Genomic DNA, 68,907 nt, shown 5'->3' with positions numbered 1-68,907 from the left:
AGCTATGTTTCCCCTCTTCATTTCTGGTGAGTCCCGTGTGTTATTTTGTGGATCGTGGTCTCACGCACTAATCCCTACAGGTGCCCATAGTAGGCTAGCCGCCCTAGAGAGATTAGTGTTATTTGAGGTTTCCCTTTAACTGACAACTTAGAGAAAGACTTTGGAATGCCTTTGCTGCATTCTAGAGTGTCTAGAACCATTTTTTAGGACGATTGGTATTGGATCCGTTCTTCTCCCGTGCCCTTCTGGGCGGAATGAGCGCACCGATAGGGCCAGACGAAAAACGTTCTAATCTATCTTGGTATCTTCCGCTAGAAAAAATTAGCTTAAGTGAAGGCACCTGTCTCACCACTCCCCTTCTCCCTTTAACAGAAGCCACCATGGGTAAACTTGTAAATGGACCAAATTTTGATCTAGATCCACTCTATATCCGTGGTTAGTAGATGTGTTTGGATTGAAAATTTGATTCATTGATCCGTTAATGATCTGGATCCGTTAATCCTAATTTAGGTTGATCCGGTCCGTTCTCATAATAATAAAATATTATTTTTTTATTAATAGGTTATTATTTTTAAAAAATAGAAAATACAAAAGATTAATAATACTTTGGAAATTTAGTATATTAGTTACCTTAGTTTTTTTTTTTTGAAAAGATTAGTTACCTTAGTTTATCATTCTAGGGAATATTTTGATAATGTGATTCAACTTTTGGCGATACTCTTCATGTTGTTTTAATATTTTATTCATGTTTTATGAGGTATCATGATAAAAATTTAATATTACTATATAAAGTTAGAAAATATTTGTAATTATAAACGGATCAGGTATCCATTAATCAGGTGAATACGGATTTGGATTGAGCTATCAACGATCCACCGGATTGACGGAGCAGGTCGGGTTGAAATTTTTTATTACTAAACGGGTTAGGCTTTAGGTCGATCTGCTCCAAATCCGATCCATTGACAAATCTAACCACATGGGACTCACTATGAAAAGGACTTTAACTACGGTGTCAAAGATGTCCTGCTCTTGCACCGCCTTACTTTGCTTCCCAAGTAGAGATAAAGATAGGAATCTATCTAGATCTTGATTCACTATTTTTTTTTTTTAATTCAAATTGATTGCCTTTTTTTTTTTACTACAAGTTTTAAATCGGCTGGAAACATCGTTTTTCAATTATAAGGTAGGCGCGTAGACTAGCGGGTAGAGCCCAAGAAATAGGGAAGCCCGTCATAGAGCGGTCTTCTACTTCTAGTCGACTGCTCGCCTGAGAGAAGGCAGCCTCTCCCGAGAAACGTGGCCTAATTTATCTTTTTTTTTTTTTTTCCTTTTAGGGGCCAAGAATTCTACCTTTGAGAAGCAAGCCTAACCTCTGATCGACATAAGCTATTGAATGTTGTTATACTGTCTCTTTCCTCTAGCCGGTACCAAAGCCACTTGAACTTCGACTGCCGCACCAACTCCCTCAAACACAAAGGAACAGACACTGCTCTCAACTTGTTGTAACAACATAAAAAACCCCAATACCAGAAGAATGACCTTATTCCTAGAGTGGAATCCTGGCGTAGCGCTTTGCTTTCTGAAACCTTACCAGACCACCACCCGACTTCGTTGTTTGTGTGCTTGGACATACATTGCCAAACAGGGCCTACATAAGTGAACCTTTATACCCACTAAGTCGAAGTCGAACCTTGCTTTTCAATTAGATTTGATTCCGCATAGGAACATACCACAGAAAGTTCTTTCCTCTTTTGATAGTTTACTTGCTTATTTCTAGATCAATGTCACTACCAGATTAATGTTTATATCAAGGAACCAAAAAAACGTAGAAGACCCGTGGCACGTATTTGTAGAGCTGATCAATCAATGCACATGCAGAATGATGTTTTGGATATTTCACTTAATAAATGAATGGTAGTTTCAAAATTTCACAAGCTAGTTTATGAGTTTTGAGCAATTACACCTGACATATGGTACGGCCGCCCTATCTAAAAATTTCTAGCATATTCCTGTGGAAAAACCCGAAACCGCAAGTAGCCCAAAAATTTAGGGGATTGAAACAAAAAGAAAGGGAGACATGCTTAGAGCTCCGCAAATTCAAGAACCAAATTAAGCCTCATTGAAATAGAACATTCTATCTTGATAGTCTTTTGATCATTGTTTCTTGATCAAATTAGTTGGCAATGGCATTCTACGTGTTGGATTTAAGACTTTAAATACCCATTATCACTATCCATGGATTCCTCAAGCTTTCTGTGTTCTAATTTCCACTCATTTCTTTTGAATTCCAAAACTTGCAGTTTGCAAATTTGCAAATTTGCAAGACAAAAATGGCCACGACCCTCAAGGCTGTGTATGTCTCGGACGTTCCCAATGTCGACCAAGTCTCGGAAATTAATGCTGCATTGGCCCTAATCAAAGCTCCATGGTCAGCGCAAGGTCAGAAATTTGAATGGATCAAATACATCCTTTTTAGCTGGAGGGTTGCTAATTGTGTAGAAATGAATTATTTTTCGGTTTTTGTGAGTAGGTGTGAATGATCATGATGAAGGCGTAGAAACTAAATGCGGATTCAAATGGCCAAAGTTTGTGGTGATGGGACACAGAGGCAGCGGAATGAACATGTTGCAATCATCTGATGACAGAATGAAATCCATCAAAGAGAACTCAATTCGCTCCTTCAACTCTGCCGCTCAATTCCCCATCGATTACATTGAATTTGATGTTCAAGTACTAATTATTGTGTCTCTTCATTTTCATCATTTCTGTTCTGCTTTCTTGCTCTTCATGTTGGTTGAGCGAAAAACCCTTCTGTGTAGGTGACCAAAGATGACTGTCCAGTCATTTTTCATGACAACTTTATCGCTACCGAGTTGAATGTTAGTTCTATAAATCCTACATATCTTTGTTATCGGTTTTCATAGCGGGACTGTGACTGTGCAGTGAGAATGTTTACCTGAATTGTAATTTGATTTCAGGGTGTTCTAGTTGAGAAAAGAGTTACAGACATTACTTTGCCAGAATTTCTTTCATATGGACCCCAGAAAGAACTTGGAAAGGTAATCATCAATGTTGATATTTTCATTTTCAAATTGCCAATCTTTGCTTATGTTGATGTTCTATTAACAGAAGTAGTACATTGTGATCAATATTTGTCCAGGCAGGAATCCCTATGTTTAGAAAAACGAAAGAGGGGACAATTTTTGAGTGGAAGGTAGAGAAGGATGACCCCCTATGCACATTGCAAGATGTGTTTGAGAAAGTCGACCACTCTATGGGTTTCAATATAGAACTGAAGTTTGATGATCAGTTTGTGTACAATAAGAAACAACACCAACATGTTCTTGAAGTAGTCTTGCAGGTATCCATTTAGTCCGATAAGAAACTTGGCTTGTTTTACAGCACAATTTCTCAATGTTCATCTGTTGGGGTAAAACATGAAAGTTTGTGTATTTGAGTCTCTTTTTAATTGTTCATCCAGTATAGCCTTGTCCTTGTATGCATAAGAATAATTTGACCTATTATACAAACATACAGTAAGAATAACTTCTATAACTTTTTGAGCAGGTAATAAACAAGTATGCGAAGGATAGACCAATCATGTTTTCGAGCTTTCAGCCTGATATAGTGCTGTTGATCAGAAAAATGCAGAGCTCCTATCCAGTAAGATCACCTTCTATTCCATATGCCCTCTTAGGTGGAAAAAGAAAAAATTAATCTGCGCAAATGAATCTTTTGAGTAGGATTGAATGAGCCATTTTCATCGGTGTTCGAATTCACTTTGTCAAAACTGTCATTTCTCCAGGTATATTTCCTCACCAATGGAGGGTCCGAAATATACAAAGATGTTAGAAGGAACTCTTTGGAAGAGGCAATTAAGGTGTGTATGGCTGGCGGTTTGCAAGGAGTTGTGTCCGAAGCGAGAGCTATCTTGAGAGATCCGAATGCAGTAACCAGGATTAAAGACTCCAACCTTTCCCTTCTAACCTATGGCCAATTAAAGTAAGCTCTAACTGCTTTCTTTAGAGTTTTTCATTTTTCCGGTAAAGAACTTGTCCGATTAATAATGGGATTCATGTGGACTTTGCAGTAATGTGCCAGAGAAAGTTTATATGCAACATCTGATGGGTGTTGAGGGAGTGATTGTTGATCTGGTAGGAGAGATCACCGAGGCAGTTTCTGATCCAAACAACTGATCTAGGAATTGAGGGCAGATGCATGAACTTGAAGTTGAACTCGAACTTTTGTTCTGTTGGGGGCTGATACCAGAGTTGATGCAACATTGTCAATCCTAGAGGAGCAAACTTGTGTATTATATAGTAGCATTAATCTTACGTCAAAATTTAGTTGTATTAAAATGGTTTCCTTTTAGGAAACCGAGTTCCGAGTTCAATTTTAGTTCGCAAGACAGATGATCGATCTCCTAACTTGTTAACAGAAGATGTAAATTTGGAGCACAAGGAAGTTACCTGCAACTGGGAAAATTTCTAAAAAACAATTCTCTGGGATGTGTTTGTTATTTCCGTTATTTCAGTTTAGTGAACCGTGAACCGTGAACCGTGAACCGTGAACCGTGAACCGCCTTATAAAAACCCTTTACCCCCTAGCCCAAGCAATTATATTATGTCCCAGTTTGTTTTCTCAGCCAAATTCATTTCTTGAATTCCAAAGCTTGCAATTTACGTTTTTCCAAATACGAAATCACAAATGGCTATCAAGGCGCTTCAGCTCTGCTTCTTTCCCAAGCTTCTCCAAGTCCAAGAATATCCCACATTACCCTTCTTCTGCTCGCCATTGATGACTCAAGGTCAGAATCCTAGTGATCCATTACACTCTCTGCATTCTTGTTCTAAATTTCAAGAAAGATTTTGATTCTGGGTTTTGGGGTTTTGGGTTTCTGGGTTTTGTGAATAGGTGGGAATGATGAAAGTGAAGAAAGAAAATGCAGACACAAATGGCCGAAGTTGGTATTGATAGGACACAGAGGAAATGGAATGAACATGTTGCAGTCCTCTGATATCAGAATGAGAGGAATCAAAGAGAACTCAATCCTCTCCTTCAATACTGCTGCTCAATTCCCAATTGATTTTGTTGAGTTCGACGTTCAGGTAAAGCATAATCTTTGCACTTCTTTTGGGTTCCCAATTTCTAAACAAAATCAAGAATCATGATGCACCTTCATGCATTTGATCACAGTTTGTTTTCTTAGTAGTACTGCTTTTACTGTAAGCAGAATTTACTTTTGTAGGTGACGGAAGATGACTGTCCAGTAATTTTTCATGACAACTTTATCGTCAGTGAGGACAAGGTTAGTTGGTTTTTGATCGATCTCTCTAAACCCATAAGTTCTTGATTTAATCTGCTTGTTTTCATTAGTGTAATCTGTAATCTGAACGTATGTGATATCTTGTGTGGAATTTGGTTTCAGGGTCTTTTCATTGAGAAGAGAGTTACAGACCTTAAGCTACCAGAATTTCTTTCCTATGGACCCCAGAAAGAGCTTGGAGAGGTCATCATCAATGTTGATTTGTTCGTTTTCGTATTGATAATTTTTGTATCCGTGGATGTTCTGTAAACTAATATAATTCGATGAATTTTCAGGTGAAAATGCCTCTGTTCAGAAAAATGAAAGATGGAACATTTTTTGAGTGGAAGGTGGAAAAGGATGCCCCCCTATGCACATTGCAAGAGGCGTTTGAGAAAGTCAAGCATTCGCTGGGATTTAATATGGAATTGAAGTTTGATGATCACATAGTCTACACAGAGAGACAGCTTAAGCATGTTCTTCAAGTAATCTTGCAGGTAACAATGCTTGTTTTTTACTCTATAGTCTATATGTGTAACAGTTGTTGTCTTAAGGTTCACTTATTGGAAGAACACAAATCGAAATTGGGTATTTCAACCTCTTTCTTCTGCAATGTTCAATACTTCAATACATATAGGTGATTTCACTAAATTGTTAAAATGGATTGAAATTGAAACTGGGTTTTCAACCTCTTTGTTATACAATGTTGAACATATAGGTGGTCATTTTTTACTGAAAATTGTTTGAACAGGTGGTAAATGAGTATGCAAAGGGCAGACCAATCTTCTTTTCAACCTTTCAGCCTGATGCAGCTCTTTTGATAAGAAAAATGCAGAGCAGATACCCTGTAAGTAGATCACCTTTCATGCAAACTTGGTGTTTTGAATAGATAGAACAATTTCGCAGTGACTGACTTGTTAATCTATATACCTATTATCTCCAGGTATATTTTCTCACTGAAGGAGGGTCTCAAATGTATGCTGATGCTAGAAAGAACTCTTTGGGAGAAGCAGTTAAGGTGTGCTTGGCAGGTGGTTTGCAAGGCATTGTTTCAGAAGTGAGTGCTATCTTGGGAGATCCAGAAGCTGTAACCAGGATTCAAGGGGAAAAAATCCACCTGTTAACTTACGGCCAACTAAAGTAAGCTCATGTTTCTTTCCTGAATTTCTGTGATCATAATTCCGAATAATTTTTTCATATAATGGTTGCATACTATGCCTCTTGAGAACCAGTTATACGTTGGTCATCAGATGTGAGAAGTGCTTGTATACACGTTGTATGCAAGAATTTCTCAAGAACTCATTGATCTGACAACGAATTATATGCCTGTGCACTTGCAGTAATATTGTAAAGGCTGTGTACATGCAACTTCAGATGGGTGTAGACGGAGTGATTGTTGACCTTGTTCAAGAGATCACAGAGGCAGTTTGTGACTGAGTAGTACATGAATTCTCACAGTAGAACTGAAACTTTCTCTTTACTAGCTAGAGCCTAGAGGTTATACCAGATTTAGTGCAACGTTGAATTAGGCCATACAGTCATACAAGCAGCCCAAATTGACAAGTAGAAACTATATCCTGTCCTATGCATGTATAGAGAGATGCACAAGATGAGTACTGTACTGAGATCAATTGATCAACATGGATTACAGAAGTTCAGAATTGAATGACTAGTTTCAATTTCTGTTGATACCTTTTCGAGTAGGGATGATGTTATTCTCAAGTCTAAACCATTGATGAATGCAGCATTTTGTATGCTCAATCCACATTAAGAAATGAAAAGAGTATGCAGTATTATCATTTTCAGACTATTGAAGGTTAAACCTAGTAACTTGGAACTTGGAAGGTATATGCAATCTGTTCTCCTAACCAAATAGGCTTCAAACCAAAGGAAAATCAAGTAGCCTCATACTCCTAGCAGCTAAGCTCACAAATTCCACCCATTCAATATGTGCAGTAGTTTTTCCCTATTTCAAGTTCCAGTAGAAAAGTGCTTATCCTAGGCTGTGTACAGGCCCAAATGTGTGCTGGACTGCAAGCCTCACGCACAACTGCCTTGAGCCGTAATCCACTCACTGCCTTGTGCTCGAGGCCATATTTATTGTTTGTGCTTGGGCCTTTTGTCCAGGCGGGAGCCCGTCTACATTTCAAACCGCCAAAGTGCATCACTGCCATTTTAACTCTATTTAGAGGTTAAAAATAGTAACTTGGCACTAAATTTTCCGTGTTTTAACTAATAAAAGTGGTTATCCTAGAGCTCATGGAAACCTGGAATAAAGTTTTTTTTTTTGAAGAGGAAAAGAAAATTACAACACAAAGCCTCTAACAACACTAAAATCAAATTGATCTAAATTAAAAGCCGAGCTAGCTAAAAGAGGAAGTTTGTCTTGCCATATAATCGCATTCGAAGATTGATGTCCAAGGAAGGCAATTGCGTCCGCCACAAAATTTGCTTCACGAGGAATATGAGAGAAAGAGATTTCCTCAAACATACTAGAGATGCCTTGGATGTCACGAACAAGAGAACAAATTTTCCAAGGAGGATCACTAATCTTGTTAACACAGTCGATCACTAGCTTTGAATCACCCTCCACTAGAATCTTAGAGCAGTTGAGATGTAGCGCATGGAGGAGACCATCTTTGAGCGCGCTACACTCCGCCACAAGAACAGTAGTGGAGCCAATCTTCCTAGTTCCAGCCACCACAGGGGAGCCAGCATAGTTTCTAATGACGAAACCAACTACAGCCATCCTATCATGCTTCACAAAGCCATCAAAATTGAGTTTGAATTTGTTCTCCGAGGGGGGAAGCCACCTGATCAGTCCATAGTTGTTAACAGAGCTCTTCATGTGGGAAGGATTGTGAGCTCTATAAGAATTCCCAGCTGCAGCTGCAGCATGCAGCACCATGTTCGGGTTAGCAGATATGTTCCTGAAGATGAGATTATTTCTAGCTTGCCAGATTTTCCAACAAAGCACAATAGCATTCTCAATAAAGGTGAGATTTTTTGAAATGTTAAAAATCTGATGAAACCAATCAAAGATATTGTTAAAATTGCAAGGAAGATTGGAATCAGCAGTGAGTGTAGACAAATTCCAAACTCTTGCAGTATAGGGGCAAGAGCAAAATAAATGGTTAATATCTTCCAAACCGAAATGGCATAGATCACAGTTGGTATCAAAGCTGTTATTAAAACGAGCAATTCTTACTTTAGTTTTCAATCAACCCCTCACAAGCAGCCAGGCAAAGATTTTTGCCTTGGGAGGGATATTTAATTTCCAAATAACATTCATAATCTTGGCATTCAAGTGATGATGAATGTGATGCCCCGGAAATTCGTATTTATTTTCCAATGGCTCGTGGTTATTGGACGGTTTCGTGGCTCGTGGATGGAGCGGAAGTGTTTCGGGCGAATAATTAATTGAAGAATATGGTTTTAGGGGGGTTGCCAAAGGTTGACTTTTTATTCGTTGGGATTCTCCAAAAACTTCCTTCATGAAAGTTGTAGAGCACATCGATACGAGTTCGTGGACATGCTGAACCCGAGAATCGGAGTTCGTATGAGAAAGTTATGAGCATTTGAAAATTTGGAAAGTTCTATATATAGGGGTTTCCGTTTTCCGAAATTTCCATTTTTATTTTCGGAAGTTTCCAAAACCAGAAACTCTTCGTTCTCTCTTCTCACCCACGTCTGACCCGACCCGAACCCGGAGATCTGACCCGGCTTTTCCGGCGAGCTCTGGCGGTGAAACTATCCAGATCAGATCGTCTCCTTGCTCTGGTCGTCCCTTTGGCATCCTCTAGCAGCGATCCTCCTCCACGGCGGTGCTGCAAGTCGACAAAGTTAGGTGATTTCGGACCCGACCAGAAATCCTAGCTCCGACGACGGCACGGCTTCAAGTTTCCTTCTTTGGGTTCGTGGAAGCTTTCTAGATCGATCTATGGTGTTTGTTTGGATCGATTTATGTGGAAATCAGTTCAACTCAGATTGAGCAAAAATTCAAAACTTGTGAGGCAGTTTTCGATCCTTTATACTTCTTTTCTGACTTCAAGCTAGTTATGAAAATTCACAAGCATGCTTAGGTGAACATTTTTTATGTTGGGAGTTTTGGGAAATAATGAGTTTTGGCCAGCGGCGGTGCGCCACCGCCTGTGGAGGCGTTCTGGAGGCGTTCCGGCCATATTAGGAACTGTTTCTGGTATTATATATGTTCTACTCGTTGATACGAGGGTTTCGATATATAATATGCAAATTTTGGAGTTCGTATGGATTTGTTATGATTTTTACCGTTTCATATCGGTGAATTTATTCTATCCGTGAGGATCTGAGCGTCCGATCAACTTGTAGTTTGGACACATCGATCGTGGGAGTGTTCCGGAGACTTTGGGAGGTCTCGGAAGTGGTTTTGCCTAAATTTAGCATTACCTTTAGATTTTGGTTCGATTTGGGGATTCGAACTTTATTAAATTGTGATTCGTTAACTGAATCAGAGCTGTAATTCCTTAGGTACGTGACGAGGTATTCTTTGGACAGCTATTTTGGGTGGTTTGGCTGCTTTGTTCTGTATTGAAGACGCAGCGGGAGTTTCGAGGTGAGTAGTCTCACAAGGTTCATTAATGAACGAAATTTCCTTTATTGTTTTGGTGGTTTGTGGATTTATGAAAACAATATGCATGAATGATGCTTTTTATTGTTTTGGGTTGTGGCTTTTGGAAAACAAATGATTATGGAAATGTTGATTTCGATTGTTTTCAAAAGCGTTGAGATTTGTGTAACATTTTGGGTCCAGTGTGACTCCTTTAATGTTTTGCTCCAAGGGACTGTGCGGCCCGAGGAACGAAGGTCTATGACCTTGAGAAAAGCGTTGAGATTTGGGTATGAAAACAATATGCATGGAATGATGTTTTTTATTGTTTTGTGTTATGGCTTTTCGGAAAACAATGATTATGGAAATGTTGATTTCGATTGTTTTCAAAAGCGTTGCGGTTTGTGTAACATTTTGGGTCCAGTATGACTCCTTTAATGTTTTGCTCCAAGGGACTGTGCGGCCCGAGGAACGAAGGTCTATGACCTTGGGAAAAGCGTTGAGATTTGGGTATGAAAACAATATGCATTGAATGATGCTTTTTATTGTTTTGTGTTATGGCTTTTTGGAAAATAATGATTATGGAAATGTTGATTTCGATTGTTTTCAAAAGCGTTGCGATTTGTGTAACATTTTGGGTCCAGTGTGACTCCTTTAATGTTTTGCTCCAAGGGACTGTGCGGCCCGAGGAACGAAGGTCTATGACCTTGGGCAGAATATCAGGTAATCACGTCTTTGGCCGGACGAGTGGTTACGTTTTAGTTAGAGCTCTAATATGTCTTCCATATAGGTAATTCATGGGGTAATGGGAATTGGTTATTGATAACTCATGACATTACGTGTTTTTAGGGAACAAGGTGTGAGTTGCTTCCTTGTTGACGGTTTTTAAGGGGACAAGGTGCAAATTGTTTTCCTTATTAACGATTTGATAGAAATCAAGGTGTGAGTTGCTTTCTATGGTACGATTATGGTACATTTGATAGAAATCAAGGTGTGAGTTATTTTCTATATTGTATTGATAGAAATCAAGGTGTGAGTTGCTTTCTATGGTACGATTATGGTACATTTGATAGAATTCAAGGTGTGAGTTGTTTTCTATGTTTTATTGATAGAAATCAAGGTGTGAGTTGTTTTCTATGGTACGATTTTGATACATTTGATAGAAATCAAGGAGTGAGTTGCTTTCTATGTTATATTGATAGAATTCAAGTGTGGGTTGTTTTCTATGGTATGATTTTGGTACAATTGATAGGAACTAAGGAGTGAGTTGTTTTCTATGTTTCGATTTGAAAGGAAATTAAAGTGTGAGTTATTCTCCTTTATTTCATGTTTTAAGGAATCAAAGCGTGAGTTGTTTTCCTTATTTCTTGTGTGAGTTGTGTTAACTGTTTTGAGTTACTCATACGGGCTTGCAAAAGCTTACTGGGTTTGTTGTGTGACAACCCGGTACACTATTCAAACGGTGTAGGGGTTAATCCTGCAGGTTAGGATAATCGGGCTGAAACTAAGGTAGCGTCTTTGCAGCTTTACGGTAGGAAGCCATTTTTGTAACTTTACCGTTGATAAGGACTTCCGTTGTAGTAAACTCTGAGGAGCATTTACGTTTTATTTTGTTGTTGACAATTTAATTCGTAAGCTTATGTAATATATGACTCTCTGAAGCGGGTCAATATTAACATAGTGGGTTCAGGGTATCAATATGTACTTGGGTTAAAAGGAAAAAAGTTTCTAAGTATTTTGTATTGATGGCTGAACGTTCACGCATATATAATTATGGGATTGTATATAGATTTTTATTTGTGTTAAAAATCAGGGGCGTGACATTGAATATCACTACATTCACGCATATATAATTATAGGATTGTATATAGATTTTTATTTGTGTTAAAAATCATGGGCGTGACATAGAAAATTGTCCATTGGCAGCAGGGCCCCAAACAAACTCATCCTTAAAGTCACTAAAAGGAATAGGAATACTAAGAATAGTACTAATAGTATTCTGATCTAAAACAAGTCCAAGTTTAGGAACATTCCAACAACCATTCTGAATATAGTCACACACTTTCTCATTCAAATCAACACGATATCTAACATTTGTATCAAAAAGGTTAATAAGAGGAAAAGGAAAAACCCAATTAAATGTCCAAAACATAATATCCTTGCCATCTCCAACAATCCATCTCATACCCTCTAAGATAAGATCTTTAGAATCCAAAATACTTTTCCAAGCCAAAGAGTGATTGGCTTGATTTTTTGAAGTAAAGAACGAATATTTCCTAAGATACTTTCTCCTGACAAGCTCAACCCACCAGTTGTTAGGGCTGGTGAGGACTTTCCATCCTAATGTAGCTAAAGCAACCTTGTTGAAGAAGGCAGCAGGTCTAATTCCAAGACCTCCAGTAGATTTAGGAAGACAAACCTGACTCCAAGCAACTGGAAGAGAATGGACATCCTTCCCCCAGAAGAAATTTCTAGCTTCTTTATTTAAAGCATTAGTTACCTTAGTAGGGTATTTGAAACATGACATAACATGATTAGGAATTCTCGAAATATTAGATTTGATCAAGGTTAGCTTCCCATCTCTAGACAAAGTAGAACTCTTCCAACCACTAAGCTTGTTAGTTACTTTGAGTAACAATTCCTTAGCATTCACTTGATCTTTCCAAAAAATAATGTTATGGATACCCAAATATTTACCAATGGTAGATCTGTGTTTGATCCCAAGGATATTGGAAATAACAACTTTTCTATTGGCCAAAACTTTATTAGAGAAATAGTTCGAAGACTTATCTAAGTTGATCTTCTATCCAGAGGCTTTGGCAAATCTGGTTAGAATAGTCTTTAAATTATTTGCAGCAGATGAAGTGGCTCTACCAAAGATTAAACAATCTTCAGCAAACATCAAATTAGAAATTCTTAATCCTCCTGCAAAGGAGAGGAGACCAATGTGATTTTTTGTTCTCATAGAAGCACTGTTCAAATGTCTTATAAGTGGTTCCATGCAAAGAATGAAGATATAAGGGGAGAGAGGGTCTCCCTGTCTCAAGCCCCTAGAAGGGGTAAAGTGTCCTTCTTGTTTCTCATTAATAATAAGAGAGAAAGAAATAGAAGAAATGCACTAAATAACAATCTCAATCCAACTAGAATGGAAACCAAATCTAGCAAGACAACATCTAATATATTATCCCAATTTAGATAGTCATAAGCTTTTTCAAGATCAAGCTTAACAGTCATTGCTCCATCAGTCGCTTTGGTTTTGTTAAAATTTGAAACATCTCATGGGCCACTAATATATTATCCAGGATAGATCTTCCAGGAGCAAAGGCCCCCTGGTTTTTCGAAATACATTTATCTAAGATCTTCCTCAATCTAGTAACTATAATTTTCGAAATCACCTTGTAAGCCACATTGCAAAGGCTTATTGGTCTGTAAATGAGATACTAGGCTTTAGGGATTAAGACAATATTAGTATGATTCAGCAAGTTTAAAGAAGACTTGTTCAAAAAGAAATCACAAACAAGAGAAGAGAGACTTCCCTTGACTACTTCCCAATGTTTCTGGTAGAATATGGAGTGAATGCCATCAGGTCCTGGGGCCTTCAGGGCACCAATAGAATTAACTGCATTCAGAATTTCATCTTGAGAAACTTCTTTTAATAATCTATTGTTATCTTCCTCTGTAATAATTGGTTCTATAATATTGACAAAGTTAAAAATATCCTCTGCAAAAGCTTGGTTAATAACCTTGTATCTTTTCTGAAAAATCCCGCACAAAGAGATCAGCAAAATCGTTATGGTTCTCAAGCCAAAATCCTGCATCATTTTAACTTTATTCAAGGTTTATCCCTAAACCTGGAATAAAGTTAAAAGCAGGAAGACGATGTCAGTTTGCTTCTGGAAGGAGAATATATACCTTGAAAGTTTCGTAGAATGAGGACTATAGATGTACGTACGTATCTTTACATGGAGTGATCGAGGGTGATATTATCGAGTGGGCCAAATTGGTTTCACATGCCCAAAAAAGACACCCATCTTTTGCTACCATTTCAACTTATGGATGAGCCTTTTGAGGAAGTTTCTTTGTTCCACACAAAGCTTTACGATTCGATTCCAACTTGGCAGCTCAAAGCAAGAAAGGTACGTACGTCTCAATCCCCCTACCATGTACGATATACACATACGTACAAGATTGTCATGAGTGCAAGTGGACAAGTCGTTATTCGTTGTACAAGGGAGTTAAAGAGTTTAACACCATTATTTGCTAGCTTTAATTAGGAAATCACGACATTCGAAACTACATGTCTTCGGACATGCATACATTATATTTGTCTGATATATATATATATCTAAAAACTCACTTTATTTAACTTTTTAAATATTTATATACGCACAACACTATCGAAACTTCTACCGTACTAATCAATATAAATATCTTTTTGTTCTTCATCCTTAAATATTATAATAGTATATACTTACCAGTATAGCTTAGCCACATGATTAAGATATAGCTTGTCATATATCTTCATTCAAGATATAGCAATTATATGACGGCTACTTGTAACCTAAGAATCTATCTATTTGAAGGTATTTGGGGTGTTGTTTTAATCATGTTGGTCTTGTGTCCCAAAACCTTGCGCTTAAAATTGCTTGCTAATAAGTGAAGAAAAACAGCTATAGATTCTTCTGTTTGATGCTAGCAGCCAGCTTACATATATCCTCAATTGTAAAACCTAATTGATCTCATGGCCGATATGAAATAGCTTGCTTCAGGCTGGTTGACAATTTGGGATAGCTTTAAAATGAAGGAAAATGATCCGTCTCAATCAAACTCTGAAAGATATTATGCCGGAATGCATATGAAGGAAGTAACCAAATGACCTCTGTCAGCCAATTTGCACTATTAAACAATAGCTGGGTCAACTTTGAAATCAATCTATGGCGACTCCTTGAAATATAATTAAGAAAATTAGACACTCAAATCTTCACCCTTTGTTCTAGAAATTCATATATTGGTTTATATTCATTTATGAAACATATGTGTATGTCACTTGCCTATATTACAAGCGATTGCTTGCTGCGTATTTGTTTAGTATCGTGAAATGAGATCACTCATCTATTTTTCTTCTTGGAGAAATTGAGTTTTTTTTTTAATATCGTGCTTCTCATTGGACTACATGAAACCCTAATCTTGCATATATAATAGGGGCACTTTTCATGTATATAAAAATTCACTCTGTCGCTGTACTGAGACAGCACTAATTAGAAAATGGGAAATGATGGCCTATAAAGAAAAGAGCACACATAATACTAAAATGATTGACATAAAGGGGAGGCGCAAGCATTATTTTCTTCTTCCACATCAAATTTCCCTTTTGAACTACTCTTTCCGGCTAGTAATTAAGTACAAAAACTACTTCCAATACTTTGCTTTATTTTAACATTTAAGTGGCACATTGAAGACGGTAAAATTAAGAAGATTATTCTTGCATACTCACGGCGCTTATTAGCAACTTTTGGATTAGTTGCTATTCATTATTTTTTTATGTTTATTTTCACTCTCTGGGTTACTGGTACAGTTTGCAAACTGATCTGGGTCACTCTGAGTCAGTTTGTAGGTCACGAAACTGACCCAGAGGGTGGAAATAAATATCAAAAAACAGTGAATGGTATTTGACCCCAAACGGGTGAACTTGTTTAGGACAAGTAAAACTTGCAGCAACTTGGATTTAAATAAACTGATAAACTATTATGAACCCAACAAAGGAAAAACCCTAAATTCTTCTAATGCTTTGCGTTGCCTTCAAAGTAATCCCTTTTTATTGGGTTCTCCAAAACCAGGTTTCAAACTTTCTCCTCTCCATTCATGTGAACTTTGTAAGCTTTATGTCCAATTCATTAGTCAAAACGGCATTGGTGTACACATTAGGATGCTTGCAACGGAAGAAAACCCTAAAGAGATGAATTCCCACAAAAGTGAAAAGACCCAGGAAGAAGAGGAAGAAGAAGAAGTAAACCCAAGCCAACCCCACAACCCCAAAATTTTTAAAAACATAAAAGGTTTTTCTTTTCTGATTTATAAGCACAGAAAAGAATGAGAGTATAGGTTGCTAGGTTTAGAGGAGGTGGAGGAAGCGGAAAAGGGTTTTCCAGTGAGCAACATATTTTACTCGAAACACAATAATTGCAGCCTTTGACGTTTCTTTCTTACTACTTAAAACCCTCTTCAACACCCACACGCAACCTCCTTTGACCCCTCCATCTTCTTCATTTCAATAAGAAAACCCCAAAAACCAAAACCAAACAAAACCCTCAAGCCAAAAACAAAAAAAATTCACAGCCGCAATTTGCTTACGAAACCCCAACTCAAACTACTCTTCCTTCCTTTCTTTCACTTATTTACTCAAGTTGGCTTTTTCCCACGTTGCTTGTGCGGATCTCTAATACTTGTTTTTGGGTTTTTAGGTAGAGAGAATTTGAACTGTTTTTTATTATCAATTGTGTTTTTAGAGAGAGAGTCTGTTTTTCATTTATAATTACGTTTTTAGAGAAAAATAATTTGAACTGTTTTTCATTCACAATTACGTGTTTAGAAAGAGATAACACAAATGATTTTTCATTCAATCACGTTTCAGAAAATTCGAACAGTTCTTCATTCACAATTGTGAATAGAAATTTCACCAACTAATTTGATCTCGATAGAGTTTTAATAATCAAATTTGAATTTATATGAGGAGAAAAAATGAAAAAGGGTTGCCCACCTCCATACGTAGTCAAGCTTTTCTGGATTTGTCAATGTTTGAGGCTCCGGTTTAACGAGACCTCTCAACCGTCCCACGTTACGTCCACTTCGACTTTTTCATTATGCCCCAACTACCCCTGCTGGGTCAGATGTACTACGACGACTGCCACTGCCATTCCGGCCGGCCCCCGGCCTTTAATTAATGTAGTTAATCAACTTTCAACTGAAAATATCTCGGTGGTTTCTTTTTTAAGTGCATTCAGTGCAGCAGTCACTCTAATAATGGTTCTTGGCTTCTTGCTTATGTTGGATGAGTGCTCCAAGCTCTTAATTTTTTTTTTTATAGTACTGTTGTTGCTTGGCAGGTTGAATGACTCTAGTATTTATTTTGTACAACATTGATAGCATGGCGTACTATGAAGAACAAGGACCGGACGGATAGATAAAACAATCAAATCATAATTGTGGGAGAACTTGGAAGAGTTTCTCTGAATTTACTGCGTGTGTGATAAATTGATTATGTTATTCTCTGTGTTTTATTTAAATTGTAATTATATTAATGTGTTTAAATGTTACAATTTTTATTCTCTGTGTTTGACAATCTTAAATTTTCTGTCATCTTCCATTTTGATATCAAACTTGTGTGAGTAAATAGTTGATTACGTGATTATTTTCATAACTCCAACATCTAGTCCACCTTTAGATAATTAGATCTGAAAAATCTAACTAGAAAGTAAGGGAACACGTTTGATTTTGAACCCCAATAGTAAAAAGACATACCCATGTTGCAAGGATCGCAATAGGCTAAAGTAGAATATCACGGCAAAAATTGCAATCTCACCAAAACACAGAGATGCTAAAATACAATTTTCTCAATGATAATTGTGAACAAAACTACAGGTGCAAGGACAGGGGGGTAAGTATGTCTTTTTGTTACCATGAAGAAAAAGAAAAAAGTGGTAATTGTGTTGGTTAAAATTTGGTTAGTGTAAAAAGGGCAGGAGCGTCATTTCGGGGAAAGGAGATTCGTGAGACGTTCTCTTCTAAAATTTGCATCTGATCCGAAATAGTGAGACAAGAAGATTGAGGAAATCTTGAAATGGGGCATCGCCTGAAGGTGGCATCTTTGTCACTTAGCCTAAATCCGACGTGGGTGCCCGTCGTTTTGGAGGCATGTAGGTCCCTGACCTTTATTCCCTCACCCACCTCCACGAGCCATTACGCCCCCCAATTACCAAAATGCCCTTCTCTAATTTCCAACCGATTTTTCCTTTTAAATTTCCCACCAAGAAAAAAATTGTGAAAAAAAAACAGAAGAGAAAAACAGATGCCAATGGTGATGATACGAAACGCAACGCAAGCAGTATCTTTCTTTCTGCTGCATGATATGTTTGATACGAAATATTCAACATAGTTCAACACGCATCCCTATGCGTGCACCCCATATATGATTCCATCTCATTAAATTTGAGACCAAAATTTGGTGCATCAAACAGAAGTTTTGGTTCCCTTCGTGACTAAAAAGTATAAAAAAAAAAAAAAAAAAATTAATGGGTCATAAAAAAAAATCTTTTAATGAAAAAAAATAAATAAACTTAAAAAGAGAGTTTTATTTTCTATTTTTTTTCCTAAGATTACATATGATGAGTTTTTTTATCAACATTTTAGCGGTCAGATTGTTTGATCCTTACAGAACACTTTGTGACATTAGTTTTCTAGTCGATCTTTTGTTATGAGCCTACAATTATTTGGAGTAAACGAGAAAATGTCTTATATATTCATTTTAATTGCATATACATATTTCCTCTCATTCTTCACTAGCAGTGTCATGGACGTCGTGGTGAGTTCTTATGTGAAGTTTAGGGCTCTCAAACCATTTTCTTATGAACTCGATTAGATAGTCAGGTCTTAAGATCGATGTCACGATTGTTCTAGTATCACTTTTGAAAGGATGCTTGTAATTAGGCTAAACTATGACCTCAATGAATTATGGATCGCTCTGAAAGTTTTACTTCGTTAGTTCTCTTGTTACACCATCGATTCACTGCATTTTGCAATTTCAAAATTAAATGTAGCTCAAAATAACTATAGGGAAGTGTCAATGTTGTGATACTTGGTTGGCATGTCCTATTATGACCTCATCAAGCTCTGATTTCTTTTTTCTGTGGATCAGTGATGTGTGTGGGATGGTTTCAAACATTTTTTGCTACGATCATTACTACAATTTGATTTCATATTGGGAAAAGCTATCATAGTCTAGCAATTGAATAATTGAGAGCTAATTTAGGAGGTCAGTATATTTTTTTTAAGTATGAGAACATTTCGTTGATTATGTGATACTTAATTAGTGATTTTCTATTGTTATGTCTATTTTTAACTTGTTAGGTCGACAAATAAAATGAGTTGCATTGTGTTCTTTTATATTCTTTTTTTATTGAATTTGGATTATTCATTAGAAGTTTAGGACACAAGCGTTTCCTTGTGATGTTGGTTCAGCATTCCGGTTGATCTACATTATCTTTGTTTTTGTTTGAGAGAATATTACACACTATAACAAAGTTCGATAGAATCAAAACTCGAGTTACTGATATAACAAATACTTCCAACATGCCAACTATAAAATCTATTTTTTCCCATTGAAATCTCCATTTTAAAATTACAAAATAGCAGGATTTTTGTTCTTACTGTTAGCAAGAAGTTGACATCAGTTTGCATAGGTTTAGTTTATGATGCAAAGACATATTAGGAAGGAATCTTGACTCTTTGAGTTGTCAAATCCCCTAGTTTGTATCTAATAATCTCTCCTCACATAATAAGTCCAATAAATTGTTAACAAACTGAACTTGTCCACGCAAAGAAAAGAGTTACTGTCTTCTTGTTTTTGTCGTACGGATAGAAATGATAGGAGAATTGATAGAGAGGAAGAGAGCTTCACTAGAAAGAAAATGAAAAAAAAAAATCAAATTTAATTTAATTTAATTTCCTCTCCTCCGGACAAAAATAAAATTTGGACGAAAAATGAATAATTTTTTCCGTAGTAGTCCGTACTTTCACGTTGGTGAGCAACCCAACAGTTTTGCTTCCCAGGAGCCCCGTGAGGGCCACAACCGTAATTGCGCCCCACAACGCCTTTAAGGGGCTTTCGCTGGATGATCTACAGCTGTCAGCGTGACATAAGCTTACTTCATCCTTACGGAGATCCGTAAAGGCGTACCACCCTTTGCTAACTACCCAGACTGTCGCGAAAAGACGACAATACCCTTCCCGCCTGGGACGGTAACTCAATCTTCTTCCGCGAGAGGACCGAAATGCCACCCTCTCCTGCCAGAGTCGAGACGTTTCGAAGCGTCCAAGGACAAAAGGGGGAATTTAGGTAAACGATGAAAGACTGGGTTTAGGTTAACACATTAACGGGATCGGTTATTTCCAAGGGGGGGGGGGGGGGGTTTGGTTCGTATAGAAAGGATTAACCTTTTCGCAGAGCCCTGGACGTTTTGTTAAAATAGCGTCAAAGGAAAGGAGATTGAGTCTGGTTTACGCCAAATGGGTCGTCTCTCTCGAACACCCATTACTATAAAAGAAGCCATACTTTCTCACTATCATACCCACCACAATTGATCTCCACCTTCTCCTCCAACTTTTTCCCCTTTCTCATTGTTCTTGTTCCCTCCCTCTTGTTCTTGTTGTTTGTTACATCATTTTTCATTTTAGACCCTAATGGAACTCTAAAATATTTGGCATCTGAAGTTGAACTGGACTAAGCCTTTAAGCCTTGAACTAAGCTAAGCTAATAGGGCCTCTTGTAAATTGGGGTTTCAAATTCAAATTTTTCATCTTGAGTTGTTGGTGAGACTCAAGAGAAGAGAAGAGATTTAGATGGAGAAGCTCAGTTTTGTGAGGAATGGAGAGCTGAGATTGCCTCCTGGTTTTCGGTTCCATCCTACTGACGAAGAGCTTGTTCTTCAGTACTTGAAGCGCAAGGTCTACTCGTGTCCTTTGCCTGCTTCCATCATCCCTGAGGTTGAAGTCTGCAAGTCTGATCCTTGGGATTTGCCAGGTTGGTTTTTTTTTTTTTTTTTTTAGAGTTTAATCTCCACACTCATCTCAAACTTCAATTTATTGAAGTGGGTTTTCATATGTACTGTGATAAAGCTACAATGTCATGAGAATTAGTTGGTTCTAATGGAGATTGGGTTTGTGGGTTTAGGTGATTTAGAGCAAGAGAGGTACTTCTTCAGCACTAGGGAGGCCAAGTACCCAAATGGGAACAGATCAAACAGAGCAACAGGTTCTGGGTATTGGAAGGCAACTGGTTTGGACAAGCAAATTGTGGCTTCCAGGGGTAACCAAGTTGTTGGGATGAAGAAGACTTTGGTTTTTTACAGAGGAAAACCTCCACATGGGAGTAGGACCGATTGGATTATGCACGAGTATCGCCTCGTTTTAGCTGAAGATAAAAATAACTCCACCACCCAAGTGAGTTCAAAATTTTACGGCATACCAAATTCGAGCAAAATCCCATTTCAAACACTGTTGTTAATGTTTGCTAATAGTTGTTTTCACCTGTTGTTGCAGAGCCCTGTTCCGGTGAACAATTGGGTTCTTTGCCGCATATTTTTGAAGAAAAGAGGCAGTGGTAAAAACGAGGAAGAACTAGTTCAAGTGCAGGCCTGCAATGTTGACCGAGTGGCGAAAAATCCAAGGATTACTCGGCCTGTTTTCTACGATTTCATGACCAAGGATAGGACCAATTTGAGCCTTGCGCCTTGTTCTTCATCCTCAGGTTCAAGTGGAGTCACAGATGTCGTTTCTACCGAGACAGAGGAGCACGAAGAGAGCAGTAGCTGCAATAGTCTTCCTTTTTTTAGAAGAAAACAGTAAAGTCTCTTTCTGAACCAGTAATTGGGCTAGTTTCTTGTTGCTTAATTTGTCAGAATAACCATCTAGAAAATCAATCCAGTAAAGTCAGTCTTGGGTCCCTTAAGTTTTTTAGAACCTCCGCCTTGTCTGTGATTCAAGATAGAAATCGGCGTTGAAAAATTAACTTGTCGTCGGTGTTGTTATGAAGACCAAATTGAGCAATGGATGTTAGCAGATGGTTTATGTAATCAAATCCCCAAGTTTTCTAAATTTCTCATAGCACACTTTATTCACATTCTTGTATAGAAAAGCATATGATTTAGAAGCCAATAACAATCCTCAGATTGTGGAAGAATCGAATATAATCTTGAAAGATCAATCATCACCTTCGTGCGAGGTTCCGTAATCCCTTTGTAGAAAAGGCAAAATAATCACCCAAAAGGAACCCAATTCCACAACATTGTTTTCAAACGGACTAAGACCACTCCAACTCAAATCTGCATCATTGAAAAATCGAACACAGAATCTTATTCTGATAAACAGACATTCTGATTCTAGCATAATTTTCCACAATAAACGCTCAACTGCAATATTCCTCCTCAGCGTTTCAGTGTCATACAAGAAACCAGAGGACAAATAAAGATGGGTATGATGGTGCAGGAGAAACAGAGTTAACTAAAAGTTTGAATCTTCAAGACCAGTTGGTGACTAAGAATTAAAAAAAACACAGTGGATTGTTAACAGGGACAGCTGCGATTATTGAAAATAAAATGAGGCAAGGGACCCAAGTTTGAAAACTGATCCATGACCTTAAATTCCCAAAAGTATATGATTTCTTGCACATTCCTGCGAGTTTACGTAAACGGTACCTCATAATCCAGAAGAAGAATTTAAAACACTCTGCAACACATTTTGTCAAAGATGCTAATCATGGCATTTGTGTGTTTTATGTTTCTGAATAAAAGTAAACGACTGCTATAGAACATTATCTATTATAATCCCTGATCTGGGTTTTGTTAATTAACAAAGCCCAGATTAGACGAGGGATCATACCTCCCACTATCATCTTCCTAAGTCCTCTGCAACATTGACTTGAATGAATATGGAAAAAAAGAGATGAGATAGCACTTCATGCTCATAATGTAAAATACTTTTCCCATTACTTACTTCCTAGTTCCTAGTTCCGACTTATACAAATTAATAATTTCGCCCAATTTTGCAGCCGTGTCAGACGTGCAAGAACCACGAGCCTGCAATAGTTGCAAGAACCACGAGCCTGCAATAGTTGACTCAACCATTATCATTATCATTAGTAACTAATATCTTATCAAAGCCATAAAACACAAAAGTACATGCCTTATCATTATGGTAGTGTGACAATAAAACAGCAATTATTAACTGTTATATAAAGGTTAGTGTTTGCAACATTACTTGATCCTTCTCTATACGGGTTTGAAGAGTCTAATAAAAGCAGTTATTCTCGTTTTAAATTTGTTTTTAACTAAATAGTTCAAAAGAACCTTATATGTGGCCCTTTCTCTTAAAAGTGTGAAAAAAAATATATATTTGATGATTTCTGTCATAGAGACTAAAAGAAAAACAATGGAGTTAACAACGTAATAGATTATCAGAGTGAAAGAAAGAAACATGATGTCTTAATTCACTATTACATAATAAATTGAGATGGAAAACAACACGAGGTTGGTTGTTGTCCTTTAGAAACATGTAGACATGGAGGATGATATCATAGGCTAGACAGGTTTGAAGATAGGCCGCATACCCATGAGATGGTGCCAAGTGGACATCAGGTAGACAAAGGACGGCATTAATAATATTAAAAACCCTCGATTATGTTTATGAGCATTGCATATGCATAATTGAGCCAATTTGACATGCCAGAAACAGGAAAAGGAGAAGAAACTAAATTATCATAAAGATAAGGAAATATTTGCCGACCCAAGTTTCTTGTGACACTGGTTTAAGAACACCCCAAGGGCTTTTGGAGTTCCTCACGTCACTTTTTCTATATAAATATGAATTTCATTTCCCATCACAGAAAATAAAAACAAAAAATAAAAATAGGGAGAAATGGATGGGATTTGTGAATTGCTGACTTGGGTTCTGAAATTGTCAATCACGTGGACAGCCCGTCACGGAAGACCACACAGCAAAACTGATTGAGTCAAGAGGAAAACCCCAAATCTGTCCTAGAAACACAGAGGAGGTGTCCTAGTCGATGGAAGGGCATTTACGACATTCCGCAAAGACATTACCCAAGCAGACAGGGAATGTGTAATAATCTCCATTGACCTGGTCCAGAAACCAGAAACCAACCCACCACTTTTAAATATTGTTTTTCCAAAATTAAGTTAAAAAGGGTTGCTTAGTATCTATGCAAAAAAGACATCTCCTAATGTCTATTTTACCTAGTTCTAAGCAGCATTGTCTAATCGAGATATAAACCGGTCACAATCGCGATTAATTTTAATCGCGGTGTGGACCTCTCGTTGTTAATGAAGGAGGTCTGGAGAAATTAAACTATCATAAACCTAAAACTTGAGGTGGAACAAAGAGGAAAGGAGAAAGGGATCCAAAGCTTTTGAGAATCTGAAATGATAGGGTGGGTTGGGAGTTTTTTAATTGAAGTGGGAGATGTCTCCTACACGCAACTATTTCCTCTCAAACAGTTTTAAAACCCAACACCAACTCTTTGAAGAAGATATGAATATTTTGCCCAGTTGGAAATAAATGAGGGGCAGATGATATTTTTTGTGGCGCTAAGCTCATTGCCAGAGATAAAAGAGAATCCCCAACTTGCATGTGATGATTGAGTAGTTTCTTTGTTTGTTTTTTTTTGCCCAAAACTAGAGGTACTTTTCGATCGAGTGCCTAATGTACAGTTACGTTTCTTTTCAGAGTGGAAAGTGAAAGGTTTCAACATCCACATAACATATGTAGTTTTCATTGGCATAAAATCTGAAATAAAACATGACAAGACGTACATATTTATATTATTATTAAAAAAAAAGGCTTCATCAGCTAAAATCAAAATTTTTGACAGATATGACCCGAAAACATTAAAATACTTTGAGATTTAATTAAATCACAAAGGCCATTATGATAATTGCAAATTATATTTTTATTAACAAAAATCTATACTATTATTAAGAGAAGAGGCTTTGTTAGCCAAAATCAAAATTTTTGACAGAAATGGCCCTAAAACATTAAAATACTTTGAGAATTAATTAAATCACAAGGGTCATTATGACAATTGCAAATTATATTTTTATTAATAAAAATAAACAAAATAAATCTCACAAATTCCACTTTTCTCTCCCACTAGCCTCTCTATGCAATAACTGTTTTAATCCATTCTTCTTCTTTTTTCTGAAAAGAAAAATACTCTGCATGTGTAGATAAATGCTAGTATTATACTAACATTTATGATTTATCCACACATGCTCCGCATGTGCAAATTATTATTATTATTAATAAAGAAAAAAAGTTGGTTATTGCAGAGAAAAGAAAATGGGAGAGAGAAAAATGGGTTGTGGGTATTTTTTAATAATTTTTTTTAATAAAAATAAATTTTGTAAATGTCTCAATTATCCTTGTGATTTAATTCATTCTTAAAGTTTATTAATCTTATAGGGTCAATTATATTAAAATTTTAGATTTTGACTAACAAAACATCTTCTCTTACTAATAGTATAAATATATATCAGTAGGTTGTAAAACAATTAAAACCCACTCGGTTAAATCACGGCAATTGAAATAAAATCTAAATATAAGTCATCACAAATTATATAATTAAATAATTGAGTAAACGGGACAGCATATATATATTTGCATGTTAGCTGAACACACATAAGATCTCCACAGCACATGTAATAGCATCAAAAGGGTTGCGTGTAAAAGAGCAAAATCATAAGTGAACGGCCACAAGTATCTCTCTTCATATTCTATGACTGATTGGAGCGAACACACAGAGAAAATGAAAAGAGGACGAATTAATAAATTTCTCAAATGTCAAAATCAGTCTAGTACCTACAGAAGAGACTATAGCAAGGAAGTTTTCAACTCCTTCTGGTGGTTTGTTTTCGTGTCCACAATCTTTTTTTGTTGTCCAAACATCACAGTTTTATTATAAATTAAATGGACCACACACCACCCCTATGACAAAACTCAGTATTATCCTCTGTATATAGAATTTGAGACTGAAAAGATTCCCTTCTAAAAAAAATCAAATGAAAATCACCCCTTAAAATCCAGGAGAGATATTTGATGAGCAAATTAACTAACTGTTGCAAGGATCATAAATTCATAATACTCCTAATTCAAACAATGCTTAAAAGTAAATTATTTCTTTTTGGTTTTTATACACTCCCAATCCATCAAACCCGCTTTCAAGACTCAGGATGGAGATTCCGCAAACCGTATGGTTCTGAGGAAACTTCCAGTAGATAGCTGAGCCTGGGGGTTTGAGCCCCAGATCATATTGGAGCAAACCATGGTCATAAACATTCCACTGAACCCCTTGTTGGCAGATGTAAACATTACTAGCATAGATCTATCTATTTTTCACAAGGCAATAGACTAATGGGTCATGTGTTCTCAAGACTAGTAACCAACTTCAGATTAAGGCCTAGTACCAATATGCAATCTTGGGCTGCTTTAGAATAAGATGTGGTATTTAGTCATCTCAAAATAGTGCTCAGGACATGAAGCAATATTGCAAAAACAAATATCAATAAGCCTCAAGTTGAAGATACACATTGGCAGCAAGAAATATCAGAATAAACTTATTACTATCAAAATTTATCAGAGTTATCTACGTTACACATGATCCAAAGACTACAAACATGCCATACAGATGCTTTTAAATAGAGAAAGATCAAAATGCAGGTTCAAGATGACATTCAGTTAAAGCTTATAACGAGCAGTGCATACATATAGGCATTAAGGCCAATAATGAAAAAACTAATGCATTCAAGTTTGCCTAGCACTCTTACTCATTTCCTACTATTCAGTTGTCTTTCTCACAACTTCACTAGCATCAGCCCCTGACGATTTTGAAGGAGGTGGTTCGGCACATGCCTTCAGGACAGCCTCATTCTGCAAATGACATTTCCAGAAGTTCAACACAAATTTAACAGATATGTGTTATAAGTTGGAACATGCAAGCTAACAGCATCTACACCGCATAAGAAATAGTTTCCCATGTAACACCCCAAATCAGGAATGCTTATAAATGGAGGCAGAAACTACAAGGAGAGGATCATGGATAACATCATGCAAGTATAATCTGATTGCATAGGGTGGACTGCTCAATTTCGGAACAAGATACACAATACATGCATCCAAAATCCGCAATGTGATGCAGAACACGGACACATAAAGAACTCTGATATTACAGAAGGCTCAGCTAGGTTTAACCACCGAAACCAAAAGCTAAACATTACAGGAGAAATGATTAGTCCCGTTGTATATCCCTTAACATAAGGACATTAGACGTAACTACGAGCAATCACTACCGAAGAATCAAACTTCTACAAGTTTACTTCATATAACATTTCATTTAATTGGCATAAAGGAGATGACAGGAAATCAACCCCCCCATCTCAATACACACAATCTGTATCACCATCAACGAATTCTGAACTTAATTCATTTCCTTATGATTGGACCAGCACAAAGCCCACATACACAAATCTCAATTCGTATTTGTCAAAACTGAAAATCCCTTGTCCACCATTGTGTACGCTAGAACCGATTCGAAAACACGTGAGGCATTGCAAAACTGCCTCGAAACCTACTTACACAGTAGATAACCTATGAAAAGCTCCAAGTAATGCAATCAATTTGAAGCAAGCAAGGAGGTGTGAGACATAGCAAGAGCAAAACCCTAATCGGAGATTTGAAAGTGAGAAGGGCAGCTAACCTGCCAAACACGGAGGAGGCGCTTCTTGGCGTTGGCTTTGCGGGTGGTGGTCAGCTTTATTCTCTTCCAAACCAAACCGCCGGAGTCGTGCTTCTTCACTATCTCCATCACTCGCGTCCCCCAAAACGCACCCGCCATCTCTCTCTCTGCTCTCTTTCTTTACTCTCTTCTGATTTGAGTGGGTTTTGAGCAGAGTATTGGGCTAAGTTTTCTTTTCTTTTCGGCCCAACTTGGCCCATTTTCTTATAAGATGGCCCTGGACCGGGTGGTAACCTGTGCTCATGATTGAGAGCTTTTGTTTTTTGGGGCCGTAAATCCATTAACAATAATCAAGAATGTGGGTAACAACATAAATATGGATCACCCTCGCGGCCTATGTCAAAATTGAACCATGTAAGGTTACCTAAATGTTGCTACCCTAAAATAGGCACAAGAACCAAAGTAATCGTGACAATACTAGAGTCCGCCCTAAGTTATTATGCACGATATACGTTGGAGGTATTGGATTGTTTCCTCTCTCTCTCTCTCCTCTCTCTCTCTCTCTATTTCCCCCCCCCCCCTCCGAGCCCAACCACCCAACCTTGGAAAGAGGAGAGAGAGAGAGAGCTTGGTGGTGGAAGAAAAAGAAGAGGTAAGCAAAAAAAAAACAGAGAGAAAATAAATTTAAAAAAAAAAGGAGGAAGTGAGGGCTATAATAGATATTTTAGACCTATTGGGGGAGAAATTGAAAAAATAAGGTGTATTATATTTAGTATAGAAGATGAGGAATTGAACTGTTTTAGAGAGTAAAGTACGAGGGGTAACTAGTATTTAGTTCTAAATAAATCTCGGGTGCGGCTATTGCCACCCTACAATTTTCTTTCTTCACCCTACTTGCTCATTACACCCTATATTTTAATTTTAATTATTAAATTTACTTATCTAACTCATTTTTCTTTCCAGAAATATCCTTATAAGATATATTCAATTAAAAAAGATTTTTTTTAAAACTTAAATTTCTCATTTAATTTATACCAATAAAAAAACTAAAATATATTAAAGTTTCCTAATAAAATCATAATCAGATTTACTTCCATTTTTTTTTTCCTTTCAATTTCAATGTTCGTCTGTTTCAATTCATATCACAATATTAGTAAGTTAATAACTATGAGTAATGAAGAATAAATTGATTTTTTTTTTTTTGTATTTAAAATTTTTCACTTTTGGTGTTCACAATTTTGATGAAGTTCACACTAATGGTTTTATGAATTGAATAATGAATAAATGATGAGAAGGCAACAGAAAGACGAAAAATAGTAATAAATTCACATTTGAGTGGAGAAAATGAAGATTAATGTTATACAATGAGAAATTAAGTAGTATGGGTATTTAATTAATTAGTTATGTATTTATTTTTCCTTACATATTTGAATTTTAGAAAATAAGTGTACTTATTAGTCATTTTGCACTTGGGTAATATAGTTTTTTAATAATTTAAATGATTGTAGGGTGAACTAAGAGGTAGGGTGACAATAGCCGCACCCTAAATCTCTTAACTTCAACTAAAAAAAAGATAGATTATTGCATAATTAGCAAGAATTTCATTCACAATCAATGTAGAAAGATTTAAAATAGTAATTTTGAATCCGTTGAAAGATTGCATTTCTAAATCTTTGTTTGCTTTTGAGCTTTTTTCTAGATTTTTTTTATTAGAACCTCCAAATTTACTCAGTTGACCTCCTATGCTTTTTATACCTCCTATCAAATTTACTAATACTAAATTTACTCACTAAACCTCACTGAATTTCCTCAAATAACCTCACTCATATAATTTGCAATCAAACTATTATCTTTAAAATAAAAAACTTAGTTAATTCATTGAATTAATTACTTTATAAATCTTAATTATATATCCATTCCTTAATTAGACAGCATAAATTTTTTTTCCAATAACAAAAATTAAACACAAGGTTTTTTTTTTTTTTTTTTTTTGATCAAGTAGAAAACTTTATTGATAAAACGAGAGTACAACCTTACATCAAGGAGTTCATAGTGGCCTCGTTAAACCTCACCACAAAAGTAAGGAAGAGTACCACACTCCATTACAAAACACTGAAAACAAACTAATTAAACAACACTGGTACTGAAAGTCAAAAAATTCAACGACGATGGCTGAATTGGAAGGCCAATCGAGTTGGTAAGGCCGATAAGGCAGCATTGACTAGGATGGGTTCAAACCACAATAGAAAGCTATTGGGCGGGCCATCCACGGATCCCCCGGAGAACTCAACACAGGCTGGTAGAAATGCTCGGCCAGAAGCCGGCAGAGGACCTGAAAACCCAAAACCAGCAGCCCAATCCAAACCAATACGTCAGAACCCATGACACAAACCCTAACTCGAAAGAGAAGGGACTTATTTGAGGTCGGAAAGACCCAAACACTGCAAGAAACTAAAAGACTCAAAAACAACAACACCAATACAAAACTAAATAGAAGCCCACAACAAACAGGTATTGAGTATGTAGTGAAATTGAAAAATTAAAATAGATAAGGAAAATAATAAAGAATACAATTTAATATTATTGAATTGGAAAGTCTATAAAAAATTAATGTAATATATTGTTGGTATAATTATTGTCCTTAATAGTCATTTTATAGTATGTTATATATGTCATTTAATAATTCATAATAGAGTGAGGTCAAGTGAGCAGATTTGGAGGTCCCAATAACAAGACACTTTTTTCTATGAATCACTTACCTTTCGTTACGTTGCATTTGAGATTTGCTATAGTTGGATGGTGTTGAGAATTGATCTAATTTGTTTGTTTTTCATCACCGACTGTACCCATCAGAATTTAGTATTTATATAGTATATTAAAAAAGTAATGGTGTCAACTAATATTTGACTAAGTCTATTTTACTAAATACTTGTGTACTAAAAATGTGGATATAAACTCTGCCTACTTCATCAAAAAAAAAAAAAACTTTATTAATTGCGTACGTGCAGCAGAAATGGAGATCAACTAATTGAAGCGGTAATTAAATGTGATTGTACTTAGTAGCGCTAATTGATCAACTTTCTCGTTTGACTGTTTTCTCTTTCTTTCTTTTTTTCTTCTTTTCCATGTAAGAAGGTAATTTTTTTTTTCAAATTTATCGAAGCGAAAAAACTAAACCGATCTATTAATGTTTTATAGTTACCATTTTGGAGCGGGACGGATTTTGTGGACTAATATCCCATTTGCTCCTAACATTTAACATATTTGTCAATATTCTATCATAAACAAACTCATAATCTCATATTAATGTATATAGTTGTTATTTTGAAACTTTAATTCGGTATAAGGCCACTTAGTTTTTCTTATACAATTATGGTCACTTGCATCTTTAAATTGTTTCATCTTGATTTTGCCTTTCACCTAACAAAATGGCCCTATATGTTGATTTGATTCAAACTCTCTATGTCCAATATATTCTGATCTAGTTCAAACACACACACACTTTCTCTCTTAATTCTTCGGCGATGGACTCAAACCAGAAGAATTCGTATGGTCGAAGATGGAGTCGCTAAAGTTGGCCAACGACAGAGAGATTCTGACTCAGCTGCAGAAGACGAATGCTACCACCATGATGGCTCTTCGTGACTCCCTGACTCTGGTCTGCACCAAATTACAAGAAACTCTCCAGTGCCAAGGTCCAGTCTTTTTCACCAGATTACAAAAATTCAAATATTTGCTTTGTCTTCTCCAGAGTTGGGATTTTTGCTTCTTGATTTGTTGTGAAATTAGGGTTTTCGGATTGAAGGATAGTGTAAATATCAATTTATTTGAATTTTGTTTGGTTCATAATTAGGGAAAGGCTAAAGCGAAATTGAGGGAAGCTGAGGTCGCCTCTAAAATCGGACAAAATGTACTGACAATACACAGCGTATATTTTTTGTTTTGTTTTTAGTACCTGAAATAGAAAAAGGGGAACTTTCTAGATATATAATGGTTAATCTGGGCCCCCCTCCCCTAATCGGCACCATTCACACGACTATTGTGTGCTAACGAACTTTGCACGGGCTATATATATTGGCACCACCTTCATTTATACTCTCCAACTCCTCGCCTTCTTCTTCGTCTCTCATGCTATGGCTCGAAGAAATTAGCTAAAGTCGTTGCCTTTCTTCTCTCCACCACACTCACACTCACTTCTCACTGTCCTCCAAGCTCCCTACTCACAACACGGTTTTCTCCTCCGAGCTTGGTACTTACACAATATCGAACCAAAACGCTTGGCCTTGCTTTAATTACTTGCTGTGTACTATTAATAATCTTTAGATTATGTTATTGGATTGTCAATTTCATGTTTGATGTTACTGCAAAATTGCATTTATGAAGACTTACTAATTCTGGAAATTGATGAGGTTATCATCGTCTTAACCTAATTGCAATAGAGGCTCGGTCGCTCTGCAAGTTTATGATCTGCTAAAACTAGCATCCAACTTAACCCTATAAAATATCATTGTTAGTACGTAGTAAATAGGGATCGTTCAAATCTGGGGATTGAGGGTACACCTGTCATTTTAGAACAATTAAAGAATTAATAAAATATAAAGTAAAATATTTACAAAGATAAACAAAAGATATAAACACAAATAACGAAAAATAGGGGTTTTAGGTTTTAGAATGCCGAAAATTAAAAGAAATCAAATAAAGAAAATACAAAAACACAAGTACAAGAATGAAATGTAAGAAACAAAGATCAAAACTCATTCCATGTATCAAATTCGACTCAACCCTACAATTGTTCATCTAAGTCATGAGAAAGAAGTTGATCATGTAAAACATTTGAAGCAAATGATTTTCCATATTTTACTTTCCTTTACTAATTAATCTAAGTGAAAGCACCTAGATCAATCCTATCAAACATGCAATCAAAGTTTAGAAAGCTAGCTAATCAAAACATGTTCAACGCAAAACACATAGAGAAAGGTTATTAATTTAAGTGCACAACCTAGTATGAAAAAGTTCATCTATTTACAATCCTTTTCAATTAAATTCGACTTTTATCCAAATCCTTTACTACTTTTGATTCAAGTTCACAAAACTATTAGGTGAATCATAAACCTAAATCTAGCATCAATTATATGCAAACCCTAGATGTTTCGAACCATATAAGATAAACACATAAAAGATATCAATCAAGCAAATTTAATTGAACAATCTCACATAAGCAACTATAGAATCACAATCATAGAAATCGAAAATTTCATTCAATCATAAGAATTCAGATTTAACTTTGTTCAAACATTATTGTCAACTAGAAACAATTCCAACAAAAATCAAACAAGGAAAACCTAAAAGGTTACAAAGAAAGAGGATGAATTACACCGTGAGATGGATTATGGAGATGGAGATGTTGACGTTGGAACCTTGAATCTTGGAAGCAAGTCTTCAAGGTGGACGATGGATGATGATGCTCACGGCTCCTTCTTCTCTTCTTCTTCCTTGCTTGAAAACCGTGAAGCTTACACTAGAGGATGGAGAGAGGGACTTGACGAATGGAGAGAATTTTTTGAATTCCAAGGGGTCCCTTTGACGTCCAAGAGGGGGAGTATATATAGGGGACGTTGGCCTTGGTCTCCAAGTCTTCATGAATCTTCTATTATTTTCCAAGGAATCATCAGAAAATTCCACATGACTCCAACCAATCACAAATTGCCATGTAAGCCCTGGTGTGTCATCCAACCAATCAAAAGTCTTCGAAATAAGTCTCTAATATATTATTGCCGAAATCTATAAGATTTTTTTTTAATTTTCTTCACCTAATTTCGGCCATAATATCTTTAGAGAAAGTAGGGAACGAATCTAGACTTGTTTTGAACCTTTTCTTGTTGCACACACTTCTTCTTTCCTTAAAACTCTCCCTTGAATATCTCCAAACGTAATATTTTATTCTCTTCTTGATTTTCACGTTGCCTTCTTGTTTCTCTCTTGGAATTTCACGGCAAACACATATAATTCTTCTCTTATGCGTCACAAACCCTAAATCCAATGGGCTTTTATCCATTTTTGCCGAAAATCCAAATTAACCTAGAAGGTTCTTGGGTCTTCTCGCGTCATCTTCAAGCCTTGATGCCTTCTAATAATGCTTCCAAGAGTCATTTCCCTTCATTGTTTCGATCATACTTCTTGGACGGCTTAGGAGTCTTGCTTTGTCAAAGTTTCCTCTTCTGAATAGGTTTCCTGGTTGAAACAGGAAAACTTCATTCTTTATTTCAGCTCATTTATGCAGCCCTTTGTATCTTGTCTCTACTCCATCCAACGTTCTCTAGCTTCTCTTTCCACTTTTGAGCTCATTTCAGCTTATTTATGCCAAGGACCTGAAAATAGAAACTATTACTGAAAATAGAAACTTTCTAAAAATAAGAAATGGAAACTTTCCTAAACCAAAATGGAAACTTTCTGAAAATAGGAAATAGAAACTTTCCTAAACTGAAAGGATTTATTTAACGAAATAACTAAGTAAATATGAGGAAATAACCATTAAAACGTTGCATAAAAATGCTCCTATCAGTTTATGATTTTGGAATTACTGAAAGTTTGCAATTTCCCCAAATATGTGTTATGCCTATGCTCTGCTTTTGCATTAACTTGTTGCCTACAGCTATGTACTGTGTGCCTACAACATACTGTTGGTTTAATATGGCTTCAAGCTGAAGATCTATGTTTTGCAGTTATAAAGTTGGTTGAATTCAATGCTTTGATTCAGTTTTGTTAACAACTAACACTTTATTTTCCAGTAATAGACATCATTCTGCTCACTCTGGCTCTATTCGTAATCACTGGGCTTTCTCTTATGTTGCTAAGAATTTATAACTGTTACTTTTTTCGACTACTACAAATATGGCCTTTAATGACAGTTTTTTTTATGGCATTTTAATGACATTTTCAGGTTGAAACGTCATGAATAATTTGATAGTAAAAGATTTGTGACACTTTTGAAACGCCATAAATTATTTTTAAAAATATGACGTTCCATAAACGACGTCATTGAATTTTTTTCAATGATGTTTTTGAAATGCCATTAATTTGTCTAGGAAAAGACAACACTGGTTTCCACGGCGTCTGGGGATGGCATTTAAAAACGCCAAGAAATGAATTCTATGACATTTTTCAAACGTTATTGATATATTTATGTGTAGTAGTGTTCGGTGCATATATGATTGTATTTTACTATTTTTGACTCCATTGTTGCATAAGCAGGCTCCACATCCGAAATGTGGTTCTGAATGGTTGGGATGGCACAAATGCCTTTCAGATCTTCTGGTCTCTCATCACTGCAGGTTAATGAATGCTTTACTCCACCATTCAATTGCATGACCTTGCTGTATTAGTGTTGAAGGTGATTACACTGGTCGTTCTGAGTTGTTGTTTTGTGGTGGTGATCATCAATTACCCCCCTGATCGTAAGGTATATACCACAAACTAGTTGCTAAACTATAAGTTCACATAGCCATGCATTCTTTAACCATTCTTTACCTATGTGCATTTGATTAGGAGAGACTTTGTGAACTCCTCATCATTCTCTCTGCGGCCTTGCCTTTTGTAATGGTTGGAATATCCGTATTCTATGGTGTTGGGATAATTGCAAGTGGGATGAATACTGGTCTAAGCTACTGGAAGTATCTTAATATGGTGAGGATTGTTTTTATGCTGTTGAATTTTTAAATTTTTTTTTGCTTCTTCCAAATAGTTTGAAATTTATGTTGAGAATGGGTGTCATATTTGCTTAATTGTCTACAAAAATGAGCTTACCAGACAGACACAGTGGAAAATTTCTCATGGCTCCTTTCTGGCATATATGAGTTTAATTCTTTGTTGTGGAGAAATTATGCCTGAGAGAAGGATGATTTCTTGTTGATGGTAAGAGTACAGTCCACATTCCATCCCCTTTGTTCTAAGACTTCATCTTTCCAAAGTCTAAGTTCATGCCCTCCTTCATATGTTGATGTTTGTTCATTCTCTTTGTGATGTTTGTGGTGTTAGTGAACTTAGAAACATTTTTAATTTGTGAGGTTAGTGTTGATGAGTTGATGGACTTTATAAACTTTGGACTCTATATTTTTTGACTATTTCATATGTTGATGGACTATATTGTTGATGGACTATAAATTTTGGACTAAATTATTTATTTTGAAGCTTTGAAGTTTGAATTATGAACTATGGAGTATAGATTATTGTCTATTGAAGAATAAAACATGCATTAGTGAACTTGTAAACTCATTGTTATGGATTATTATTATAGTTTTAAAGAAACAAATTAAGACATCCCGAGTTAAAATACCAAAGAAGTAGAAGTGGTAAAAATATGTTTTACCTATAAAAATAAAAAATAAAAATAAGACCCGGCAGAACCGGTTAGTTCGGTTTTCAGTTTCAACTTCTCAAAAACGCAAAACCGAACCGAAGTCCAAGTTCAATTTTTAGTTTGGGCTCAAAACCAAACTGAACCCACCCCTAGTGTCATGGGCTTCTTCGCATCTATTATCAAATTCACCCTTGTCTATTGGAAAGTCAAATTTGTGGTGAGAAGCGGTGGGTCCCATCTCAATCGGCAATCCTCCAAGTTCTGGTGTCCATCCAGGCGCTTGTTCTCAACGACAATCCCTACTAGAATGAAATAGGTATAAGGTTGGTTGGACTAGATTTTTGGCATGTGTTTGATGTCTAACGTTTATAAGGAGAAGTCGTTCATATAAACATGTAAGTTGACTCTGTATCTCAAAAATCCACCGAAGGATTTCAAGGCTTTTCTTGCCGAGCATGATTATCGTAGAGCAATTGACATATTGAGAGTGTGTGACTCTTATGCAAATGGTAGTGCGGAGATCGGGTACTACAACAATGAAAATGAGGTGAAAGATAATTCACATCACTATGTTTTCAAGATTTTCAATGAGTTTATGGAGCAACTATACCCACTAATCATGGAGGAGTTTAAGAAATATGAGTTTTCTCCCTAACATTGGGTGGAAGAGGACTTGATTGTGGAGATGAAACCAAATAAGCCCTTTTCATGGCATAAGATTTCTTTAGCTTGTCTACCTTGTTTACCCTGGGCGACTAATGATGATGATGATCGTGATGACTAATGAGCCTTTATTGACAAAGAAAGGCAATTTAAATTGATTATGATTGTTGATAATATAAAGTGCTTCAATCAGTTTAGCTCACTGCATGCAGATGTACACTGAGCCCTAAGCCCTTATTCTGAAGCCAAGAGTTTGTTTTGGAGTTCAGATGCAATTTATACGGATGAAATATTAATGTGATCTATTGATCTTGCTTTGGTGATGACTAATGAGGTATTATATTTACTAAAACTAGAAACCTCAAGACACAGTCAAAGATTTTATCTATCTATTTTAAATTGTGTGAGAGTGATTGTGTTATGTAAAAGGTAACTCGCTTTATTGTGCGTTGACTTATATTTGTACTTCCAATGGCATGATTAACTTATATATGCTATTTTTATTGATTGCATTGTAATTTTCATGTTTACTTCATATCTTTATTGCAATATTTGTTGTCAAGCATATATAATGATTGTGAAGATTAAGTCTCCTACTCGCTTTTTGCCTTACTAAGGTAATCAGATGTAAATTCATGATTATTTTGTTAGTATTATAAGCGTTCAGCTGCGTTTTTGTTTTCTCGATGACATCAATAGCTCATATGCAACATATCTCATGAATCGAACTCATGACCTCCCACTTTACAAAAGAGAGAATTACGCCAGATCAAATGGTATTGCGCTCAGCTACGTTCTTTTTGTAAATAAAAATAAAATGTCCGAGGGATACATAATTTTTGGAAGAAAAAAAAATAAAAGTTTTAATTTGTTTTGTTTGACGTTCTCGAGAGAATTTCAATACAACTCCTGCATTGCTTTGGGCCTAATACCAATGAGGTTACTGACAGTCTGATTACGTTAAAACAGTCCAAGTCCAGAAAACTATTTAACTTGGCCCAAAGGAGAAAGATTATTTAAAATAAGATGACAGTATGAAAAAATTAAATTTGACGGCTGTGGGATTTGAACCCACGCCCTTTCGGACCAGAGCCTAAATCTGGCGCCTTAGACCACTCGGCCAAACCGTCTCATTGAAATTAAGTGACCTTCTTAATTACTTAGACCAGGAAAAATATATATATATATATATATTTTGGGACAAACCACTAAGCAAATTAATATATCATAATAAATGATAGTAACTACCTTAGTTAATTTCTGCACAACGCATAATTTTTTTTTTTAGAATACATTTAAGAAGATAATAATACTTCAAAGCACGCAATCTTGTTAATTTTAAATTCATATACTATGCCATTACTCTCTCAAAATTTTCAAAGAGAACAATAGACATTAGTTAACCAAGTATATGAATAACAAAAGTCTAGGTAGAAAAAAGAATGTTCGTGGTAAGCTGTACAACAAAACCTAAATCAATACAAGGAAAATAATCACTGTCAATCAACTCATCAATTGTCAATCATAGTATGACAACTTTGTGAGCATTGTTGTTAAAATAATAATGATGAAAATCACAAAGAACAAACAACTAATACTCATGTTATATTGTTATGATATTTATGACCGTACAAAAACACATCAAACCGATCATCTGAATTATAATAATAATAAAAAAATATTAAACATGTAGAATCGTGGAAGTGAGATGATGAGATATCGAAATGGTAAATTTACCAACTTAGGTAGCATCTAAATTTTTTTATGATGGAATCAAAAAAGGAAAAACAAAAGTACATGAAAATTAAAACCACCATTCACGATGATCGTCGAGAAAATGACCGAAAGAAAGAAAAAAACTTGCATCTTGCTGGAACAGTATGAATGTGACATTTCAATGATACTATTGATACTTACTAGAGGGACAGCAAAAGTAACTTTGCAATCACTATAGTCAACAAAGAATTTTAGGTCAAAAATGGACTTCTGTGTGCCCTTACAACCAAACAAGAGCAGCAATTAACGGTAGGTGAAGACTCTGTTTGGGGACTAATTAATCAAAGCCAGGCTACTAGGCTAGGGTGGACCCCATAACAACAAAGATCTTTGATTCCTCATGCATGAGTGCATGACCCATCTCCTCCACTTTGGATGGCCACAACAATTCCCTTAATTATTTTCTGCCAAACCAAACATTGCCTTATTGGTAGCTGAGTGCCACTCCCACCTACACCCAATTTCATTACCAAACCTACTTCGCATGATTAGGCTAACCTACTCCTGCTAATTCGTGTTTTTTAGTTAATTAAACGTTAATTTTTTTGATAACATATAATTAAACGTTAATTGTCTATTTTCATTAGCAGTCTTTTGAAAAGGGACGTGTAAACCTTTTGCCTTGCGCGGCTGTCCGCGCCTCCAAGTGTCGTATTCTCTCTAGCTTCCATAATTGACTGCCAACCGGGAGACTTGACGTATATAACCCTGTGGGCCTGAATAATTACGACCTTGCCACTTGGGACAGTCAACGTCATTTAACAATATAACAAAAAGACGCATCAGGATTTTAGATTTATTCTTTTAATTCTTACTAAAATAAATCACAAAATACAAATTCGTACTGAAGAGTCAAAAATCGTTTGCCACTTTTTTTTTTGGGTTAACAAAATCGTTTGCCACTTTGCCCCGATGTAACGATGCTATTGTTTGGATTTTGGAAAGATTGGTACAATGAACATTCCAAAAATTAAATATTACATTTTGTATAAAAAAAAATGCCAGACAATAAAATAAGTTATTTTGTGAGCAACAACAACATACTTCAGTACACAAAAACAATCATTACTGATAATAAAACATTATATTTTAATTTTTTTTTTGACAAATTACATAATTTAGTTGCTAAAATCACTTATTATTTAGTCTATTGAATAAAAGAAATGATCTCAACGTGGTCTATTTGAAAAAAAAAAAAAATTCGTGAAATAGACAATCTTGAGTGGAAACTGAGTATGCTCTATTAGACTACACATTTGTTTTGCTAATCTTGACTATAGAGTTGTACTATTATTGAACCACAGTTTTTTTTTATAATTATTTTATTATTATTATTTTTATATATGTAAGCTCTATGAGCATGTTACATATGCATCAAGCAAACCCAACCTAGGGTTTGAGCAGAGCGGCGGGGGGCAGTCTTCTGTGGCCGGCTGAGATCTAACATCAGCGAGGTTCCTCGTCTGGGCGAGGTTTGCTTAAGGAGGCACACGTATTAGACAAATCGGCGCCGACGATTAGGGGAGCTGAGGATCACGTTGACTGCTTTGGGTCGACGAATCGGGTTTCTTCTTGGCGGCTTGACAAGAGAGATCGTGTCTGGGATGAGGGATTGTCATCAACGACATCTTTGGTTTGGATGTCGCCGCTGTTTCTTTAGTTTTGTTGAAGAAGTTTGGCAGTTTGCAGGGGTGATACAGAGTGAGTTTTTTATCGGGTTGGTGATTAGATTCTGACACTAGTGCTGGTTGGACATGATCTGTGGGCGAGGACAGCTGCCAGACTGTTGGATGGCGGTGGTGCAGATGGTGGAGGCGAGTTCTGGGCCGCCGGATATCATGACAGTTGTGGAGATGCAGGGGAGGCCTCCTGATGGTCACAATCTGACTTGGGCATGGGCCTACGGGCTTGGGCTTAGGTCAAGGCAATCTGGGCCCTAATGTATTAGGGTATTGAGCCCGTGTGAGGTTGAATAAGCTTCTATGAGTCTTTTATGACGTTTCTAGTTTTTTTGCTTGTACCACAATTGCGTGATTGGCAAGTGAGGGCTAGTTGAATGATTTTTTTCCGTAGGAGGTGAGGTTTTTTCATTCTTGTATAGACTCGCTTAAATGTGAGCGTCCTAGTGATCCTTAATAGTGTGCTTCAGCTTAGATAAGTTATTCCAGATTTTCTTACCTGATTTCTTATGTAAATTTTAATAAACTACAACCCATTTACTATTGATCTAATGATATCAACTTCTATTTAAAAAAAAAATGTTACATATGCATCTTCCTTCTCTAATCTTTCCTAATTTTGGTTAAGTTATTAACACATTCGTGGTGCATGGTATGAACATTAATTTTTTCCTAACCCGGCAGTACTTGGTGGAATACCAAATTTTTAAAACCTAAAACCAAAAATAGAAAATGAAATAAATAAAAAGGTCCAAAGCAGAGCACAAAATACAGAATATTAAAACGACACAATTGAAAGTGGTGGCTGCTGCTCACTCCACGTTCGCCGATCCGATCCCAACTCCAAACCGTCGTCAAGGTTCGTTCTCCTCCCAAATCCCTAGCCCCCCTTTTTCCATTTCGCTCTCAATTACGATCTGATTTTCTATTTCCAATCTTCCATACATGAAGTAAATAATAATATTATTCCTCTCATCTGCTCAGAAAATTTTCACTTCTTAAATCTATCTTCCTGTTTGTTTATTTCAGTGTTCTCTGTGACTTTGAGGCTTAATAGACGAAGATGTTGGGGATTATAAGGCAAAAACTGGGAGCTGGAAGCTCATCTGCTACGGTAAACACCAACACCCTATTATTTCTGCAGTTATCTTCTATAGTTGTGTGAAAGAGTTGCTTGATTTGATTCGTTTGGAAAATTTTCCGGTGGCTCAGATGCTGGGGCAGTTGCAGAGGATCCGCCCCGCCGCGTCGGCATTGAGAAGTTTCTCATCTTCTGCAAAAGAGGTACTGGTGTTTTCGATTCTAGTTACTCCTATATAGTTGTACAATCTGTATCAGATTCCCAATTTGTTGGCTTTATATGGAGTTCTGCTAGGTTACATAAGTTTTGGGGCACTGAATTTTGTTTTTTTTTTGAATTGTGCAGCAGATGACAGTGAGGGATGCTCTAAACTCTGCCCTTGATGAGGAAATGTCCGCCGATCCGAAAGTGTTTTTGATGGGTGAAGAGGTGAGGAGACATGGATTGGTTCTGTTTTTGTTGATATGAGACCCAACCAATTTTATTTACGTGACCTTGATCTTTGCTTGTTCTGTTTGCAGGTTGGGGAGTATCAAGGTGCTTACAAGGTTAGAACTAGTCATGGAAAGAAACACAGTTGAAGTTTTTTGTTTCATTTTATTCGAGAACATATGTGGACTTACCCGTCTTCTTTATCGTCCAATGTATATAGATAACTAAAGGACTTCTGGATAAGTATGGCCCTGAGAGGGTTCTCGATACCCCAATCACAGAGGTGATTCCTGTTACTTGACACGCCAGTTTAAATTCTCTCTTTGTTACTTATGTTCGGTAAAATTAGTTAAATCATTCTGTGTTGGGAATGTCTGTTGTGTTAGATTGGTGACAGTGGCTGATTGGCCTTGTTTAATTTGCAGGCTGGATTTACTGGAATTGGAGTTGGTGCTGCTTACTATGGTCTGAAACCTGTTGTAGAGTTCATGACCTTCAACTTCTCAATGCAGGTTTGAGGATTTCTCTTTTGGATTTCTTAATGCACATAATGATTTATAGTTGACATCTCGACACTGGATGTTGTTTATTGCCATCTTAAGTACTTACATCGGCATTCATTCACTTTGAGCACTATCACTGTACCAACTACCAAATCCTCCTATGCTTGTTGTGGTTCCAAAAAAAAATAAAAAATAAAAAAAATAATGTGAATATGATTGATGTCTTCATCAACTGTATTATGTGACTGATTATGTTGTCATCAGCTATACTAATGATAGGCCAGGCACTGCAACCTAATGCCTTTTTCAACCTTTAGTAGTTGACATAAGACTCTATTTTATTGAGTTGAGACTTGAACATGTTTTCAAACTGGTGCTTGAAAGAGCTATCTAGGTCCCACCTTAAGCAACTAGGCATGTCAATTCTTGACTGGCAAAGGATGGAGAGAGGAAGAGAGAGGGTGAGGGAGTTATTGTCGAAGGATGTTGGATGTTTCGTTCTCTGAGGTGGAATTAAAAATAATGATTTCCATTAAACACGTTTGAGCTGTGTTAGCTTCAGTATTAGCTCATTGAGCCTCTAGATCGTTAGGTCCAATTTACCTTTCTTGAAAGGGTTGTGTATTTTCTCTGGTTGGTGATCAAAACCTCACGTCTGGCTTTTGTTGCAGGCAATTGACCATATCATCAATTCTGCTGCAAAATCAAATTATATGTCTGCTGGTCAAATAAATGTGCCCATTGTTTTCAGAGGTCCAAACGGTGCTGCTGCTGGTGTTGGTGCCCAGCACTCTCAGGTAATTGCTCCTCGGGCCCTTTTCATTTAGCTACTCAACTACTTTTTTTAATTGGCATTTTCATATGTAACATCTAGTTTATTCATGGTCTATGCTTTCATCACAGCAATTTGAGGCATTACTTTCCTGTGAATGGGGAATGAATATTGACAATTGATGATATGCTTTTTTTATCCAGTGTTATGCAGCATGGTTTGCTGCCGTCCCTGGGTTGAAAGTTTTGGCCCCTTATTCATCTGAAGATGCTCGTGGACTGCTAAAAGCTGCCATTAGGGACCCTGATCCTGTTGTTTTTCTTGAAAATGAGTTGCTGTAAGTAACACACTGCAAGGGTTTTTGTTGTTTTGTTATTTATGTTTGAGTTCTTGTTGATTGTCATAATGTCAAACATTTGACAACTTGATGCAAATTTGTCTTTCAGATATGGTGAATCATTTCCTGTTTCTGCCGAAGTTTTTGATTCCAGTTTTTGCCTTCCAATAGGAAAAGCTAAGGTGATTTCTAAGCTAATGAATCGTATCAGAAAGATGATAGTTGATCCAACCATTAATCAATTTTGTTTTGTCCTCTATCGTTGATAGTTGCATTCTAATCATAATTTGGTTTTATACAGATCGAGAGAGAAGGAAAGGATATCACCATTACAGCTTTCTCAAAAATGGTTGGCTATGCTCTACAGGTTTGTTCTCTATACCTCCTTTGACTTCCGTGATGATGTGTATGTAGTGAGGATGTAAATCGTAATTAAGTTAGAGCTGGATTGACCTGTCAAATGCATGATAGTGTTAGTTGATAAAGTAAAGGAAGAGTTTGAAGCTTTTGACAACTAGGGCCTAGTTGCTTCCTTGAATATTGTCTCCACAGATTTACTGGAATTGAGTCGACGAAAACATTGTTTGTTATATTTCAAGTTATTTGGTTTTCTCGTATAATTGTTCAAAATTGTGTTACTGTTTTGCCTGCATGCTTCATATCCCTTAAAAGTCTGTTGCCCTTGATCTGTGGTTCTATGGGAATCTATCCTTAGTCAATCCTTTCTGTTTAGTTTACATTTGCAACTCCATACAAGAGGTGTCTCTGGCCACTTCTTTTCTACAATCTCTCTCCCTCCCTCCTTCCCATCCTCCCTCCCTGTATGGATGGCCATTTCCTGTATCATCCCTTATAATTATTAATTAATTCTATTTCTTGGTCTCAGGCTGCTGAGATTCTTGCTAAGGAGGGAATTAATGCTGAGGTAAATTTTTATATTGGTAACAACAAATTCCTGCTCTGTACCCTTTGTAATAGAGACAGTGTTGACTATCTGCTGGTTTACAGGTCATAAACTTGCGGTCAATTCGTCCTCTGGACAGGGCCACCATCAACACTTCAGTCAGGAAAACCAACAGACTTATAACAGTTGAAGAAGGATTTCCTCAGCATGGTGTTGGTGCTGAAATCTGGTCCGTCCCTTTGCATTTCTCTGAAATATGTTCGACTAATGAGTGATTTGTAGGCATTTTGTATACTTATTCTATTGTGTACTTTAACCAGTGCATCCGTTGTTGAGGAGAGCTTTGGTTATCTTGATGCGCCTGTTGAGAGGGTTGCTGGGGCTGATGTTCCCATGCCTTATGCAGCCAATTTGGAGAGATTGGCTGTTCCTCAGGTGAGTTCAGTTCTGATCTTTATAAATTGGTGTTGATTATTGTGTATGGTGTATAGCTGAACTGCCATCGAATAAGGTTGTACTACCTTCGATGGTGGTTAATAGGTGCACTAGCTAGCTATTTAATCCCTGGATTTCTTCCCTCCAATTTGGTTGTTGTCTACAGTTGGTTAATTTGCCACTTATGGTTCTTGGTCAATTGGTTTTACAGATTGAAGATATTGTTCGTGCTGCAAAGAGAGCGTGCTACAGATCTGTGCCATTGGCTGCAAGTGCTTAAATTTACCCCTTAAATGCAGAAACTTCTCCGGAACGAGGTTAGTTTTATGGTTTGTATTTATTTGCACCACAAAATTTGGTTTTGTGGTATCATATCATCAGTTATGAGTTCTATGGTTCATGGAAATCTTTTGGCTTTTAATTAAGAAATTTTCTTATTTTCTTATTTGTTGATTTTTTTTTTGTTCAGGAGATACAGAGATTGTACATTATTTCTCTTCTTCATCCTGTGTGGGGAGGAACTGCTTGTCAAATAACTGGGAGATCATCCTGTGTGAGGAGGAACTGCTCGGTCAATAACTTGGGAGGACATTGACAAGAGCGAGGAATTTTTTTTGACTCTGTTTAGTCGTTTATATTTGTGGCTGTCAACATTACAACCTATTGGGTTTTGGAAGCCATTTTCAGGGTTATCTACTGAAATACCACAAATTTTATTCCACATAGGTTTATGGTGCAGCTTCATTGTTTATTTTGTGATGCTTTTTGTCCACTTTGGTGTCTTTTAGTTTATTATGCTGATTGATATGTACTCTCAAGAAACTTACGGTTGAAACAAGCGATAAAAAGATGAGAAACAAGAAGAAAGCATTTTGTAATCAATGGCAAATGTCTATGAAATTGAGTGACTTACTGATTTTCGATGAAATGCGTGTTGAGCATTTTCCAGTTTCAGATTTACAGAAATTTCCATCCCTCGAGCAAATCTTAGCTGCTGTCTGTTATAAACTTATGTAGTATGATTTGTGTCTTTTTACTGTTGCAATTTGTCTTGATGCGTTTTTTTACGCTATTTTAGCGTTAGCGTGATTGAATGACTCTGTTAAGTTTGATCTGTGCTGTTAGAGACTTAGAGCCTCATTGTTTCTGTACTGCCTGAAACTTGCTAAGATTTTTCGGTCAATGCCTGAAACTTGAAGGAGCTGCTGAATGTGAACTATATACGGCTCTAATCTTATCAGTAAGTGGAAAGTTGGTAGGTAGTATCCTACTGGAGACCAAATAGAAAGGAGCAGTATCTTACTGGTATTGGGAGAGTAGTTCCACCATGCGCTGGACCACCCAGATGACCAGTTCTTGTATATTGATCGTCCCAACAACCACCTTTACGAAATTAGAAAGCTTTTCAACTTTTGGATAATCATTTTTTGATGCAATTTGGATTTGATTCAAAATGATACTGCCTTCGAATCATTACGACTGAAATTCATCTCTTCCTTTGTGTTAGAAAGATAACCTTCATCTTCTTCCTTGAACCTAATCTTCGGCACGAAATGGATCTGAAAGTTTGAAGAAAAGAAAAAGGTTATATTTGTAGATTGAGGATGTAATCATAGATCCAAAAGTTTTTATCCCAGGTCACAAATTATGTATCCAAAACATGATCCCAATCATCACTAACAAGTAACATGACAAGTTGACAACAATTATTTGATATTAGGATGTCATTATGTATTTGATCACAATCAAATCTAACACATCCTGCCACAATTAAGGGCATGCACTATGATGCTTATGTTTCCTAACACGGAGATTTTATGATGTGCTTACTACGACTTTAACGAATTAAAATTGACAAAAATCTCGTTTCTATTGGTTACTTTCACAAATGATTAATTTTCTTTGTTTGATATATGAAAAGATGGCAATATGCCCATACCTATCATGGGGTAGACTTGGAGACCGATCGTCAAGCTTCTTGGAAATAATAGAAAGAGACTTGGGCCTTAAGAAACGCGCATTATTGACCTAAAGAAGGTCTATCTCTCTTTCCGATTGTTATTACTTTTACCATTCGCCGCTGCCTTTTTACCAACTGACTTGGACGCCTGCACGCCGCTATTTGGGAAACATTCAAAATAACCGTAAACACTGCCGTGTACAAAGTAACTTTAGACTACTGGGGCGCGTTTGAGAAGCGGTAAAATAAAATTGGTAAAGTATCTACGCAGTAAAAATGAGCTTTCTCAGTGGACCGAAAACGGTCAACGAGACTTTTATCCTTTTAACAGCGCTGCATCAGTTTAATATTTAGAAACCAAAAAAAAAAAACCAATAATTTGACCGGATTTTATTGGTTTGGCGGAAACAAAAATAATCCATGATTGATAATAATAATAATAATAATTATTTTCATGATTATTAATCAGGTCAGCAATTACATAGGCTTGGAATGACAGAGAAATGGAGAAAGCGTTTCGTTCATTTCATATTACTCTTTCTTGTTCTTCTTCTTCTTTAGCCATTAGATTGCTGTGGATTATTGATTTGGATTCACAGAGAAACAGAGACATATAGCTCAGACCAGGCTCCAGCCTTTAGCCTTTAGGTTTACTCTTCTTCTTCGTCTTCGTCTTCGTCTTCTGGCTTTTCATCTCCGTTGAATCAGAGAAAGAGGACAATGAAGACCTCTCTCCGAAAGTTGCGAGGTCTCGCACTTCACAAGCACGAAGCTAAGGACCACCGAATCGATCTTCAGCCGCATGCTCAATTGGACGAGCTCGCTCAGGCTTCTCAGGTACCACGTCTTCTCTTCTCTTTCATTTGCTCAGGAAAAGCTGAACAACTTTATGATTTGCTCGTTTTACAAAAGCGATCGATTTTGTTTAGTTTGAATTTGGCTTTCACTCTGCGGAGGCGTAGAGATAGAATTGTAGGGTTTTGACAACGGCCGGAGTCGGTTGATTAGGTCCTCTGGATCTTGACCTTGATCTTATTGCAAATTACTAGCTGAAAATTGTGTTATAATTGCCAATTTGAGCTTTTTCTGTGGATAATTTTGTCAATATCAGTGTAGCTGATGGTGCTTGTTTTCGAATGCTAAAGCAATTGATTATGTGTGATTAATCTGGTGCTTGTTGTTGCAGGACATGCAAGATATGAGGGACTGCTATGATAGCTTACTTTCCGCAGCTGCAGCGACAGCAAATAGCGCTTATGGTATTGTTCTTCAGCTGTTTCCCTTTTATTTTGGAAGAAAATCTCTGTATTGTACTTTCTTTCAATGGCTTATAGTCGTGTTGTGTATCACTGAAGAAGTAACTTTGTGATTTCAATCATAAGAGCTTAGTAGATTCCCTTACTTCTATAATGCACATCACTTGGACTCATATACGAAACAAACAGGGTTGTTAGCTTAAGCTGATACATAACTGGTACCTTATTCTGGAGATTGAGTTCTTGACAGTGATTCTTAGCATAGTAATTTGAAGATGATATTTTTCTTTTGAGACTCTTCCTGCGATTTGTTTGCTTTCAAGTAGAATTTTCTTACAGATTGCAATTTTCTTTTTGTAGAATTTTCAGAGTCACTGCGGGAAATGGGTGCTTGTCTTCTTCAGAAAACTGCATTAAATGATGATGAAGATGGTGGTAAAGTGATCTAAAACTCTATAATGCTTCTATTTCAAGTTTTCTTTAAGTAAGAGGTAATGTACTGTTTAAACATGCTTCACTTAGGACCGAGTCTGTTACCTTGGTGTCATAGGCACCATAGTTTTTGGATCGTCTCTGGCATCCAAGTCACTTATGGCATTGTGTTGAAATCAGGCTCTTGGTGATTTTTATTCTTCAAATTTGATTTAGAAACATATTTGGCATGGAAGTTCTAGGACTTTAGCTGTTTGGATCTGTCTTGGGAGTCAGAGTAATACTGTTTCTTGTTTCTGTTTATTTATTTTTTTGTTTATGCCTCCCTTAATTTTTTTATTTTTATTGGCATTCTATATCTCAGATGCTTTCACTTTTATTAAATGCTAACTTTTCAAGTAGGTTTGGTTTTACATTTTACTTTAATACCACATTTTCTTTGATATATATTTTCTTTCTGATATGCACCGGGTATCCAATCCAGCCAGTTTACCTGGTTTTTTGAAGTATTGCAGCAATACAAATGTTTTTTTAGTCTATCTCCATTTTTCTTAACTTATTCCTCTCTTTGCACTAAAAGCAATGTAATTATACATGTATAAATGCTTGTGTATGTATTTATAATATGGTAATAGATTCATGCTAGTTTTCTTTATCTAACATATTGCACTTGAATTTGATATATCACGATTGGGAAAAATTAACTCTCTTTTGTGATCTACCCCAACCTAAATTTCTTGCAGGTAAAGTTCTGCTAAAGCTAGGGAAATTGCAGTATGAACTCCACAAACTTGTTGATAGCTATGTGAGATTTTATTGTTATATACTTATATATGAGATGGTTATGAAAACTCTACTTGAGTTTGTTCTCTTAATAATTTTTAAATTTTTGCAGCGCTCTCATATATTCCAGACTATCGCAGTTCCATCAGAATCTCTTCTCAATGAACTTCAAACAGTTGAGGTACGTTTGCTTGAACTCAATGATCTGATGAAGTTATAAAACTGTTCTACTGGATTTTTTCTAATGCATAAATTATGCATTGCTGTAGGTGTTTCCAACCTTTTTTTTTCTGTTAACCATTTGTTCCTTCATGTCTGTTGTTCCTTTTTTCATTGTTTCAAGCTTACAACTTTTCCTGGGCTGGGGTTTTGGTTATTGTGAATTCGCCTTTCTTCTTTTCTGTAAATAGTTTTTCCAAGTAATAATTCTGTTGTTTAGAATGTGAATATCTTTCTCAAATACTTCAATTTGCACAGCAAACGTTTTAGATAGGGTTTCTTGTTTCTATGTACACATCTCATTTGTCTATATAAAAGTTAATTATGTGTGTCCTTTCATGATGATACAGGAGATGAAGAACCAATGCGATGAGAAAAGGTACTTATCATAAAAATACACCTTGTATGTCTTCATTCAGATGAATGTCTTCTCATGTGGTGCATTATGTGCAGAGATGTATACGAGTATATGTTAAAAAGACAGAAAGAAAAAGGGAGGTTAAGAGGTGGAAAAGGAGAGACCTTTTCTGTGCAGCAAATACAACTTGCTCGTGATGAATATGATGACGAGGCAAGTTTATTTGTTTTCCGGTTGAAATCTCTGAAGCAAGGACAATCTCGTAGTCTGCTCACACAGGCAGCTCGGCATCATGCTGCTCAGGTTTGTGATTCCTTTTTCTTCCTCTTTTTTTTTTGTTGTTGTTGTTGTTGTTCTTCTTCTTCATTTTTATCCAAGGGTTTTTATTCTCGATTTGTGCTTAAGCAGTTGTGCTTCTTCAAGAAGGCACTTAGTACTGTTGAAGCAGTAGAACCACATGTTAAATTGGTAACCGAACAGCAGCATATTGATTACAAGTTCAATGGGCTAGATGATGAAGGGGATGGTGACAACGACGACGATGATAATGATGATGATGATTCCTCTTTTGTCAATGATGATGGAGAATTAAGCTTTGACTATGGACATAATGAGCGAGAGCCAGATCTTTCTACAACACGAAGCTCAATGGAGGTCTTACACTCTTACTACAATTCATTCTGCTTATATTAAACAGTGTTGTTCCCTTGATATGCATCTGAGATGTTTGGAGAACCATGTACTTTTGCACATGATACATTAATAAGTCATCCATGTATCTATGCTGCATGAAAGCACAAAAGCTTTTGACGAAAAAGAGGAAAACTTTAAAACAGCTATGGCTAAAAGATGCGAAAGAAAGTTTAAATGGCTATATATGAAACGTGTTTTTTAAGTAAGATGTATGTGTATTAACTCTACAAGTTGTAGAATATTGTGCGCGACACAGTGATTTGGACCTGAACTATTAATGTAAACTCGAAACATTTCATTCCTGTGGCTACTGTTTTGTGCCTTAGCTGTCCTCTTGTTGATTTTCTGTAACATTTTGACATATATATATTTTGTCATTTTGATTTGAGATTTAATGATAATGCAGTTGGATCAGGTGGACCTCACCTTTCCCAAGATATCCAGTGTGGAAGCTATGAAGGTAAACATCCGCTTTTTTTGTTGATTTACTTGTTCATTAATAGATATCCATTATAATGCACTTAGTATTCTTCTCTTTGTAATGCACTATAGTTCACAGCTGGATTCATATAACAAAAGATTGTGATTTGAGTTCATTTTGAATAAATTCCAAGAGAAGAAGGTAGCCTGAAGTGTAATCACACAAATAACTACATTTAGATGTTAGAAGTTATATAATCATGTACGATCCAGATTGAAATGTAGTCTTCTAATCTAATTTAGTTCTTGGCTGGTTGCTCTTGCATTTTGTATCTATGTACATCAGGCGCATACTAAAATATAGACATCTTCATTATGCAGTCCTAGAACCTGAAGACTTCTTTATTCTCAATTCCTGCAAGAATGTCTTTATAAATTTCTTCTTAAAGATGTTCTAGCTTCTAATTTGTTGTATCTTGCTATTCTTCTCATGCCTATCATTCTGCCTATTTGCAGGACAGACTTCGCAGGAATTCATTTTCGTTTAAGGGTAGGGCAGTCAGCCAATCCGCCCCACTATTTCCTGAAAATAAGTTGGACCGCGCTGAAAAAATGAGACACATGCAGCCATCACTATCCCGGAAGTTCCACTCGTATGTACTACCCACACCTGTTGATACAAACCATTCAGTTTCTACTGGACCCGGTAATTCAGTTCCCCAAACTGTACAGTCAAGTTTAAGTGGCCTAAAGCAGAATTTGTGGCATTCATCACCCTTGGAACCAAATAATGAAAAGATCATGGGAGATAAGAAAGCTGCTGGACCAACAGTAATAAATGCCCAGTCAGTCCTCAGAGAGAGCAATAATAATATTGCATCCCATCGATTACCCCCTCCTCTTGCAGGTCATATGGTGTATTTAGGGATGGATCCCCTGGCTGCTTTTGATTCTAAAAAAATAAAAAGACAGGCATTTTCTGGTCCTCTAACAGGCAAGCATTCGTCTTCCAAGCCTGTGTCAGTGGGATCTCACCAAATGTTTTCTGGACCTCTGTTGAGAAATCCAATACCTCAACCTCCATCAGTATCGCCTAAAGTATCTCCAAATGCTTCTCCTACTTTTATGTCCTCGCCTAAAATAAGTGAGCTTCATGAGCTTCCTAGGCCTCCTGTTGGCTTAACCTCTAAGTCTTCAAGACCTCTTGTTGGCCATTCAGCCCCCTTGGCCCCCAGAGCACAAATGCAATCTACTACAAGTAAACCACCGTTGTCACCGACAGCTGCTCCTTTGCCAAAACCTCCTCAGATCATCCCTCGTAGTTTCTCTATACCCTCAAGTAGTCCTAGAGTGACGGAGTTGCATGTATCTGAACCACAGGAGGCTTTTCCTGTTCCTGAAAAGTCTGAAGACGTTGCTTCACCTCCTTTGAGTCCAATAGCCTTATCTAACACACCTAAGAAATCATAAAACCAGCTCTGAGATTGTCGTCCGGGCTGTTCAAGTTAGAGGTAATATGAGCCATTTATACTGTTTCATTTCAGTAAAACATAAATTCTGAGGCTGTGTAGTAATAATACTTGATGCTTTTCTTTACTTGAAAACTCCTATGGACTAATATATATGAATTGGATTATAGATAAAGCTTCAAGATAGTTAAGTTGGTAAAATATTATTATCAAGTATCAACATGTGTTGGTTTTTGTTGGCTCGAGAGAGGACATGAATCCAACATGTACTTTTAATGGCAGAAGTGTAGTGTCAGTGTAACTTGCTCCTTTTTCTTTTCATTCCGAGTTTGAGACCTGGTATATTTTTGTTTCTAAGTGGCTATATATTTGTTTGAATGCAGGTGCAGATTGATTAATTTCATTTTTGGCGATATTTTGTTTCTAACCAGGCAACAAAATGTTGTGGTGGAAAAAGCTTTCTCATCCGCCCCCAGAGGTGCACATTTGTAAATATACCTTTTGTCCATGACATTTTTTTGGGGTCAATTTTACTAGCTAGTCCTTTTATATAACGGCATGTGGCTTTAAATTGTATAATTACTAGCCATTTGTTCCATCATCTGAGAAATTTTGCAATTTCTTTTCCCCCATCAATTAATAGTTAATACTCATTTGTTCCACTTAGAACACATCTTCCCCCCCACAGCACGTATATTGGCCATAGTAATATTGAAATTCCATAAGAAATGGCTGTTAAGTAATTTGTGCAACTGATTAAGAATTAAAATCCAAGTCCGGAGGTAAGTTGTGTTTCAGGAATCATGAGGCTGGCTTATAACACAGCTTTTAACTTTTTTGGTTTCTCTAAGAATACTCATATCCCTAGGTGCACTATTGCTTTGCTCTGTGCTCATTCCTTGTATCTATATGCTGTAAAAATAATCATCAGCTTATCCATGCTTGGCTGAAACTGACTTCACAAATAAGTGCATATTCTCCAGGAGTAGGTATTAGAGGAGGGTGATTGAAAAGGCACCCCTAACATGGAGATGGTAGTTTTCTATGCTTAATGCGAAGGCTTCCTCGTTGTACAAAATTGTAGGATTTATATTAATGAAACACGATGTTTAGAAGCTTCCGAATAGCAAAAGGTTTACATTTAAATATAGGTGGGATTTTTGATTATGGAGGTGGAATTGGCAACACTTTGTTGCATCCTGGTAGTGAGTGGTACACATCATTTGCAGTTTCCTGTAATATCGTATCTGACAAATCCCATCAGCTCTGGTCCTTCCAATCTTGGGTTATTCTTGAAACTACATCCAGACAAACAAGTACATACACAATCCACTGAGAATCAAAACCTTACAATGAGATAAAACAAACTTCTGAATTTGTGTATGTATGGTAGTTGATTACCTTTCTTCTGAGAACTTGGAGAAGGAGCCTGAGGTTGGGAAGGTACCACATAGATCGTTGTTGGATACATTACTGCACAAGTTTTCAACGTAACCTAATGAGCAGAACCAATGAATAGTGAATACGTCATTTGGAGATTGCGTAGTGAAAGGCTTACAAGATTTTGAGGCTTCCGAGTTTTGTAAGTTTCCTCGGTATAGTTCCGGTCAGTCTGTTACCGTTTAGCCGCCTGCATTGAACATCATGTGAGGTCTTTTCTGTTCCAATAGCTAAATGGGTCAAAATGTTTATGGTACACGTCTGCTTTGGCTAAATTCTGATTTTGATCTCGTAAGTAGACGGCGAAAAGGAAAAGCCGGAAAAGATAATTTGACGGAGTTTGACACCGGTTACCAAGATTTTAAGATTTAAACATTTGAAAACAGTGTAATACATAGCAAAATTGATATTTGAACAGAAACAGTGACCAAAAATGATTCCACACTAGTCACAGTCATGAATTTATTTGTTTAAAAAAATAAAAAGAGCAAAGAAAGGGATTGCTTACAAGAAGTTAAGATTGGAGAGGTTGGAAAGCGAGGAAGGGATGGACCCAGTGAAGTTGTTGTGGTAGAGATCCAAGCTCACAAGGCTCTTCAATCCTCCCAGCTCTTTTGGTATAGAACCAGTCAAGTTGTTCATGTACAGTTCCCTAAAATTTTAAAAACGCCATTAACAGCGACACAACAACCAATTTCTCTATGAGCATCACTATAAATGCCGGCGACATTTAATTCCGAAATTCATGATCTGACGGTGACGGACTCTCTGGCTGGTGAGGTAGGTCAGATCAATTAAACCCTTCACCAGGTTCAGACTAAACCTCTCCCATAAAATACATAAAGAAAATTAATAAATGAAATTGTTAGACTCACAGATATTGAAGGCGTTCGAGCTTGCCCAGCTCAGGTACTAGACTACCGACCAGGTTTGCATTTCCAAGGTCTCTGAAAAAGAATCGGGACGAGTCATGATTGTACTGCTTGCTTACGGAAAAATAAAAACAGAGACAATAAGCACAAAGCTTTAAGAGAAACTTTGAAAATGGTTAAAGTGGAGTTATTACAGTCGAGTGACTCGATTATCGCCATCGCAGGTGACGTGAAACCAAGTGCAGGGATCAACCAAGGTTGGATCCCAGCTCTGGAGAACATTGTTCGGGTCCTTGACAGCTCTTCTCAAAGCAAAGAGAGCATCCCCTGTTTCATTTCATTAATAAGAACACAATGAAGCAAGTGAATGGCTTTGATGAACTGAGTTTGTTGCAGGTTTACCTTCTAAGTTTGCAGTGGCGGGTGTCAATGGCCAAGAGAAAACGAAGGCGGTGGTGAGAAGATGAAGCAGAGCCCACATCGCCATTTGCAAAAGAGTAAAAGCTTTGATCTGATCGAGTTGGGGTCGTTGAAACTTAAAAGCAGGAGTAGTTGGACCTTAAAGATTCAGAGAGACAGAGGGACTGAGTTGAGAGAGAGAGAGAGAGAGAGAGAGAGAGAATTGCAAATTGCTTCAAAGCAAGGAAGCAAGGAATCAAAGCTTTGTGGGGGGATTTATTTATCGAGCCCATAAAAAAAGAGAAAGGAGTGCTCTTTGTGCAGCAAAACAGTAACAGTAATTACCGAAAGTCTAATGGGGGTGTCTCGTATTGTGTATTCTATTATTGTTTATTTTATTTCAATTTTAGTTATATATTTCTGTTTTCTTTTTGGTTTAAAGCTTCTGTTATGTTCCATGCATTTTCCTTCAAACGTTGATCATCAATTTCTATTATCAAATGTTACTTGTTTTCCTGGATTCAAGTTTTCATATCTCATGTGACAGCAAAGTCTAATTTTCAAGTAACGCATATAACATAAAAATTGGAAATATTATGGTAGCATGGTACAAGTTACAACAAACCAATTTTCCGTATGGACTAACAAAAAGAGATATCATTCCCTCATGAGAAAATTAGAAAAAAAAAATCCAAAAAGTGAAGCTCCTATTAAGAAAAACTCATTCCTATATTTTCTTTTAATCTACACTCATTCACATAATTAAACCTTCCTTATAGGTTTTAAGTCTATAATTAAGTTTTTTTACGTTTTTTTAGTTCGACTATTTTACACTTCTGATTGAATAAGGAAAATATTCCTCAAATATAGATTTTTTTTTTTGAATTTAAATATGGCATCAATTATAAACACAAATTAGAATTTAATACAATCAATTTATTTTCCCTTATTTAAAAATGATTAATTGCCTTAAGTATTGTATATCTCTTCCTTTCTGATTTGATCTATATATTTGTCATTTTTTAGTAGATATGTTTATGTAGATATTCCTATTATTAGATATCTCAATGTGATTAATAGTCTTAATTATGGTATATAACTGATATGGTTTGTGTAGATATTCCTTATTTAAAAAGATTAATTGCCTTAATTATTGTATATCTCTTCCTTTCAGATTTGATCTATATATTTGCTATTTTTTAGTAAATATGTTTGTGTAGATATTCCTATTAGATTCCGTAGATTTCTCAACGTGATTAAACATCCTTTTGTGGAGATATTCCTATTTAGCACCTAAACTCTAGGTGGGAGTATTCTTATGGAACTTGTAGAATCTATTGAGAAACAATAAGAGGAAAAAGAAATATGCAATCAAGAACTTGTAGAGTCTATTATACATATTCAATAGCATAAACCCTGAAAAATCACAAAATAGATACCTCTTCGTCAGGAAGACACACAGCTATTGAATATGTAGCAAACACAATGCTCATCAACCATGCCAATCAGATTAAAGGAGTATGCAGTTGAACAAAGGCAACCCACCAACCTTTGATTGTACGATCCATTTATATCACAATCACAACATGCATGAAATCAAAAACATAATCGCATGATTGTGGAGATATTGATATCGGCTTTGAATGTAGAGATTAGGCTTTTGAATGTGGAGATTACATAACCTCCAACCCTAGAGGAGAGTTTTCAATTGTTGGAATCAAGGGTTGAGTAATTCTGAGCAACGTCTATGGGCAGCCGTTTCATGACTTCCATCAGCAGCAAGACTGGATTTTAATATTAATCCTATATATTTAATAAGTGAATGGGGAATTTGATAGTGGCAGCTTTAGTAATTCTTAACAACATTGGGTTTTAATATTTATCCTATTTAAAAGGTTTTTTTTTATATTTTGAATAAACCTAATTAATTGGTTTGGGTGTATATTAAAACACTCTTATGGATGGGTTTATTCTAAAAGGGGTGTGTGAATTTGAGTGTAGAATCAAATTCCCCTTCTTTCATCGTTGGATGACTTGTATTGATCAATTACACCTAAAGGTGCAGTGTTAGATCACTTATATTTCATTCATAATTGTAATTATAATAGCTTCATATAATTATGTACATAATTGCTTAAGATAAACTTTTAATTCTTACTTGTAGATTTAATTCTTAGTTTTTTGTTTTTTTTTGACGATCGGAATAATTTATTAAATAAAAGAGATAGCACATAAGGGGGGACATGAAGCCAAGACCTCTTAGAAGAAACAATTAAATCAAAAGGCAACCAAACATAAGTAAGATTAAGCAGAGCTGATTGAATCAAAGATCAAGACGCACAATGGGCATCCGATTACGAGTAGGATAAGGATCTCATGAATCTCTCTTGGCCTTCAATTTTTTATTTTGAGACTTTGAGAGAGACTTAAGAAGATTCTCATCTTCCAGAGTTGCTTCACCCTCATCAAACTAGGATCACAACAGACTTATCTCAGCCTGAGCATATGTATGATGAGCAAGGGGTTCTTCATTTTCCAAATCACCCCAATAGAACTTAGCATGATGAGCAATAGATTTAATTCTTAGTTAAACTGTCAATTTTTGTACGTAGAATATTTTTAGCATATTCTCTATTTTGGCTCTTTAGCTATTTTGGAGAACGTGTTTAGCTTTTTATATATTTTAGCAGTTGCACCAGACTCCTCAGCGACTCTCCATTATAACTTTTAGCTATCTCGCTCCTAAATATAGAGAGCGGGATGAGACTCTCTATAATTTAAAACATTATTTTTGAGTTATTTTATGTAATTTATAAGTACATTTAAAGTATTTAATCTTCATTTAAAAAATAATATATATTCAAAACTAGATAAAATAGAGAGCACTAGTGCAAATGTATTACTAAAGTGTATAGCCAAAATGATTTTTTAGCTACTTTAGCCAAAATCTAACTAAAAAATGGCTAGTATTGCTAAAGATGCTCTTAGGTTCACAACTCAATTGTCATATCTATTTTAAACTCCTTTTGCGAGAGATGAACTAGATTATCAACTCTTATAGCTTTATATATATATATATATATATATATATATAAATTCTTATAGCTTTTTATATATTTAGCAGCTGCACTAGACTCTTCAAACTCTCTATTATAACTTTTAGGTATCTCGCTCCTAAATATAGAGAGTGAGATTAGACTCTCTATAATTTAAAACATTATTTTTGAGTTATTTTATGTAATTTATAAGTACATTTAAAGTATTTAATTTTCATTTAAAAAATAATATAAATTCAAAACTATATAAAATAGAGAGCACTATTGCAGACGTATTTATAAAGTGTTTAGTCAAAATGAAATTTAGCTATTTTAGCTAAAATCTAACTAAAAAATAGCTAGTATTACTAAAAATGCTCTTAAATTCACAACTCAATTGTCGATATCTATTTTAAACTCCTTTTGCGAGAGATGAACTAGATTATCAACTCTTATAGTTTTTTCAAAGGTGATATCATAAAATTAAATCACGAACCAAAAGAAAATTCACCCAACAAAAAAGTTTTTTGTTTTTGTATTGTTCTGTTTTTCCTTTCTGATGCTATAACATCTGACAATAATAATGGAAATAGAGACTAGACTACACAAGAGATAGAGTAGAGGTTTGCGTGCATGCCAGTACTTCTTGAAAACAGAGAGGAAAATCCAGACATATCATTTGAACTCTGTCGGAGCCAAAACCATACTTCTTTCTATAAACTAATACCTGCACAGAAATTATTATCACTGACCAATTGTGTGTATCATCTAGCATTTGTTTTAACCCTAAAAACCTTGTTTTAAGCAAGCTGACACTCATCCAGATCTATAAATAAACTTTTCTTCTCTTAAAATGAACCAGTAAATTTGATTATCTTTTTCTTCTGTATTCCCCGAGGAGGTTAAAGAAGCATATATAGATATAGATATGGACAATTTTGCAGAGCATATATATGGGGAATAATGCTGCATCTGCAACTTGGAATCTGTAGTGGTCGGGACTCACCCTCTAACCCTAGTCTGCTCGCTTTGTTTGTATATATGCAAATCTCTTTTATCTCTTTTACTGGATTAGTTTGGATTAAGTATAAGAACACTTTGATGATACCCAGATTCGTATTCAGAGGCCTACTTTAATTCAAAGGGAACAGGGTTCCAACCTTTCGAATGTCAACCAGATTGCACCAACAAATTTTTTTGGCTTCCATTGGTTTCCAAGTATATGTAGTTTGTTGGAGAATCTGTCTAAAGCGTCATAGCATTTCAACATTACAAAGGACATATGCAGAACAATTATTTGGTTTTGGATGTTAATATAAGGACCTGGAGGTCCACTCCCCCACTAACAAAGTGAGAATTAGAGATACTGGTGATTCTAGTAGGCATGCATGTGAGACTCGTCTTTTTAGGGTTAGTGTGATGATAAATTTAGGGTCGCTATCTATCTAGTACGTTTGTTCAAAAGTTTTAGCTCCACTAGGAAGTTTAGTAGCTCCATTAAGAAGTTAAGTTCAAATCCATTAGTCTGACGTATTTTATAAATCAGCCATTAGTGACTTCTAATATGTATCATTTATGATTTATATCACTTTTAACACTTCCGTATGACACTTAATGATTAAAAAAAATATAAAAATCTTTTTCCGGTCTCATACTAATTGATTTCCAATAATAAAATAAGAGGAGTATTCTCTCATAGTTGGAATATAGTATATCATCCTATTTTACTTGAACAACATTTATACGAACAATTTACTTATCCAAATAGAAATAGAATGAATTTTACATCCATCCTCTCAATTTACGGTACCCGTCTTTGTCTATAACGTTAATCTAGATAGTTAATCCCCAACATGTGCGTCACATAGTTATTGTGTTCCACATCCATCCTCTCAATTTACGGTACCCATTTTTGTCTATAACGTTAATCTAGATAATTAATCCCTAACATGTGCGTCACATAGTTATTGTGTTCCACTATCAAATATATGATGAATGCTCACTTTGAATGGATGAGTGGAGTAGTGGGACAGAGTCACCCCAAAAGACCTTGGTATCTAAATAGATTTAGGTAGGTTTGGTATTAGACATTACAAAATTTCACTATTTCATATCATAGGGGTGGGATGGATTGTCACACCTCCATATATATATATATATATATATATCAATCTTCTTAAAAGAAGTGACTTGACCAAAAAGCCAAAGCTGCAAAGCAAGAGAGCACTATAATCCATCTCCTTCTATATATCTGCTGCCACTTCTTTTTGAGAGTTCATGATGGAATTCGAAAAAGGTGGTGGAACAAGTAAGTACTTGTAGAAACTAGAAAGCAAAGCCATACATTCATCATCAAAATGGAGGAGAAAAAGCTCTATCTGGTAGTGATTGTATAATCACCAACTCACGAGTTTCCATTTGCTTTGCTCCAATATGTCAGTCAACGGTTGACCATTGACCCCAGATCTATCTAAACAAGCCTTTGATTGCTACATTCAAAGTTACAAATCACTACTCCTTTACTTTAAGGGACACACAGCAACAACATCGTTCAACGAATTAACTCACAAGCACATGTAATGTTCAGTATACATCAATAGAAGTCCATTTGAAGGGCCACCGTAAATTTTGGTTCTTTAACCCTATATTGTAGGACGAATCTCGAACGATATGAAAGATTTCCTTCTAAAGTCTAAAGTCTAAACTATAAATGTGCTAGATCTATTTTATAATTTAGTATTTTAACGTATAAAAAGTCTTTTTTTATTTTTTATTTTTTTTTTTACGAAAAAGTTTCGCCAACGAATATTTATTGGAGAACATGTGTACCTCTTTTATGAGAGACGTGTATACGCAAAAATGTTTCCTGTATTTCTGACAAGAGATTCATCGCTAGCTAAAACGTTTACTTTTTTTATGAAAGACTTTTTAACTATGTAATTTCGTCGGTAAAAAAGTGTCCATTTTTTTGTTTAAAACATGCTTAGTACTGTCTTAATCATTAATGAAACTGTGTAATAGATAGAGAGGACATGAAGAGAATGTCCTGAATAATATTTTACAAGAAATATGTATTCTAACACGTCCTAATTAATGAAAATGATCTTCTCACTTGTTATTATTATTATTATTATTTTTTTCAGTGAGATGAGAAACCACACCATGTGCTTACAACCGGCATTTGAAATTACTTTCGCGAAACATGGGAAGTTCAGCCAAGGATATTGGAGCTGATCGCTCGAAGAAAACATGCACTAAGATTTGAGGTGGGCTCAAAGCCATGATTAACATTGATAGAAAGGTAGGCATTTCAGAAAGGAAGAACAATTAAGGGTCAAAAAGGATCTTTATAGATTGAATATTATTAGTACATATCGACTGAGGGACTGACGTGTTGATGGTGATGATGAAGGAAAGACAAGCAATTAGCTTCCCGCTGCTTAAGTTTGACCTTTTCCCTACTCAGATCTGATATTGTCGAATGTCGACCTATCATTTGTCCCTGTGTACATGTATAGTATATATACTGTATGTACTTGTATATACTGTATGTATATTCGCTTATTGACATGTAGAAAGATGTATTCAAGTTTCTTGGGATTTAGGAGTCCCATTTTCATTCTCTTTTATTTAATAGAACTAGTATACAATATCTTCTTCTTCTTCTAATTCTTCTGGCTTAGTTCCGTGCTTTCGGATCTTGTATGATTTTTGTAACTGCAAAACCTTTAAAAAAAAAAAAAAAAAGGAAAAAATTGGCTAGTAAGCAGCTTATAACAGTTAGCTTTCAAATCTAGCAAATGAATTGATGCACCAGAAAATGTTATAGTAGAGATAGTATGTTTTTTCGAGTACTAATTTGTTCGAGTACCTGTTGAATTGGTGGGGTGTACGGTTCCTGCCAACAGATTGTTTGAGACATCCCTACATTGCACATTACTCTATATGATCAGACAATGAAGGATGCATGCAACATATGTCAAAGGAAATTCGAGGAAATGAGAAGCGCTCAATTCGAACTGAGTGTACTCACAAAACGCCCAAGTTGCCAAAACGAACGAGTTCAATGACCTCTACTGGTAAAGCACCAGTTAGACGGTTCTTGTTTAATTTCCTACAAAATTTAAGCATGGTCGACGCCTAAGAAAACAAATTAACTGAAATAAATGATTCAATGGCTAATGCAGCATGGGATTCACATATATAGGGTAACTTACAGGATTTGTAAACTTGTCAAATTGCCAAGAGACCAAGGAATAGGTCCAGTTAGATTATTGCGAAAGACCCTCCTGCCAGTAGGAGAATAACAGTCGCATAATTATTCAGAAATACATAATTAATTTATGTAGCAAAAGCCGAACATGAAATGAAGAGAAGGCATATATGTACTTACAAAAATCTCAATGAATTCAAGTGACCTAATGTCTCTGGAATTGAACCCGAGAGTTGGTTCCAGTACAAGTCCAAGCTGACCAGGTCTTTTAAGTGACCAAGTTCCGATGGAATAGATCCATTAAATTTGTTCTGGTATAGCTCCCTGCAGTGCCAATGGTTAACTAACATGACCATCTTTATTTCACTCTTTGAAGTTTCTGAGATGAACAGAAAATGAAGATAGTCTTACAAGTATTGGAGGTTAGTCAAATTTGCAAGCGCAGGGATAATAGGTCCTGATAATCCAGCATTGCCAAGGTCCCTTCATATTATACACATATAGACAGACATTTACAATAATTATAAATACTGAACTTCCAATTAAGGCTAATTAGTGAAACCAAGCTAATGAGCTCAGACCAATGTTGCTATAACCGGCCACTTACAGCCTTGTAACGATGTTTTCGTTATTGCAGGTAACATGGAACCAAGAGCATGGATTGGGGAATGTCAGGTTCCAGCTAGCAAGAACATTGTTAGGGTCGACCAACATGGTTTTCCAGGAATAAAGAATATCCCCTGTTCATATCAAGCAATTAAAATATCGTCAAGCCAACAAAAACCGCATTCTAACTAGCTAGCGAGTCTAATCAGTACTGATGCTCAAGTTGAACAAGTACATTTGCTTACCTTCCAAGTTACAATCCACAGATGCAGTGGCAACTGCAAACAGAAAACAAAGCAGAACTCGAGAAACCATCTTGCACAACTATAAGGTTGATATCGGAGTATACAAGATCTATAAACCGAGAATGTATTTATAGATGATAAACCAGCATTGAAATATGACAGAGGCTGACAAGGTCTTGTTGTGAGTATTGAAGACGTCGTGGTCAAATGAAATGATCCAATGAAGGTTCTTTTTTTTTTGTGAAAGGACCAGTGAAGGTTCTATGTGATGAAAAATCCACAATTAACTCAGGACTAGTCTAAATGTCTAATGAATAAAAGTCTCAGTGAGTTACGTTCAACTAATACTGAAATAAACTAAATGAATGTGTGCGACTAGTTCTATCCAGTTCTAGAACAAGCTTATCAAATTACGACATCATAGAAATTTTGATATAGGTATTAGGTATATATGGCAAGGTTCGTAGAGTTTACCTTGGCATCAGAACTTAACGCCTCCATTTATATATTCAACTCAACTATTTGGAAGAATAAAAAGAATAAGAGGATTTATATATTGTTGGTGCCAATTTCGGCATCAACGAGTCAACGGAGGTTCCATTGAAATCCAAGTGTAAAGTGGTGGGGTTCTTTTCTTCAAGTGGGCCTATCTTTTCCTTCGATTAGTTTGGCTACGTGAGTAGCCCTGGTCGTCCACTTGTGACTGAAGGTATGCCCTGGTAGTTCTGTGCCTAGCCTTGGTCGTTCACCTCTTGTGACTGAAGGTATGGCCTCGGGCTTCCTTCACCTGATCCTGGGCCTCCAAGCTACCTTGTTTGGTGAAACTGATAGTCTCGTCTCAGACTTCCTTCACCTGGTGTTGGGCTTCCTCCACCTAATGTTGGGCTTCCAAGCTCCTTTCTTGGGTGGAACTGATGGCTTCACGCCGGGCTTTCTCCACTTCGTGTTGGGCTTCCAAGATCCTTGTTGGGTGAAGCTAATAGTCTCGTCTCGGACTTCCTTCACCTGATGTTGGGCTTCCTCCGCCTCGTGTTGAGCTTCCAAGCTCCTTTCTTGGGTGGAACTGATGGCCTCATGTCGGGCTTCCTCCACCTCGTGTTGGGCTTCCAAGCTCCTTTCTTGGGTGGAACTGATGGCCTCACGTCGGGCTTCCTCCACCTCGTGTTGGGCTTCCAAGCTCCTTTCTTGGGTGGAACTGATGGCCTCACGTCAGGCTTCCTCCACCTGATGTTGGGCTTCCACCACCTCGAGTTGGCGGAGCTCTATGGAAAGGACTATGCATTTTGGCATAGCTTTCGGAGAGAAGAGAAAGTTGAAGTCCCCCTCAGCCTTGTGAAGGCTGGGTATTTATAGGAGAAGAGGGTTGAGGTGGAAAGGGAAAGGCATGGGCTCAATCCCATAAAATCGGGGTGTCAGCCCCCACTCTCTGCTTACTGACGCTCCAGGATGGATTTGACAGAGTTGGTGACAGGTGTTGTCACGCAAACCACCCTTTGTCCTCGAATCACTGTTGACATGACAAGGGAGCCATACTGGGTGTCGGAGCTTGACACGTGGAAAAGTTAGTGAGAGTTGGTCCTTGATGTGTACTACCATGTCTCCTTGACTGCGTCCAAGTGTGAGCCTGAAGGTCGAGGCTTTAGGCTTGGAAGTCGTGGTCATGATCCTTAGAGGTTGAGGCTTCTAAGCCTTGGGAGTTGAATTCTTGGCCTTGGGGGTTGAGGCTCCTGATTCCTTCGGACTATGCTATTCTAATAGTCAGGTCACGATATGCTTTAACCTCGCCGTCCAAGGTGACAAGTCAATAACATGGTGACTGTCCAAGACCTAAGAGGTGGAGGTCCAAGGTTAAAGACTCGGCATACCATGGTTAGGCATCTTACTAGTCATGGTTATTTTCATCTTAGGATTATCTTTTCTTTCTCGATGAAGGGTTTAAGTGCGTTGAAAGGTCAGGGCCCTACGTGGACTCTTTGACATTTCAACGCATACCACGTGGAATGGGTTGAAAAGTCAAAAGTATTTGTCGAACCAAATTATGACATCAACAAGCCCCCAGTTCCCTGGCCAAGCAAGGCTTATGTTGGGTAGGGAACTCAATATGAGGGAGAATTTGGTGAATCTAGGCTTGAGTAGGTGGTTCTTAATGAAAGACCAAGAGTGGATGTAAAAAAAAAAGTTAACCTCGTTGTGTGGGGGTGAGTTTCTATATGTGATAGGCCATCACTATGGTAGTTTGAAGGTCGAACTACGGAGGTCCTATGTGGATGAAGACGACATCCTCGACTAAGGATGATGATAACCTTGAATGTCGAAGGTCCACGGTAGGAGACTGAACTCATTGTGACTGATCTCCAATAGAGAGAAGGGTAACATCCTTGACAAGGGTGAGGATAGGTTAAATGACTTCCTTTTGTTTCCCTTTGAGCTTTAACTATTGGCTCTAATTTAGCACATAAGTGCATTGTCCCTACTTTTGCCATAACTAAACTATTAGCATAATTTATAAGGGAGTGTAAGACCTTTAACTATTGTTCGGTCTAAAAGTCTCACAACTAGTGGTCGTGGCGGTTGAGAGTCGACCAACCTCAGTGTTCGTTGCGAGTTTCGGCCATTAAGACTCTCTCACCTGGCGACTCAAGTGAGTTGGACCTCGAGTGCACTATGTGTGTTAGTCTCAGTTGTTAAGACTTGCTCACCTGTGACTCAAGTGAGCTGGACCTCGAGGGCACTCTGTGTGTTAGTCTCAGTTGTTAAGACTTGCTCACCTGTGACTCAAGTGAGCTGGACCTCGAGGGCACTCTGTGAATTGGTCTCGGCTAGCAAGACTCTTTCATCCTGTTGTCAAATCCTTGGGGTGTTGGAATACCAAGGATGTCTATTATACAAACTACTACTATATTTATCTTAGATGGACTTCTATTGAGATAGCTATACCTTTGTGTTCCAATAAACTTCTAGGAGTTTATATATAGATAGATTTGTGGAACTGGTACCCCACTTGGTCCGCGTCTGGGCATTGACACAGGTTCATCAGTAATGAGCTGATGTAACCAGAGTTAATTAGTCATATGCTTAGCACGGGGGTCTTTGCCGAATTGTTGAATAGATGGATATATTTTCAAGCTAATTCGTTTGTGCAAATTCCGATCTCAACATGATTTATAGCATGCAAATAGTATAGAGACACATATAGTAGATACATAGAACGCCATATAAGATGTAAAAATCAATACATAATAGAATTGAGCCCTCGGCTCTCTAGGGCTAACATATTCCTATCGGTGTTCGAAGATTCATCACTCTTGGCATATCAAGGAAATCTTTAAAGAGGATATAATGGTGCATGTGATCATACTTTATGATACAACAAATAAGTAATTTAGAGTAGGGTGTACCGTTTGAGGTGTAGCTCGCTCCTTTGAATGTGACTTGTTCCGGACGGTGTCTCTATGCAGGCATTTTCTTGATGCAGGCCTTTGGCAACAAAAAGGGTGGAGTAGTGGCACGTCGAGACCTTTTTGGTGGGAGTACAGGTCTAAGGGCAATAAGATTGTGGGTTGAAAGCTCTTTCTTCTTCTGGGGTTAGCTCTCCTAGCTACTGATTTTTCGCCATATTGGTGAATGGGTATTTTCGCCAGGCATGCAAGACTTATAAACCCATCTATATGTTCAACTCGTGTGGTAGTACTCCAGCAACACCAAAATCTCAAGATTGTCCGAGCATTGAAATATGATCAAGCGGTGGATGCTTAAGGTCTTTGCACCTGTTGATCAACGTTGTCTGGTCCTAGTAAAATAGATGAGATCATCAAACGAACACCAGCATGGCATCCTCTCGCTAGTGCGCGGTCATCATTTGATAGACATAGACAAGTCTACTGTAAGGATTACTACGCTTTGAAGCTCGTCATTATCCGACATCTTTGCGCTAGTGGTGTAGCCATCAGATTTTTAGGGAGTTAGTATAGCAGCGAAGTCGAGGACATAGGTGTGTTCCTAATTGAGGTCAACCTCTTGATCATGAAAGGATGGTGGACTGGAGTCCCATAATCTTGATGCCAACATTGTGTAAGATTTGTGGATTGTCGGTGATGGTATGTTGATGAGGTTGATCGATCATCTTTGATCAAAGCTGCAATTTTCTTGTTAGGGTTGATGAACATCGTGTACGAGATCTCCACATCAGTCATTTATCCAACAAGCGAACATAGTCTTTCTATGTTGGACCTCCAGGGGTCTGGTCCATGGCTCAAGCTGCCTCCTCATGTCTTCAAGGTTTGATTTGTCGTCACCTCATTCTATAACATCAATTTTTAGCGACATGCTGATCAATAGAATTTTCATCGTCTTCTTGTCCCGTTAGGTGTTGGTTAAGACCTACGATGGTGGATGCATGCTAAAATTCCAATGAAGGTGGAGGGTACGCCTAAGTTTTCTCCACTCTTGGAGAGTCAATTGAACCTCCATGGCATTCGAGCATCGTTCTTCAACCATAATAGCATTGATGAAGCATGAGTCGTGTGCATCCTTTTAGCTACATGTTACGACTAGGAGCTAAAGTCTCTCTCGCCTTGGTAATATGGTGGCAATTGGTGATGGAGCTCCAAGCTTGTTGACTACCAACGTCAATCTGAGTAGTTGACTGTCGATAGCTAGACGTCGCCTATCATGCATCTTGATACTTCTTATGGTAGCAACGGTCAAAGACTTCTAGCATGAGTGGATTTTAGTCCTTCGTCTTCGGTGAAACAAATGGTCTTGTCGTCAAGCATTTGGCAGTAAATTTTTCGCTCGTTCCTAGCGACTCCAAAGCTTTTACAACTCTCTCCTATTACGCCAGTGTCCTGGGCTGCCAGGTATTGGGGGTTCGGGGCCTCTAGTTCGTTCCAAGGCTGCTACTTCATCGAGTGGTGGTCACACAATGTCACGAGAATTGAAGTTGCTCGTCATTGACTATGCGTCGGAGGTTCCTACGCGTCCTTGTGAGCTATCATCTAATGACTTGGATGTTGAAGGTAGGGCCGTTGCTGGATTTCTAGTAGAAAGATTCTCCGTATCAGGTAGCGTGCATGATCTTTTTGTGAATCTCCTGACTACACCATCCATCAAATCTACATACTTTGTCTGATCATCAGTTCCCGGCTTGAATTCTAGTGATGGTGCTCCAACGATTATAATCAGCTCGTCACCATCCAGTGATAATAATGATTAGTAGGGGTGATATGAGGATCAATTGTGTTCGTCAGCCTTGGGTAGTGATGGTTGCTTCGTGTTCGCCAAATCATAAAAGTGTTTGTCTTTGCGACGTTGGTCACCCTTGGTCTCCTCATCAGTGGCATGTTGGGGGAGTACACATATGACAACATCATGTTCAAGAGTGGGCTATCCTCCGTCAAATAGAGACATGTGGACAAAGATTTGTAGATATGAACATTGAGTGTCCAGCCTCCGATTGGTGTAGAAGGTGGAAGCCGAGGTCTGTAGTGGCAAGGGTTGGTGGACTTCTCTTCTAGTACTTGCAAGCATGATATACTCGAACTTGTGCTCCTCCTCATAGGTGGATGTCCACCCTTGCCCAATTTGTCATTGTTTCATCTTTCATTCGTAGTCGTAGGTAAGGCTCTAGACATCGAAGGTCTTTCCGGCATACTACACGCTTCCTACTTAACTAAACCAGTGAACACGCGCCAAGCGTTCAAGGTTCCCACAGACGGCGCCATTTGTTGGTGCCAATTTCGGCATCAACGAGTCAACGGAGGTTCCATTGAAATCCAAGTGTAAAGTGGTGGGGTTCTTTTCTTCAAGTGGGCCTATCTTTTCCTTCGATTAGTTTGGCTACGTGAGTAGCCCTGGTCGTCCACTTGTGACTGAAGGTATGCCCTGGTAGTTCTGTGCCTAGCCTTGGTCGTTCACCTCTTGTGACTGAAGGTATGGCCTCGGGCTTCCTTCACCTGATCCTGGGCCTCCAAGCTACCTTGTTTGGTGAAACTGATAGTCTCGTCTCAGACTTCCTTCACCTGGTGTTGGGCTTCCTCCACCTAATGTTGGGCTTCCAAGCTCCTTTCTTGGGTGGAACTGATGGCTTCACGCCGGGCTTTCTCCACTTCGTGTTGGGCTTCCAAGATCCTTGTTGGGTGAAGCTAATAGTCTCGTCTCGG

The 68,907-nt window shown here is 37.0% G+C and overlaps 8 protein-coding genes and 1 non-coding gene across 13 annotated transcripts; 5 read left to right on the top strand and 4 right to left on the bottom strand.

Moving 5' to 3' along the window:
* The first annotated feature begins 2,033 nt into the window (after nt 1–2,033).
* On the top strand, nt 2,034–4,419 carry LOC112200792 (glycerophosphodiester phosphodiesterase GDPD3). 2 transcript variants are annotated; one of them, XM_024341804.2, is made up of 8 exons: nt 2,034–2,439; nt 2,531–2,730; nt 2,820–2,879; nt 2,979–3,059; nt 3,161–3,361; nt 3,568–3,663; nt 3,806–4,002; nt 4,091–4,419. In XM_024341804.2, the coding sequence occupies exons 1-8, from the start codon at nt 2,331–2,333 to the stop codon at nt 4,194–4,196; spliced, it is 1,050 nt and encodes a 349-aa protein (XP_024197572.1). In that variant the 5' UTR covers nt 2,034–2,330; the 3' UTR covers nt 4,197–4,419. The 2 variants fall into 2 exon arrangements, with proteins under 2 accessions (XP_024197572.1, XP_024197573.1); XM_024341805.2 differs by lacking the exon at nt 4,091–4,419 and having other exon boundaries at nt 3,806–4,006.
* A 78-nt stretch (nt 4,420–4,497) lies between these two features.
* Nucleotides 4,498–6,950, top strand: LOC112201084 (glycerophosphodiester phosphodiesterase GDPD3). 3 transcript variants are annotated; one of them, XM_024342098.2, is made up of 8 exons: nt 4,498–4,807; nt 4,915–5,108; nt 5,249–5,308; nt 5,429–5,509; nt 5,602–5,802; nt 6,057–6,152; nt 6,249–6,445; nt 6,646–6,950. In XM_024342098.2, the coding sequence occupies exons 1-8, from the start codon at nt 4,708–4,710 to the stop codon at nt 6,740–6,742; spliced, it is 1,026 nt and encodes a 341-aa protein (XP_024197866.1). In that variant the 5' UTR covers nt 4,498–4,707; the 3' UTR covers nt 6,743–6,950. The 3 variants fall into 3 exon arrangements, with proteins under 3 accessions (XP_024197866.1, XP_024197867.1, XP_024197868.1); XM_024342099.2 differs by lacking the exon at nt 6,646–6,950 and having other exon boundaries at nt 6,249–6,449; XM_024342100.2 differs by having other exon boundaries at nt 4,679–5,108.
* Nucleotides 6,951–20,070: 13,120 nt separating this feature from the next.
* Nucleotides 20,071–21,781, top strand: LOC112197921 (NAC domain-containing protein 83). Its single transcript, XM_024338888.2, has 3 exons — nt 20,071–20,685; nt 20,836–21,104; nt 21,204–21,781. Exons 1-3 carry the CDS (start codon nt 20,505–20,507, stop codon nt 21,507–21,509), a joined length of 756 nt encoding a protein of 251 aa, XP_024194656.1. The 5' UTR covers nt 20,071–20,504; the 3' UTR covers nt 21,510–21,781.
* A 4,482-nt stretch (nt 21,782–26,263) lies between these two features.
* On the bottom strand, nt 26,264–27,601 carry LOC112198287. The gene is made up of 2 exons (XM_024339384.2): nt 27,430–27,601; nt 26,264–26,603 (listed from the first exon to the last, which is right to left on the bottom strand). Exons 1-2 carry the CDS (start codon nt 27,565–27,567, stop codon nt 26,511–26,513), a joined length of 231 nt encoding a protein of 76 aa, XP_024195152.1. The 5' UTR covers nt 27,568–27,601; the 3' UTR covers nt 26,264–26,510.
* Nucleotides 27,602–37,477: 9,876 nt separating this feature from the next.
* On the bottom strand, nt 37,478–37,557 carry TRNAL-UAG. Its single transcript has one exon. It is a non-coding gene; the product is annotated as a tRNA-Leu (tRNA).
* Nucleotides 37,558–40,584: 3,027 nt separating this feature from the next.
* On the top strand, nt 40,585–45,274 carry LOC112199883 (pyruvate dehydrogenase E1 component subunit beta-1, mitochondrial). Of its 2 annotated transcripts, none has more exons than XM_024340859.2 (16): nt 40,585–40,741; nt 40,912–40,996; nt 41,095–41,166; nt 41,312–41,392; nt 41,485–41,511; nt 41,616–41,678; nt 41,821–41,907; nt 42,570–42,695; nt 42,874–43,007; nt 43,117–43,189; nt 43,309–43,374; nt 43,894–43,932; nt 44,016–44,140; nt 44,232–44,346; nt 44,558–44,663; nt 44,816–45,274. In XM_024340859.2, the coding sequence occupies exons 2-15, from the start codon at nt 40,946–40,948 to the stop codon at nt 44,624–44,626; spliced, it is 1,128 nt and encodes a 375-aa protein (XP_024196627.1). In that variant the 5' UTR covers nt 40,585–40,741; nt 40,912–40,945; the 3' UTR covers nt 44,627–44,663; nt 44,816–45,274. The 2 variants fall into 2 exon arrangements, with proteins under 2 accessions (XP_024196627.1, XP_024196626.1); XM_024340858.2 differs by having other exon boundaries at nt 41,309–41,392.
* A 1,504-nt stretch (nt 45,275–46,778) lies between these two features.
* On the top strand, nt 46,779–52,598 carry LOC112196869 (uncharacterized protein At2g33490). The gene is made up of 11 exons (XM_024337330.2): nt 46,779–47,143; nt 47,493–47,565; nt 47,923–47,997; nt 48,738–48,799; nt 48,890–48,958; nt 49,347–49,375; nt 49,450–49,657; nt 49,763–50,008; nt 50,454–50,507; nt 50,984–51,978; nt 52,320–52,598. Exons 1-10 carry the CDS (start codon nt 47,027–47,029, stop codon nt 51,935–51,937), a joined length of 1,887 nt encoding a protein of 628 aa, XP_024193098.1. The 5' UTR covers nt 46,779–47,026; the 3' UTR covers nt 51,938–51,978; nt 52,320–52,598.
* A 409-nt stretch (nt 52,599–53,007) lies between these two features.
* LOC112196871 (leucine-rich repeat protein 1) lies at nt 53,008–54,907 on the bottom strand. Its single transcript, XM_024337332.2, has 7 exons — nt 54,651–54,907; nt 54,443–54,575; nt 54,252–54,323; nt 53,885–54,028; nt 53,495–53,566; nt 53,338–53,409; nt 53,008–53,234 (listed from the first exon to the last, which is right to left on the bottom strand). Exons 1-7 carry the CDS (start codon nt 54,733–54,735, stop codon nt 53,156–53,158), a joined length of 657 nt encoding a protein of 218 aa, XP_024193100.1. The 5' UTR covers nt 54,736–54,907; the 3' UTR covers nt 53,008–53,155.
* A 6,102-nt stretch (nt 54,908–61,009) lies between these two features.
* On the bottom strand, nt 61,010–62,893 carry LOC112200592 (leucine-rich repeat protein 1). Its single transcript, XM_024341624.2, has 8 exons — nt 62,747–62,893; nt 62,503–62,635; nt 62,307–62,378; nt 62,076–62,219; nt 61,900–61,971; nt 61,716–61,796; nt 61,554–61,606; nt 61,010–61,408 (listed from the first exon to the last, which is right to left on the bottom strand). The coding sequence occupies exons 1-8, from the start codon at nt 62,814–62,816 to the stop codon at nt 61,362–61,364; spliced, it is 672 nt and encodes a 223-aa protein (XP_024197392.1). The 5' UTR covers nt 62,817–62,893; the 3' UTR covers nt 61,010–61,361.
* Nucleotides 62,894–68,907: the final 6,014 nt, after the last annotated feature.

The sequence above is a fragment of the Rosa chinensis genome, chromosome 4 (assembly GCF_002994745.2).
Source record: "Rosa chinensis cultivar Old Blush chromosome 4, RchiOBHm-V2, whole genome shotgun sequence".
Classification (NCBI taxonomy): Eukaryota; Viridiplantae; Streptophyta; class Magnoliopsida; order Rosales; family Rosaceae; genus Rosa; species Rosa chinensis.
Note: the sequence above shows the minus strand (reverse complement) of the source record. Positions and strands in the feature narration are given on the sequence as shown.

Coding starts and splice junctions, on each gene's coding strand:
- LOC112200792 (XM_024341804.2), top strand. CDS start 2,331: ATGGCCACGACCCTCAAGGCTGTGTATGTCTCGGACGTTCCCAATGTC. Junction 2,880..2,978: donor TTATCGCTACCGAGTTGAAT/GTTAGTTCTATA, acceptor ATTTGATTTCAG/GGTGTTCTAGTTGAGAAAAG. Junction 3,664..3,805: donor AAATGCAGAGCTCCTATCCA/GTAAGATCACCT, acceptor TCATTTCTCCAG/GTATATTTCCTCACCAATGG.
- LOC112201084 (XM_024342098.2), top strand. CDS start 4,708: ATGGCTATCAAGGCGCTTCAGCTCTGCTTCTTTCCCAAGCTTCTCCAA. Junction 5,109..5,248: donor TTGTTGAGTTCGACGTTCAG/GTAAAGCATAAT, acceptor TTACTTTTGTAG/GTGACGGAAGATGACTGTCC. Junction 6,153..6,248: donor AAATGCAGAGCAGATACCCT/GTAAGTAGATCA, acceptor TATTATCTCCAG/GTATATTTTCTCACTGAAGG.
- LOC112197921 (XM_024338888.2), top strand. CDS start 20,505: ATGGAGAAGCTCAGTTTTGTGAGGAATGGAGAGCTGAGATTGCCTCCT. Junction 20,686..20,835: donor TGATCCTTGGGATTTGCCAG/GTTGGTTTTTTT, acceptor TTGTGGGTTTAG/GTGATTTAGAGCAAGAGAGG. Junction 21,105..21,203: donor AAAATAACTCCACCACCCAA/GTGAGTTCAAAA, acceptor CTGTTGTTGCAG/AGCCCTGTTCCGGTGAACAA.
- LOC112198287 (XM_024339384.2), bottom strand. CDS start 27,567: ATGGCGGGTGCGTTTTGGGGGACGCGAGTGATGGAGATAGTGAAGAAG. Junction 26,604..27,429: donor GCCTCCTCCGTGTTTGGCAG/GTTAGCTGCCCT, acceptor TGTCATTTGCAG/AATGAGGCTGTCCTGAAGGC.
- LOC112199883 (XM_024340858.2), top strand. CDS start 40,946: ATGTTGGGGATTATAAGGCAAAAACTGGGAGCTGGAAGCTCATCTGCT. Junction 41,393..41,484: donor TGTTTTTGATGGGTGAAGAG/GTGAGGAGACAT, acceptor TTCTGTTTGCAG/GTTGGGGAGTATCAAGGTGC. Junction 43,375..43,893: donor TGGTTGGCTATGCTCTACAG/GTTTGTTCTCTA, acceptor TCTTGGTCTCAG/GCTGCTGAGATTCTTGCTAA.
- LOC112196869 (XM_024337330.2), top strand. CDS start 47,027: ATGAAGACCTCTCTCCGAAAGTTGCGAGGTCTCGCACTTCACAAGCAC. Junction 47,998..48,737: donor AAATGATGATGAAGATGGTG/GTAAAGTGATCT, acceptor AATTTCTTGCAG/GTAAAGTTCTGCTAAAGCTA. Junction 49,376..49,449: donor AACCAATGCGATGAGAAAAG/GTACTTATCATA, acceptor CATTATGTGCAG/AGATGTATACGAGTATATGT.
- LOC112196871 (XM_024337332.2), bottom strand. CDS start 54,735: ATGGCGATGTGGGCTCTGCTTCATCTTCTCACCACCGCCTTCGTTTTC. Junction 53,410..53,494: donor CTCGGAAGCCTCAAAATCTT/GTAAGCCTTTCA, acceptor AAACTTGTGCAG/TAATGTATCCAACAACGATC. Junction 53,235..53,337: donor TCCAAGTTCTCAGAAGAAAG/GTAATCAACTAC, acceptor GTCTGGATGTAG/TTTCAAGAATAACCCAAGAT.
- LOC112200592 (XM_024341624.2), bottom strand. CDS start 62,816: ATGGTTTCTCGAGTTCTGCTTTGTTTTCTGTTTGCAGTTGCCACTGCA. Junction 62,379..62,502: donor GAAAACATCGTTACAAGGCT/GTAAGTGGCCGG, acceptor TATAATATGAAG/GGACCTTGGCAATGCTGGAT. Junction 61,607..61,715: donor TTTGGCAACTTGGGCGTTTT/GTGAGTACACTC, acceptor TGTGCAATGTAG/GGATGTCTCAAACAATCTGT.